The sequence below is a fragment of the Arachis stenosperma genome, chromosome 2 (assembly GCF_014773155.1).
Source record: "Arachis stenosperma cultivar V10309 chromosome 2, arast.V10309.gnm1.PFL2, whole genome shotgun sequence".
NCBI classification, from domain to species: Eukaryota; Viridiplantae; Streptophyta; class Magnoliopsida; order Fabales; family Fabaceae; genus Arachis; species Arachis stenosperma.
Genome location: NC_080378.1, coordinates 44,422,837 through 44,494,925, shown reverse-complemented (window position 1 = coordinate 44,494,925; position 72,089 = coordinate 44,422,837). Strand labels below are relative to the sequence as shown.

The 72,089-nt window shown below is 36.3% G+C and overlaps 2 protein-coding genes and 1 non-coding gene across 4 annotated transcripts; 2 read left to right on the top strand and 1 right to left on the bottom strand.

Annotated features, from left to right (window-relative positions):
- Positions 1-23,615: 23,615 nt before the first annotated feature.
- Positions 23,616-23,723, top strand: LOC130963986 (small nucleolar RNA R71). Its single transcript, XR_009080101.1, has one exon. It is a non-coding gene; the product is annotated as a small nucleolar RNA R71 (small nucleolar RNA).
- A 10,059-nt stretch (positions 23,724-33,782) lies between these two features.
- Positions 33,783-34,724, top strand: LOC130962834 (zinc finger BED domain-containing protein RICESLEEPER 2-like). Its single transcript, XM_057888998.1, has 3 exons — positions 33,783-34,209; positions 34,276-34,342; positions 34,406-34,724. The coding sequence occupies exons 1-3, from the start codon at positions 33,783-33,785 to the stop codon at positions 34,722-34,724; spliced, it is 813 nt and encodes a 270-aa protein (XP_057744981.1).
- Positions 34,725-45,460: 10,736 nt separating this feature from the next.
- LOC130960464 (uncharacterized) lies at positions 45,461-56,517 on the bottom strand. Of its 2 annotated transcripts, XM_057885858.1 has the most exons (14): positions 55,728-56,516; positions 55,494-55,583; positions 54,901-54,963; positions 53,982-54,068; positions 53,702-53,833; positions 53,418-53,575; positions 52,885-53,119; positions 52,608-52,718; positions 51,286-52,344; positions 50,891-51,151; positions 50,325-50,510; positions 48,658-49,812; positions 47,935-48,282; positions 45,461-46,253 (listed from the first exon to the last, which is right to left on the bottom strand). In XM_057885858.1, exons 1-14 carry the CDS (start codon positions 56,130-56,132, stop codon positions 45,828-45,830), a joined length of 4,716 nt encoding a protein of 1,571 aa, XP_057741841.1. In that variant the 5' UTR covers positions 56,133-56,516; the 3' UTR covers positions 45,461-45,827. The 2 variants fall into 2 exon arrangements, with proteins under 2 accessions (XP_057741841.1, XP_057741840.1); XM_057885857.1 differs by having other exon boundaries at positions 55,494-56,517.
- Between the last annotated feature and the right edge of the window lie 15,572 nt (positions 56,518-72,089).

Below are 72,089 nucleotides of genomic sequence, written 5' to 3'. Positions count from 1 at the left end.
TGATGCCTCCAGACGATTAGCCATGCAAGTGACAGCCGCAGAGGACCATTTTCCCGAGAGGATTGAAAGTAGCCATCGTCGAACGGTGAACCCCTATAAACAGCTTGCCATGGAAAGGATTAAGAAGGATTGAGTTGAAGCAGGAGAATAGCAGGCGTCCTTGAGCATACAATATCTCCATTCGCTTATCTGAAATTCCCACCAATGAATCTGCATAAGTATTCTATCCCTTTTATTTTTTGTTTATTATTTATTTTAGAAAATCCATAATCAATTGGTTTAATCTGCCTAATTGAGATTTACAAGGTGACTATAGCTTGCTTCATACCAACAATCTATGTGGGATCGACCCTTACTCACGTAAGGTTTATTACTTGGACGACCCAGTACACTTGCTGGTTAGTTGAACGGAGTTGTGTTCACTCGTGCCAATTTCAAATTCCATAATTTTACAAGGAGTGCAACTTAAAGAATAAAGATCACAATTTCGTCCACCAAGTTTTTGGCGCCGTTGCCGGGGATTGTTCGAGTATGGACAACTGACGGTTCATCTTGTTGCTCAGATTAGGTAATTTTCTTTTCAAAAATCTTTTTTAAAATTTTTCTTTTATTTTTCGTTTTTTCCAAACTATATTTGCGAAAAAAATTAATAAAAATCCAAAAAAATCATAAAATCATAAAAATCAAAAATATTTTGTGTTTCTTGTTTGAGTCTTGAGTCAATTTTTAAGTTTGGTGTCAATTGTATGCTTTTAAAATTTTTCTTGCATTTTTTCGAAAAATCCTTGCATTCATAGTGTTCTTCATGATCTTCAAGTTGTTCTTGATAAGTCCTCTTGTTTGATCTTGATGATTTCTTGTTTTGTGTTGTTTGTTGTTTTTCATATGCATTTTTTGTTTGTTAGAGTCCATGCATTAAATATTTCTAAGTTTGGTGTCTTGCATGTTTTCTTTGCATCAAAAAAATTTTTCAAAATTATGTTCTTGATGTTCATCATGATCTTCAAAGTGTTCTTGGTGTTCATCTTGACATTCATAGCATTCTTGCATGCATTCATTATTTTGATCTAAAAATTTCATGCATTGAGTATTTTTGTTGTTTTTCTCTCTCATAATTAAAAATTCAAAAATCAAAAAATTATCTTTTCCTTATTTACCTCCAAATTTTTGAAATTTTGGGGTGACTTGGTCAAAAATTTTTAAAAAAATTAGTTGTTTCTTACAAGTCAAGTCAAAAATTTCAATTTTAAAAATCTTATCTTTTTTTTTTAAAAATCTTTTTCAAAAATCATATCTTTTTCATTTCTTTTTTTTTTCTATTTTTTGAAAATTTCAAAAATATTTTTCAAATTATTTTCAAAATCTTTTCCTTATCTTTACATCATAATTTTCGAAAATTCACTAATAATTAATGTGATTGGTTCAAAAATTTGAAGTTTGTTACTTTCTTGTTAAGAAAGGTTCAACCTTTGAGTTCTAGAATCTTATCTTGTAGTTTCTTGTTAGTGAAGTAAATAATTTCAAAATTTTTTAATTAAATCTTTTTATCTTTTATTTTGATCTCTTTTTCAAAAATTTTATCTTTTTCAAAATTTGATTTCAAAATAACTTCTTATCTTCTTATCTTTTTAAATTTTGATTTCAAATCTTTTCAATCAACTAACTAACTTTTTGTTTGTTTCTTATCTCTTTCAAAACCACCTAACTACTTTTCCCTCTCTAATTTTTGAAAATATCTCATCCCTTTTTCAAAAATTCTTTTTAATTAACTAATTGTTTCATGTTTTAATTTTAATTACATTTTTTCCCTAATTTTCGAAAATTACTAACTCCTTTTCAAAATTATTTTTGAATTCTCCCTCCTCTTTTCTTCTTCTATTTAATTATTTGTTTACTAACACTTCTCTCCACCTCTCTTCATCCAAAAATCCGAATCCCCCTCTTCATTCTTCTACCCCTTCTTTTTCTACTAACATAAAGGAATCTCTATACTGTGACATAGAGGATTCCTCTTCTTTTCTTGTTTTCTTCTCTTTCATATGAGCAGGAACAAGGATAAAGGCACTCTTGTTGAAATAGATCCAGAACCTGAAAGGACTCTGAAGAGAAAATTAAGAGAAGCTAAATTACAACAATCCAGAAACAACCTTTCGGAAATTTTTAAACAAGAGAAGGAGATGGCAGCCGAAAATAATAATAATAATGCAAGGAGAATGCTTGGTGACTTCACAAAGCCAACGTCCAAGTTTGATGGAAGAAGCATCTCCATTCCTCCCATTGGAGCCAATAACTTTGAGCTGAAACCTCAGCTAGTTGCCTTGATGCAACAAAACTGCAAGTTTTATGGGCTTCCATCTGAAGATCCTTATCAGTTTTTAACTGAGTTCTTGCAGATCTGTGAGACTGTAAAGACGAATGGAGTAGATCCTGAAGTCTACAGACTCGTGCTTTTCCCTTTTGCTGTAAGAGACAGAGCTAGAATATGGTTGGATTCACAACCTAAGGATAGCCTGGACTCCTGGGATAAGCCGGTCACTGCCTTCTTGGATAAATTCTTTCCTCCTCAAAAGCTGAGCAAGCTGAGAGTGGATGTTCAAACCTTCAAACAAAAAGATGGTGAATCCCTCTATGAAGCTTGGGAAAGATACAAGCAGCTGACCAAAAGATGTCCATCTGACATGTTTTCAGAATGGACCATATTAGATATATTTTATTATGGTCTCTCTGAATTTTCGAAAATGTCATTGGACCATTCTGCAGGTGGATCTATTCATCTGAAGAAAACGCCTGAAGTGGCTCAAGAACTCATTGACATGGTTGCAAATAACCAATTCATGTACACTTCTGAGAGGAATTCCGTGAACAATGGGATACCTCAAAAGAAAGGAGTTCTTGAAATTGATATTCTGAATGCCATATTGGCTCAGAACAAAGTGTTGACTCAACAGGTCAACATGATCTCTCAGAATCTGAATGGATGGCAACATGCATCCAACAGTACTAGAGAGGCAGCTTCTGAAGAAGCTTATGATCCTGAGAACCCTGCCATGGCAGAGGTTAATTACATGGGTGAACCTTATGGAAACACCTATAACTCATCATGGAGAAATCATCCAAATTTCTCATGGAATGATCAACAAAAACCTCAACAAGGTTTTAACAATGGTGGACGCAACAGGCTGAGCAATAGCAAGCCATATCCATCATCTTCTCAGCAACAGACAGAGAATTCTGAACAAAACACCTCTAATTTAGCCAATGTAGTCTCTGATCTGTCAAAGGCCACTTTCAGTTTCATGAGTGAAACAAGATCCTCCATTAGAAATCTAGAGGCACAAGTGGGCCAGCTGAGTAAGAAAGTCATTGAAACTCCTCCCAGTATTCTCCCAAGCAATACAGAAGAGAATCCAAAAGGAGAGTGCAAGGCCATTGACATAGTCAATATGGCCGAATGCACAAGGGAGGAGGAGGACGAAAATCCTAGTGAGAAAGACCTCCTGGGACGTCCCTCAAGCAAGAAGGAGTTTCCTATTAAGGATCCAAAGGAATCTGAGGCTCATACAGAGACCATAGAGATTCCATTAAATCTCCTTCTGCCATTCATGAGCTCTGAAGACTATTCTTCCTCTGAAGAGGATGAAGATGTAACTGGAGAGCAAGTTGCTCAATATTTAGGAGCTATCATGAAGCTGAATGCCAAGTTGTTTGGTAATGATACTTGGGAAAGTGAACCTCCCTTGCTCATTAATGAACTGGATACTTGGATTCAGAAAATTCTACCTCAAAAGAAACAAGATCCTGGCAAGTTCTCAATACCTTGTACCATAGGCACCATGATCTTTGAAAAAGCTCTGTGTGACCTGGGGTCAGGGATAAATCTAATGCCACTCTCTGTAATGGAGAAGCTGGGGATCATTGAGGTACAACCTGCCTTGTTCTCATTACAACTGGCAGACAAGTCATTGAGACAAGCTTATGGGATAGTAGAGGACGTGCTAGTAAGGGTTGAAGGCCTTTACATCCCTACTGATTTCATAATCCTAGACACTAGGAAGGAAGATGATGATTGCATCATCCTTGGAAGACCTTTCCTAGCCACAGCAGGAGCTGTGATAGATGTTAACAGAGGGGAATTAGTCCTTCAATTGAATGGGGACTACCTTGTGTTTAAGGCACATGGCCATCCCTCTATGACAAAAGAGAGTAAGCATGAAGAGCTTCTCTCAGTTCAGAGTCAAGAAGAACCCACACAGTCAAACTCTAAGTTTGGTGTTGTGAGGCCACAACCAAACTCTAAGTTTGGTGTTAAGATCCCATATCCAAACTCAAAGTTTGGTGTGGACAACTATACAACATTGACCTGATCACCTTGTGGCTCCATGAGAGCCACTGTCAAGCTATTGACATTAAAGAAGCGCTTGTTGGGAGGCAACCCAATTTTACTAATTTTATGTTATTCTATTTTATTGTTATTTTGTGTTTTATTAGGTACATGATCATGAGGAGGCACGAAAAAATCATAAAAATTAAAAACAGAATCAAAAACAGCAGAAGAAAAAAATTTCACCCTGGAGGACGCACAGGCTGGCGTTCAACGCCAGTAAGATGCATCTGGCTGGCGTTCAACGCCAGAACAGAGCACCATTCTGGCGCTGAACGCCACAAACAAGCAACATTCTGGCGCTGAACGCCAGGAATATGCCCAGAGAGGAAAAACTGGCGTGAACGCCAGTAACAAGCATGAAACTGGCGTTCAACGCCAGAAACATGCTTTACATGGGCGTTGAACGCCCAGAATGTGCACCAATGGGCGTTTAAACGCCAGAATGATGCACGAAGGCATTTTACATGCCTATTTGGTGCAGGGATGGAATTCCTTGACACCTCAGGATCTGTGGACCCCACAGGATCACCTCAGGATCTGTGGACCCCACAGGATCCCCACCTAACATATTCCCATCTTACCTTTTAATCCTAATCACACTCTCCTAATCCAAATTCACTCTCCCCCATGTCACACTTCCCAACACCCTTCACAAATCACCTCAATTCCTCTTCCCAATTACCCCATTCACCACTCACATCCACCCACTCTTCCCCATAAACCCCACCTACCTTCAAAATTCAAACCAATTTCCCTCCCATTCCCACCCAAATAGCCGAACATACCTCCCCCCCTTTCCCTATAAATACCCTTCCATTCTACTTCATTTTCACACAATAAAACCCCTCCTTCTTCACCTAAACCGAACCTACCTTTCTCCCTCTCTACCATATTTTCTTCTTCTTCTTTTTCTCTTCTTTCTTTTATTGCTCGAGGGCGAGCAATATTTTAAGTTTGGTGTGGTAAAAGCATAAGCTTTTTTTTGTTTTTCCATTACCAATGGCACCTAAGGCCGGAGTATCCTCTAGAAAAGGAAAAGGGAAGACAAAAGCTTCCACCTCCGAGTCATGGGAGATGGAAAGATTCATCTCCAAGAGCCATCAAGACCACTTCTATGATGTTGTGGCAAAGAAGAAGGTGATCCCTGAGGTCCCTTTCAAGCTCAAGAAAAATGAGTATCCGGAGATCCAACATGAAGTCCGAAGAAGAGGTTGGGAAGTCTTAACCAACCCCATGCAACAAGTTGGAATCTTAATGGTTCAAGAGTTCTATGCCAATGCATGGATCACTAGGAACCATGACCAAGGTATGAACCCAAGTCCAAAGAATTATCTCACAATGGTTAGGGGGAAATACTTGGATTTCAGTCCGGAAAATGTAAGGTTGGCATTCCACTTGCCCATGATGCAAGGTGATGAACGCCCCTACACTAGAAGGGTCAACTTTGATCAAAGGTTGGACCAAGTCCTTATGGACATTAGTGTGGAAGGAGCTCAATGGAAGAGAGACTCCAAATGCAAGCCAGTCCAACTAAGAAGACTGGACCTCAAGCCTATAGCTAGAGGATGGTTGGAGTTCATTCAACGCTCCATCATTCCTACTAGCAACCGATCTGAAGTTACTGTGGATCAAGCCATCATGATTCATGGCATCATGATTGGAGAGGAAGTAGAAGTTCATGAAGTCATCTCCAATGAAATCTACAAAATAGCCGACAAGCCCTCACCCATGGCACGGCTAGCTTTTCCTCACCTTATTTGCCATCTATGTTACTCAGCTGGAGTTATCATAGAAGGAGACATCTCCATTGAAGAGGATAAGCCCATCACAAAGAAGAGGATGGAGCAAGCTAGAGAAGCCCCTCACGGTCCTCAAGAGATGCATGAGGAAGCTCATCATCAAGAAATCCCTGAGATGCCTCAAGGGATGCACTTTCCTCTAAACAACTATTGGGAGCAACTCAACACTTCTTTAGAAGGTTTGAGTCACAATGTGGAACAATTAAGGGTGGAACATCATGAGCACTCCATCATTCTCCAAGAAATAAGGGAAGATCAAAGAGCAATGAGGGAGGAGCAACAAAGGCAAGGAAGGGACATAGAAGAGCTAAAGAACATCATTGGTCCTTCAAGAAGAAGACGCCACTAAAGGTGGATTCATTCCTTGTTCTTTATTTCTTTCTGTTTTTCGGTTTTTAATGTTGAAGTTTATCTATGTTTTGTGTCTTTATTTCATGATCATTAGTATGTAACCATGCCTTAAAGCTATGAATAAAATCCATTAATCCTTCACCTCTCTTAAATGAAAAATGTTTTAATTCAAAAGAACAAGAAGTACATAAATTTCGAAAATAGCTCTTGAATTTAATTTAATTATATTGATGTGGTGACAATACTTTTTGTTTTCTGAATGAATGCTTGAACAGTGCATATTTTTTATCTTGTTGTTTATGAATGTTAAAATTGTTGGCTCTTGAAAGAATGATGAACAAAGAGAAATGTTATTGAGGATCTGAAAAATCATGAAAATGATTCTTGAAGCAAGAAAAAGCAGTGAAAAAGAAAGCTTACGGAAAAAAAAATGGCGAAAAAAAATATATAGAAAAAGAAGGAGCAGTAAAAAAAGCCAATAGCCCTAAAAACCAAAAGGCAAGGGTAAAAAGGATCCAAGGCTTTGAGCATCAATGGATAGGAGGGCCCAAGGAAATAAAATCCAGGCCTAAGCGGCTAAATCAAGCTGTCCCTAACCATGTGCTTGTGTCATGAAGGTCCAAGTGAAAAGCTTGAGACTAAGTGGTTCAAGTCGTGATCCAAGGCAAAAGAGTGTGCTTAAGAGCTCTGGACACCACTAACTGGGGACTCTAGCAAAGCTGAGTCACAATCTGAAAAGGTTCACCCAGTTATGTGTCTGTGGCATTTATGTATCCGGTGGTAATACTGGAAAACAAAGTGCTTAGGGCCACGGCCAAGACTCATAAGCAGCTGTGTTCAAGAATCAACATGCTTAACTAGGAAAGTCAATAACACTATCCGAAATTCTAAGTTCCTAGAGAAGCCAATCATTCAAAACTTCAAAGGAAAAAGTGAGATGCCAAAACTATTCAGAAGCAAAAAGCTACAAGTCCCGCTCATCTAATTATAATTAATATTCATTGATATTCTGGAATTTATAGTATATTCTCTTCTTTTTATCCTAATTGATTTTCAGTTGCTTGGGAACAAGCAACAATTTAAGTTTGGTGTTGTGATGAGCGGATAATTTATACGCTTTTTGGTATTGTTTTTAGGTAGTTTTTAGTAAGTTCAAGCTACTTTTAGGGATGTTTTCATTAATTTTTATGTTAAATTCACATTTCTGGACTTTACTATGAGTTTGTGTGTTTTTCTGTGATTTCAGGTAAATACTGACTGAAATTGAGGGATTTGAGCAAAACTCTGAAAAAGGCTGACAAAAGGACTGCTGATGCTGTTGGATTCTGACCTCCCTGCACTCGAAATGGATTTTCTGGAGCTACAGAACTCCAAATGGGGCACTCTCAACGGCGTTGGAAAGTAGACATCCAGGGCTTTCCAGCAATATATAATAGTCCATACTTTATTCTGAAATTGACGACGTAACTTGGCGTTGAACGCCAAGTTCATGCTGCTGTCTGGAGTTAAACGCCAGAAAAACGTCATGATCCGGAGTTGAACGCCCAAAACACGTCATAACTCGGAGTTCAACTCCAAGAGAAGCCTCAGCTCGTGGATTGATCAAGCTCAGCCCAAGCATACACCAAGTGGGCCCCGGAAGTGGATTTATGCATCAATTACTTACTCATCTAAACCCTAGGAGCTAGTTTATTATAAATAGAACATTTAACTATTGTATTAGAGGTCTTGGATCATTCGGTCTTGTGACCGCATAGGGGCTGGCCATTCGGCCATGCCTGAACCTTTTACTTATGTATTTTCAACGGTGGAGTTTCTGCACACCATAGATTAAGGGTGTGGAGCTCTGCTGTACCTCAAGTATTAATGCAATTCTATTTTCTTTTATTCAATTCTATCTTATTCTTATTCCAAGATATTCATTTGCACCCAAGAACATGATGAATGTGATGATTATATGACCCTCATTATCATTCTCACTTATGAACGCACGTGATTGACAACCACTTCCATTCTACATGCAACAGAGCTTGCATGTGTATCTCTTAGATTCCCCAACAGAATCTTCGTGGTATAAGCTAGATAGATGGCGGCATTTATGAGGATCCGAAAGGTCTCACCTTTTCTGTGGTATTTCGAGTAGGATCCTGGGAATCCGGAAAGTCTAACCTTGTCTGTGGTATTCCGAGTAGGATTCCGGTAATGAATGACTGTGACGTGCTTCAGACTTGCAAGTGCTGGGCGTTAGTGACAAACGCAAAAGAATCAAGGGATTCTATTCCAGTAGGCGCGGGAACCAACCAGTGATTAGTCGTGCTGTGACAGAGCGCGTGAGCATAGTTTTCACTGCGAGGATGGGATGTAGCCTTCGGCCAGGTGATGCCTCTAGACGATTAGCCATGCGAGTGACAGCCGCAGAGGACCATTTTCCCGAGAGGATTGAAAGTAGCCATCGTCGAACGGTGAACCCTTATAAACAGCTTGCCATGGAAAGGATTAAGAAGGATTGAGTTGAAGCAGGAGAATAGCAGGCGTCCTTGAGCATACAGTATCTCCATTCGCTTATCTGAAATTCCCACCAATGAATCTGCATAAGTATTCTATCCCTTTTATTTTCTGTTTATTATTTATTTTAGAAAATCCATAATCAATTGGTTTAATCTGCCTAACTGAGATTTACAAGGTGACCATAGCTTGCTTCATACCAACAATCTCTATGGGATCGACCCTTACTCACGTAAGGTTTATTACTTGGACGACCCAGTACACTTGCTGGTTAGTTGAACGGAGTTGTGTTCACTCGTGCCAATTTCAAATTCCATAATTTTACAAGGAGTGCAACTTAAAGAATAAAGATCACAATTTCGTCCACCAGACAACCAGCGGACAACGACGCGCACGCATGGCTGACGCGTGCGCGTTTTGGACAAAATCACAGCGACGCGTACACGTACGCGTGGATTGGAGTTCGCGCAAATGATGCGAGCGCGTAGCTGACGCGCACGCGTGGAGAGGAAAATCGTTAAACGACGTGTACGCGTGAGCAACACGTACGCGTGACATGCGCGATCTGCAGAAATTACAGAATACGCTGAAGATGATTTTGGGCCGCATTTTGACCCAGATTTTGGCCCAGAAACACAGATTAAAGTCAGGGAACATGCAGAGACTCAATATATCATATAATAATTCACTTTTCATAATTAAGATGTAGTTTTTAGAGAGAGAGGTTCTCTCCTCTCTCTTAGGATTTAGGATTAGAATTCCTCTTCAAGGATTAGGAATATTTTCATCTTTTTCAATCACATGTTCAATGTTCTTTTTATTTATTTTCCCAATTTAATTTATGAACTTTTCCATGTTGGATCTGATTTCTTTTATTAATGCAATTTGAGGTATTCCAGATATTCATGATTTTAATTTAGCTTTCTACATTCTTGGCTTTGATTGATTAATTGGTAACTCTTGAGTTGTCAAACTCATCGTGATTGATAATTGATATCTTTGCTGATTGATTTAGATTCCTATAACTCTAGTCTTTCCTCAGGAGTTGACTAGGACTTTAGGTGTTAAATTAATCTATCCACTTGACTTACCTTCATAGTTAGAGGTTGACTTAGTGGGAGCAAAAATATAATTCTCATCACCATTGATAAGGATAACTAGGATAGGACTTCCAGTTTTCATACCTTGCCAAGAGTTTTATTAGTTATTAATTTATTAATTCTTGCAATTTATTTCTCTTGTTCAAACCTTTTTAAAACCAAAAATACTGTTTTCTATAACCAATAATAAAACACACTTCCCTGCAATTCCTTGAGAAGACGACCCGAGGTTTGAATACTTCGGTTTATAAATTTTATTGGGTTTGTTACTTGTGACAACCAAACGTTTGTACGAAAGGATTTTCTGTTGGTTTAGAAGCTATACTTACAACGCGATTATATTTTTATGTTTCTTTACCAATAGGAAATCCGTTCGCCAAAATGGCGCCATTGCCGGGGAATTGCAAACGTGTGCCTTATTATTGGTTATTGTAAATATTTTTAAAATATTTTTATTGTATCTTATCTTAGTTTTAAATTTCAAAAATCAAATGTTTTTTTCAAAAATCATATCTTTTTCAAAATCTTATCCTATCTTTTTCAAAAATCATATTTTTTCGAAATATTTTCTTTTTATTAGTTTTTGTTTTTATTTTCTCCTACTACTATGAACTCTCACCCCTTTGGCTATGAGTCTCGTTACAATTATGTTGCAGGAAGAGGAGATTATAATGACAACGGGCATCAAGGTTGGAAGTATCAAAGATGGGAGGAGCCACAAGGATTTGATCAACCCTCATGGCAACAACTACCTCCAATGGACTATCAACAACCATTCTGTGATGCATATCAAGGCAATGGCTATGGTGAGCACTCTTTTGATTATCAACAACCACCACCATATGCCTATGAACCCTCTCCTCAACATTATTTTGGACCACCATACTCACAAGTCCCTTTCCACCATTCACCTCCATATGACCCTAACCTGTATCCACCATACCAACCACCTTATGAGCCATATGAACCATATATAGAACCACCCCAATTCTAACCCAATTACTCCCAAGAACCACCACCTCAATATTCACCATCTCCATATCCATCAATCCAAGAGCACTATGATCCTACTTATAATAGCCGAGCACAACAATAATCAAGGGATCGTCTCACGAAAATAGTGGAAAAACTTCATGCAACACTTCGCCAACTGGACCAAGCGATAAATCGGTTACCTTCCCGATGTTCGGATACTCAAGGAACCCCCATGGCTTCATGTGGGCAATCTAATGAAGAACGTAGCATGAAGAAGATATTAGAAACTCCGGTGGATAGTGAGCAGCACAATTTTGTATTGAAACAATTGGAAGAAGCTACACCTGCCATTGAAGAGGAAGAAGTGGTCGAAGACTTAGGAGATACGGAACCTCCATGGGAAACTCAAGTTATAGAGCCTCCTTCAACGACGTTTGAAATTGATGTTGATAATGGTGTACAACCTCCAAGGCATATCATGGTTGAAGACTTTGAAGGAGATGATCAAGAGATGGATTTAATCATTGATGAATTCTTATCTACATTTGAATCCTCTCCCGTTGGACTAAACATGGAGATTAAAGAAGAAGAAGAACAACCTCCCATGCCCTTGGTGAACAATGAAGAAGAGATCGAATTGGAAGAAAGCTACCAAGAGGAAGAGGTTGAAATTGAAGAAGCTTACAAGGAGGTGGAAATTGTCAAAGAAGAGCACAAGGGAGTGAAACTTGCAAATTCATTAGAAATACCTCTCCTAAGGCCATTACCGTCCAATACAACATTCAAGTGGGTAAAATTCTTATCCTTAACCTTCACTTTCCCACTTGAATATGGGCTTCTAGAGACGGATGGTCAACTTAGAGCTCTTTGTGGCATTAAGAGCAAGAGGAAAATGGTTAGTGGTTGGAGTTGACAAGCAAGGTTCAACAGGGTTGTATGCTCCAAGTTGAAATGCAAGGGTTGGTGTAAAACTCAATTGAATGGGTCTAGGAAGCTGTTTGGATGCCTTAGTGAGAATTTCAATTGCATGCCACCCAAATGGAATCATGATGATCTACACAAAAACGGGTGCAAAAGCAAGGTTTGGGACCCCGGCATTCAGTTTAGCAATCTATACTTTTGGGGCCTTGTCACTTGCTTCCACTTGCTTGAAGGCTTTCTGCGCCTAGTTTGGGATCCCGGAGGCTATTGTAAGTACAAACATTGGTGGGAATTCCTAGATCAGTACAAGCATAAGCCACCATAACAGGGAGCTCACCAAATGTCCAACTTAAGGACTTTAACTAAAAGTGCTAGGTGGGACACAACCCACCATGGTATGATCGTTCCTTTTTCAATTATAATTTTATTTAATTTTGTTTGTTTTTGAGTTTTATATTTTCTTATTGAACCTGGAATTGTTCATAACATCTGCATCAACATATGCATACTGCATTCTGCATTTTGCATAAAAAAAAGGGGTGAACGACGCGCCAGCGTCTACGACGCGCACGCGTCGTATGTGACTACGCAACTAAACAGTGAGTTGCACGAGAGACACGTGGGAGGGGTGCGTGGCGCACAAGCCACCTCACGCATTTGCGTCCCCTGCGATATTTACCACCCACGCGTAAGCGTCGACGACGCATACGCGTGGATACCCAAATCGGCGTAAAGAGCACCTGGACAGAGGGTTGTGCTGCCCTTGCGAGTGACTTGTGCGAAAGGCACAAATTCATTCACGCGTGCGCGTCTCTGATGCGTGCGTGTCATGTCCCCTTTATGGCCACCCACGCGTACGCGTGGGCGACGCTTACGCGTCACATGGCTCGTTCAGTTTTTACGCGTTCGCATCTTTCTTCTCTCCTTTCTACTTCTTTCTTCCTTCTTTCTTACTTTCTTCTTCTTCATTCCTTTAACTTCTCATCCCTCTTCACTTTCATTCTATTTCATTTAATTTATTTGCATACTTTCATTCATTGCATTATTTTTATTGGTGTTGGAAATCTATTTGGGTCATTATTTCCTATATTTTGCTTGTGGATTATTAAGGAATTGTTTGACAATTATATATTATTTTTATAGGGTTGCTTGCATGTTCAATTTAATACTTTCCACAACTTATTTCCCATGCATGCTATGTGTTTGTGAAAACGCCCATATGGCATTGTGCACTATTTCTATATTTCTTTTATTCTGCTACTCTATATGCTTGCTTTTCACAAAACCCTTCCAATATTTTATTAATTAATTATAATTGTCAATACAAGCATTATTGTTAGTTTCTTACGACTGATAATACATTTTGGCTTTTAACGCTTGATCTATGCTACTCATGCCTTTGCCAGCATGCCAATAAACATCTTGCATTTAATTGCCTCAATTTATCATGCTATATTTCCATTGAGGTCCTAATTTTATAGGGTCACGACCATGTGTTAACGACATTCTTCTTTACTTTGGCATGATTATCACTCATACTATCCTCTTCTTTACTCTATCCCTTTGACTTCATGTCCCTTTCTCTTCTCCCTTTTCAGGATGGCCACCAGGAAGGGTAAAGAGAAAGCCTCTACAACGAGCACCAGCTGAGGAACTACAACCCCCACCCACCTGCACATCTTTGCATGTACCGAGAATGGTGCAATCTTTAGGTGTGGGGAGGTCGATACCGATCTCCACGGGCTAGTTAGTCCCTTCTCAACACCAATTTTTAATTTTCTATGTTAGCTGCATTTGCATGTGTATTTGCATGTTTGATTGCATACTTTACCACCACTTGGTTAAAGTAAGAATTTCGCTTTCAAGAAACTTTTTAGAGCATTTCACTAATTTGAATTAAATTTTTTGTCGAACTTGTCTAAAGAAATATTATATTGGAACATGGTTTAGAGCTCAAACACACAAAACCAGTGAGATTCTGAGCCTATTTGAATTGGTTGCATTCTATCAACCAATATTTTATTTTTGGTGTGTCTTGTTCTCTCTAAAATTGTGATCTTTGTCTTGCTTGATTCTATATTTCCATTGTTTAATGTATGCATATACTTATATGATTGAGGCCTTATTTCACTCAGCTTACATACCCATATGGCCTTAACCTTTTTATTATCCTTTTCAAACCAATATTGAGCCTATTTTACCCCTTTGTTCTTTACTTCAGCTCATCACTAACTCTAAGCAAAAAACAATTATGTCCTTAATTTGAATTCTTGATTAGCTTAGACTAGTGAAAGTGCTCATGAATTAAGTGTGGGGAAAGTGGGTTTGGAAACATTTGGTCTGAGAATTGAGTATGTGAGAATTTTCTAAAAATGTGAAAGAATGTTAAGAACATGTTTATGCATTCAATACCTTAATCATATGCAATGAAAAAAAATATATATATATAGAGAGAGAAAAAGAAAAAAAAGCAAATAATAAAAAGGGGACAAAAAGCCCCAAGTTAAGTAATAATATCAATGCATATGAGTTGTACTTAAATTTGGGATGCATGAATGTGTGGTAAACATAGTTAATGGGTAGTTAGATCTTGTATTGTGATTACATAGATTGTCTTAAGTTAGGTGGGAAAAGTTTAAGTTAATTAAGGATTCAGATTTTAGTCCACTTGGCCAAATACAATCCTACCTTGACCCTAACCCCATTACAACCCTTAAAAGACCTCTTGATATGTGTATCAGTGCATTGAATTTTTGTTGATTGTTAGATGAAGAACAAGCCTTGGAAAGCAAGATTAGTAGAGAATTGAGAGAATCGAACCTCAAACACCTGAGCGATTAGAGTATATACACTTCTAGTGAGGGTTCGATGCTCGATTCCTTGTTCCCTACTTTCATGAGCTATTTTCTTCTTGCAAGTTATTTGTACTTTATTTTGTGATTTGAATTAGTGAAATCCAGTTCATATTTGTTCTTGAAAGATTTATTTACTTTTTCACCAAGTAGGTAGAATCATTGTAGCATGTAGTTGCATTCACATTCATAGGTTGCATTGCATGAGTCTTGCTTTTCCCTACTCATTTATTTTATCTCCTTAAGCTAAGCATGAGGACATGCTAATGTTTAGATGTGGGGAGGTTGATAAACCACTATTTTATGGTTTATATTGTGTTTAATTGAGTGGTTTTTATCAGCTTTTCACCCACTTATTCATATGATTTGCATGATTTTACAATTCCTTCCCAAGCTTATTCCATGGTTGAAAACTTGCTTCCTAGAGATCTTTTGATTACGTATTTTAATTCTCCTTTATACTATTCAATGCTGTGATCTGTGTGTTAAGTGTTTCAGGCTTCATATGGCAGGAATGGCTTAGAGAATGGAGAGGAAGCTTGCAAAAAAGGAAGGAGCACAAGAAATAAAGGAGACAACCAGCGGACAGCGATGCACACGCATGGCTGACACGTGCGCACAATTTGGACAAGATCACAGAGACGCGTACGCGTGCTTGACGCGTACGCGTGGAATGGAGTTCGCACAAATGATGCGATAGCGTACCTGACACGCACGCGTGGAGAAGAAAATTGTCAAACGACGCGTACACGTGAGCGACGCGTAGGGGTGTAAGTTACCGAACCGGACCGAAAATTATCGCAGAACCGAACCGAATTTTACAACAACCGATTAGAAAACCAAAAAAATCGATTTTTTTGTTTTTTTTTTAAGTAAACCGATCGCTTCAGTTTGGTTTTTGGTTGGCTCGGCAAAAACCGAACCGAACCGGACCAAACCGAAGAATGAGGGTTCAATGGTGTGTTTTTACAAAGTTACCCTTTAACCTAGGTATAAAAGGGCCACTTCACACATAACCCTAGCTTTCTTCTTCTCTTTTACGCGAACAGCGAATCCAAAACCCTAGCTTTCTTCTTCTCTTCCACGGTTCCACCTCTGATTCCTCCATGCTCGAGAGAAGGAGACCTTGAGGGAGCCAGAGAGTACTATCCAGTGTCCACCGTCAAGGAAGTCGCCGATCACTGCTCGAAGGTGTTCAGTCATCGCCGTCACCAGGTCACCGTCGCTGGGTCGCCGTCGCCGAGGAGCAATCCATTCACCAAGCAGCAGTCCTGTCACCGAGCAGCAGTCCAGTGGCCGTCACAGTCCAACTCGAGCGACGAGCAACACTCCGGTCACCAAGCCATCTCCTGCAAAAAGTAACTCCACAATGTCTTCTTCGGAGGCTAGAAATTCTGAACATATGTTTTTAGAGATTCTGTTTAGTGATATTGTGCTTGATTTAACCTGAACAATTGTTTTTACAAATTTTGTATGTGGTTATGTTTTTTAGAAATTCTATTTGTGCCTTTGTGCCATTGTGGTTATGTTTTTTAGAAATTCTGTTTTTAGAAATTCTGTTTGTATTGGCTGCATCAAGAACTCACAGGATCATGCATCACTTTCTTTTTTTATTTTCATTTTTTTCCTGGATGAAAAATAGAGACATTCAGTGAATACATTGCTTGTGAAATAATATGAAGTTTGATGTTTAATTTTTGAAGTAGATTCTAAACCCATGTGATCTCTGCTTCACAAGCTGTCAAACTTTAGAATTCAGCTTTAGAAGTCGATATGGAGATTGGGTTTGCTTTCTATACGACCAAGAGATTAAATTAGTACCAAGATAAACACAATAATCTGAACACTTGTGTATAATTAAACCATGATCCTTGGTGCCCTGCAAATATCTTACAATATGTTTTACAACTTTCCAATGAGCTAAAAGTGGACTATGCATGAACTGGCTAACTTTCGTTACTATTAAACTTCTCAGATCCAGTTCATAGTAATTTTAGGGATGAAATCATTGAGATAGGCATTGGACTAGCTTCACTCATTCCCAATTTTGATAGAAGGTCTATTATATATTTTGTTTGGGACAAACTGCACAGAATTTGTCCTATGAACTTCAATTCCAAGAAAATATGATAAGGAACCAAGATCCTTTAAGGTGAAGATTTTGTGCAATGGCTGAATCATTAGAGTAATTTGTGTAGAGTAATTTTCTGTAATAATAATGTCATATACATAACAAGGTATATATAAAATAGAATTGGCTGGATAACGCATCGCTTTATTTTTTATTTTAATTTTTTTCCTAGAAGAAAAATAGAGACATTCATTGAATACATTGCTTGTGAAATAATAACTTGCCTTTTACTTGTTAAATCCAATTATGCCTATTTTGGCGGACTGTTAGAGCTGTTAATGAATTTAAATTCTATTGATTATGTGGCAGTTAGTGAGTATTAAATGATGCAAATAAACTAGCTAGTTGTGGAATTGGTGTGCGAAATTGTGATCACTACTTTTCACAACTCAAATAATCCCTAGTAATGGCCCCAAGAACTTGGTGCTCAATACCATGGCATAAACACAACTTTGCACAACTAACCAGCAAGTGCACTGGGTCGTCCAAGTAATAAACCTTACGCGAGTAAGGGTCGATCCCACGGAGATTGTTGGTATGAAGCAAGCTATGGTCACCTTGTAAATCTTAGTCAGGCAGACTCAAATGGGTATAGTGGTATACGAATAAAGCATAAAGATAAAGATAGAGGTACTTATGTAATTCATTGGTAGGAACTTCAGATAAGCGTATGAAGATGCCTTCCCTTCCGTCTCTCTGCTTTCCTACTGTCTTCATCCAATCCTTCTTACTCCTTTCCATGGCAAGCTTATGTAGGGTTTCACCGTTGTCAGTGGCTACCTCCCATCCTCTCAGTGAAAATGTTCCCATGCTCTGTCACAGCATATGGCTAATCAGTTGTCGGTTCTCGGTCAGGCCGGAATAGAATCCAGTGATTCTTTTGCGTCTGTCACTAACACCCCGCCTACTAGGAGTTTGAAGCACGTCACAGTCATTCAATCATTGAATCCTACTCAAAATACCACAGACAAGGGTTAGACCTTCCGGATTCTCTTGAATGCCGCCATCAGTTCTCGCCTATACCACGAAGACTCTGATCTCACGGAATGGCTGGCTCGTTTGTCAGGCGAGCACTCGGTTGTCAGGCGATCAACCATGCATCGTGTATCAGGAATCCAAGAGATATTCACTAGAGCCTTGATTGCTTGTAGAACAGAAGTGGTTGTCAGTCACTTTGTTCATAAGTGAGAATGATGATGAGTGTCACGGATCATCACATTCATCAAGTTGAAGAACAAGTGATATCTTGGACAAAGAACAAGCAGAATTGAATAGAAGAACAATAGTAATTGCATTAATACTCGAGGTACAGCAGAGCTCCACACCTTAATCTATGGTGTGTAGACACTCCACCGTTGAAAATACATAAGAACAAGGTCTAGGCATGGCCGAATGGCCAGCCTCCCAAAGTGAGTTCAATCATAAAAACATTATCAAAAGGCCCTCTAATACAATAGCAAAAGGTCCTATTTATAGAAAACTAGTAGCCTAGGGTGTACAGAGATGAGTAAATGACATAAAAATCCACTTCCGGGCCCACTTGGTATGTGCTTGGGCTGAGCAATGAAGCAATTTCGTGTAGAGACTCTTCTTGGAGTTAAACGCCAGCTTTTATGCCAGTTTGGGCGTTTAACTCCCATTTAGGTGCCAGTTCCGGCGTTTAACGCTGGAATTTCTGAGGGAGACTTTGAACGCCGGTTTGGGCCATCAAATCTTGGTCAAAGTATGGACTATCATATATTGCTGGAAAGCCCAGGATGTCTACTTTCCTACGCCGTTAAGAGCGCGCCAATTGGGCTTCTGTAGCTCCAGAAAATCCACTTCGAGTGCAGGGAGGTCAGAATCCAACAGCATCTGCAGTCCTTTTCAGTCTCTGAATCAGATTTTTGCTCAGGTCCCTCAATTTCAGCCAGAAAATACCTGAAATCACAGGAAAACACACAAACTCATAGTAAAGTCCAGAAAAGTGAATTTTAACTAAAAACTAATAAAAATATACTAAAAACTAACTAGATCATACTAAAAACACACTAAAAACAATGCCAAAAAGGGTACAAATTATCCGCTCATCACAACACCAAACTTAAATTGTTGCTTGTCCTCAAGCAACTGAAGATCAAATAAGATAAAAAAAGAATATGCAATGAACTCCAAAAACATCTATGAAGATCAGTATTAATTAGATGAGCGGGGCTTTTAGCTTTTTGCCTCTGAACAGTTTTGGCATCTCACTCTATCCTTTGAAATTCATAATGATTGGCTTCTTTAGGAACTCAAAATCCAGATAGTGTTATTGATTCTCCTAGTTAAGTATGATGATTCTTGAACACAGCTACTTATTGAGTCTTGGCCGTGGCCCAAAGCACTCTGTCTTCCAGTATTACCACCGGATACATACATGCCACAGACACATAATTGGGTGAACCTTTTCAGATTGTGACTCAGCTTTGCTAGAGTCCCCAATTAGAGGTGTCCAGGGTTCTTAAGCACACTCTTTTTGCCTTGGATCACAACTTTATTCTTTCTTTTTCTCTTTCTTTTTCTCTTTCTTTTTTTTTCGGTTTTTTTTTTGTATTCACTGCTTTTTCTTTCTTCAAGAATCATTTTTTTATGATTTTTCAGATCCTCAGTAATATGTCTCCTTTTTCATCATTCTTTCAAGAGCCAACATTCATGAACCACAAATTCAAAAGACATATGCACTGTTTAAGCATACATTCAGAAAACAAAAGTAATGCCACCACATCAAAATAATTAAACTGCTATAAAATTCAAAATTCATGCAATTCTTTTTCTTTTTCAATTAAGAACATTTTTTTTATTTAAGAAAGGTGATGGATTCATAGGACATTCATAACTTTAAGGCATAGACACTAAGACACTAATGATCACAAGACACAAACATGGACAGACATAAGCATTAATTTTCGAAAAACAGGAAATAAAGAACAAGGAGATTAAAGAACGGGTCCACCTTAGTGATGGCGGCTCTTTCTTCCTCTTGAAGATCCTATGGAGTGCTTGAGCTCCTCAATGTCTCTTCCTTGTCTTTGTTGCTCCTCTCTCATGATTCTTTGATCTTCTCTAATTTCATGGAGGATGATGGAGTGTTCTTGATGCTCCACCCTTAGTTGTCCCATGTTGGAACTCAATTCTCCTAGGGAGGTGTTTTGTTGCTCCCAATAGTTTTGTGGAGGAAAGTGCATACCTTGAGGCATCTCAGGGATCTCATGATGAGAGGGGTCTCTTGTGTGCTCCATCCTTTTCTTAGTGATGGGCTTATCCTCATCAATGGGGATGTCTCCCTCTATGTCAACTCCAACTGAATAACAGAGGTGACAAATGAGATGAGGAAAGGCTAACCTTGCTAAGGTAGAGGACTTGTCCGCCACCTTATAGAGTTCTTGGGCTATAACCTCATGAACTTCCACTTCTTCTCCAGTCATGATGCTATGAATCATGATGGCCCGGTCTAGAGTAACTTCGGACCGGTTGCTAGTGGGAATGATTGAGCGTTGGATAAACTCCAACCATCCTCTAGCCACGGGTTTGAGGTCATGCCTTCTCAATTGAACCGGCTTCCCTCTTGGATCTCTCTTCCATTGGGCGCCCTCTTCACAAATGTCAGTGAGGACTTGGTCCAACCTTTGATCAAAGTTGACCCTTCTAGTGTAAGGATGTTCATCTCTTTGCCCCAAATTGAATGCCAACCTTACACTTTCCGGATTAAAATCCAAGTATTTCCCCCGAACCATAGTAAGATAATTCTTTGGATCCGGGTTCACACTTTGATCATGGTTCTTGGTGATCCATGCATTGGCATAGAACTCTTGAACCATTAAGATTCTGACTTGTTGAATGGGGTTGGTAAGAACTTCCCAACCTCTTCTTCGGATCTCATGTCGGATCTCCGGATATTCACCCTTTTTGAGTGAAAAAGGGACCTCGGGGATCACCTTCTTCAAGGCCACAACTTCATAGAAGTGGTCTTGATGCACCCTTGAGATGAATCTCTCCATCTCCCATGACTCGGAGGTAGAAGCTTTTGCCTTCCCTTTCCTCTTTCTAGAGGTTTCTCCGGCCTTGGATGCCATAAATGGTTATGGAAAAACGAAAAAGCAACGTTTTTACCACACCAAACTTAAAAGGTTTGCTCGTCCTCGAGCAAAAGAGGAAAGAAGAGAGTAGAAGAAGAAGAAATGAGGAAGAAGGGAATGGCTTTTGTGTTCGGCCAAAGAGGGGGAGAAGTGGTGTTTAGGTTGTGTGAAAATGAAGGGGTGAAGAAGGGTATATATAGGAGAGGAGGGGCTTATGGTTCAGTCATGTATGGGTGGGTTTGGGAGGGAAAGTGGTTTGAATTTGAATGGTAAGGTAGGTGGGGTTTTATGAAGGATGGATGTGAGTGGTGAAGAGAAAGATGGGATTGGATAGGTGAAGGGTTTTTGGGGAAGAGGAGTTGAGGTGATTGGTGAATGGGTGAAGAAGAGAGAGAGAGTGGTGGGGTTGGTGGGGATCCTGTGGGATCCACAGATCCTGTGGTGTCAAGGAAAAGTCATCCCTGCACCAAATGGCATTCAAAATCACGTTTTGAGCCATTTCTGGCGTTAAACACCGGGCTGGTGCCCATTCCTGGCGTTTAACGCCAGGTTCTTGCCCTTTTCTGGCGTTTAACGCCAGTCTGGTGCCCCTTTCTGGCGTTAAACGCCCAGAATGGTGCCAGACTGGGCGTTAAACGCCCAACTGCTAGCCTCACTGGCGTTTAAACGCCAGTGGGTTCTTCCTCCAGGGTGTGCTATTTTTCTTTCTGTTTTTCATTCTGTTTTTGCTTTTTCAATTGATTTGTGACTTCTCATGATCATCAACCTACAAAAAACATAAAATAACAAAGAGAAATAGATAACATATAACATTGGGTTGCCTCCCAACAAGCACTTCTTTAATGTCAGTAGCTTGACAGAGGACTCTCATGGAGCCTCACATTTTCTCAGAGCAATGTTGGAACCTCCCAACACCAAACTTAGAGTTTGACTGTGGGGGCTCTGTTTGACTCTGATTTGAGAGAAGCTCTTCCTGCTTCCTCTCCATGGTGACAGAGGGATATCCTTGAGCCTTAAACACAAAGGATTCTTCATTCACTTGAATGATCAGTTCGCCTCTATCAACATCAATCACAGCCTTTGCTGTGGCTAGGAAGGGTTTGCCAAGGATGATGGTTTCATCCATGCACTTCCCAGTCTCTAGGACTATGAAATCAGCAGGGATGTAATGGTCTTCAATCTTCACCAAAACATCCTCTACAAGTCCATGAGCTTGTTTTCTTGAGTTGTCTGCCATCTCTAATGAGATTCTTGCAGCTTGCACCTCAAAGATCCCTAGCTTCTCCATTACAGAGAGAGGCATGAGGTTTACACTTGACCCTAAGTCACACAGAGCCTTCTTGAAGGTTATGGTGCCTATGGTACAAGGTATTGAAAACTTCCCAGGATCTTGTCTCTTTTGAGGTAATTTCTGCCTAGACAAGTCATCTAGTTCTTTGGTGAGCAAAGGAGGTTCATTCTCCCAAGTCTCATTTCCAAATAACTTGTCATTTAGCTTCATGATTGCTCCAAGGTATTTAGCAACTTGCTCTTCAGTGACATACTCATCCTCTTCAGAGGAAGAATACTCATCAGAGCTCATGAATGGCAGAAGTAAGTCCAATAGAATCTCTATGGTCTCATTTTGAGCTTCAGATTCCCATGGTTCCTCATTGGGGAACTCAATGGAGGTCAGTGCACGCCCATTGAGGTCTTCCTCAGTGGCGTTCACTTCCTCTCCTTCCTCTCCAAATTCGGCCATGTTGATGGCCTTGCACTCTTCTTTTGGATTTTCCTCTGTATTGCTTGGGAGAGTACTAGGAGGGAGTTCAGTAATTTTCTTGCTCAACTGTCCCACTTGTGCCTCCAAATTCCTAATGGAGGACCTTGTTTCAGTCATGAAACTTTGAGTGGTTTTGATTAGATCAGAGACCATAGTTGCTAAGTCAGAGGGGTTCTGCTTAGAATTCTCTGTCTGTTGCTGAGAAGATGATGGAAAAGGCTTGCCATTGCTAAACCTGTTTCTACCACCATTATTGTTGTTGAAACCTTGTTGAGGTTTCTCTTGATTCTTCCATGAGAAATTTGGGTGATTTCTCCATGAAGAATTATAGGTGTTTCCATAGGGTTCTCCTAGGTAATTCACCTCTTCCATTGAAGGGTTCTCAGGATCATAAGCTTCTTCTTTAGATGAAGCATCCTTAGTACTGCTTGGTGCACTTTGCATTCCAGACAGACTTTGAGAAATCAAATTGACTTGTTGAGTCAATATCTTGTTCTGAGCCAAAATGGCATTCAGAGTATCAATCTCAAGAACTCCTTTCTTCTTATTAGTCCAATTGTTCACAGGATTCCTTTCAGAAGTGTACATGAATTGGTTATTTGCAACCATTTCAATTAGCTCTTGAGCTTCTGTAGGCGTCTTCTTCAAATGAAGAGATCCTCCAGCAGAGCTATCCAAAGACATCTTGGATAGTTCAGAGAGACCATCATAGAAAATACCTATGATGCTCCATTCAGAAAGCATGTCAGAAGGACATTTTCTGATCAATTGTTTGTATCTTTCCCAAGCTTCATAGAGGGATTCCCCATCCTTCTGTCTGAAGGTTTAGACTTCCACTCTAAGCTTACTCAATTTTTGAGGTGGAAAGAACTTTGCCAAGAAGGCATTGGCTAGCTTTTCCCATGAGTCCAGGCTTTCTTTAGGTTGTGAGTCCAACCATGTCCTAGCTCTGTCTCTTACAGCAAAAGGGAATAGCATAAGTCTGTAGACCTCAGGGTCAACCCCATTGGTCTTGACAGTGTCACAGATTTGCAAGAATTCAGCTAAGAACTGATGAGGATCTTCCAATGGAAGTCCATGAAACTTGCAATTCTGTTGCATTAGAGAAACTAATTGAGGCTTAAGCTCAAAGTTGTTTGCTCCAATGGCAGGGATAGAGATGCTTCTCCCATAGAAGTCGGGAGTAGGTGCAGTAAAGTCACCCAGCACCTTCCTTGCATTGTTTGCATTGTTGTTGTTTTCGGCTGCCATGTCTTCTTCTTCTTTGAAGATTTCTGTTAGGTCCTCTATAGAGAATTGTGCCTTAGCTTCTCTTAGCTTTCGCTTCATGGTCCTTTAAGGTTCAGGGTCAGCTTCAACAAGAATGCCTTTGTCTCTGCTCCTGCTCATATGAAAGAGAAGAGAACAAGAAAATGTGGAATCCTCTATGTCACAGTATAGAGATTCCTTGAGGTGTCAGAAGAACAGAAAAATAGAAGAAAGAGGTAGAAAAACTCGAACTTAATCAGATAGAGTTCGAATTGTGCATTGAGAAGGAGTGGTACTCTATAAATAGAAGGATGTGGGAAGAGGGGAAGAGAATTTTCGAAAATTAAGTAAAAGACTTTGAAAACATTTTGAAAAACACTAATTGATTTTCGAAAATAAAAGTGGGAAAGAAATCAAGTGATTTTTAAAAAAGATTTTGAAATTAGAAGTCAAAAAGATTTGATTGAAAACTATTTTGAAAAAGATGAGGTTAAGAAGATATGATTGGTTTTAAAAAAAATATGTGATTGAGAAGATATTATTTGAAAACAATTTTTAAAAAGATTTGATTTTAAAAATTAATGACTTGCCTATCAAGAAAAGATATGATTCAAACATTAAACCTTTCTCAACAGAAAAGGCAACATACTTGAAATGTTGAATCAAATCATTAATTGATAGCAAGTATCTTTGAAAAAGGAAAGAAATTGATTTTGAAAACATTTGATTGAAAACATTTGATTGAAAAGATATGATATGAAAAAGATTTGATTTTGAAAAACTTTGAAAACTTGAAAAAAATTGATTTGAAAACAAAATCTTCCCTCTTGTGCCATCCTGGCGTTAAACGCCCAGAATGGTGCACATTCTGGCGTTTAACGCCCAAAACTATACCCTTTTGGGCGTTAAACGCCCAACCAAGTACCCTGGCTGGCGTTTAAACGCCAGTCTGTCCTTCTTCACTGGGCGTTTTGAACGCCCAGCTTTTTTTGTGCAATTCCTCTGCTGTATATTCTGAATCTTTAATTCTCTGTATTATTGACTTGAGAAGACACAAATTAAAAATATTTTTGGATTTTTTAATAATCAAAATGCAACTAAAATCAAATAACAATGCATGCAAGACACCAAACTTAGCAGTTTGTATACTACTGACACTAATGAGAATGCATATGAGACACACAAAACACTCAAGTCAAGAGAATTCAAAGATCAAAGTAAGAAATAATCAAGAATTACTTGAAGATCCTTAAGACACATGAATGAATGCATGCAATTGACACCAAACTTAAGATGAGACACTAGACTCAAACAAGAAACATAAAATATTTTTGGTTTTTATGATTTTGTAATTTTTTTGTGCTTTTTCGAAAATTATATGTAAAAGAAAATAAAAGGATCAAAATTCTTAATGAGAATTCCAGGAATCATGCAATGTTAGTCTAAAGCTTTTGTCTAAAGGGATTAGACATGGCTAGCCAAGCTTCAGCAGGACATTGCATTCAAGAGCTAAATTGATGAAAATCAATCAGCTTTGGTGATGATAAGAACATCACCTTGAAACACTAGAATTCATTCTTAAGAACTCTGAAGAAAAAAATACCTAATCTAAGCAACAAGATGAACCGTCAGTTGTCCATACTCGAACAATCCCCGGCAACGGCGCCAAAAACTTGGTGCGCGAAATTGTGATCACTACTTTTCACAACTCAAATAATCCCTAGTAATGGCCCCAAGAACTTGGTGCTCAATACCATGGCATAAACACAACTTTGCACAACTAACCAGCAAGTGCACTGGGTCGTCCAAGTAATAAACCTTACGCGAGTAAGGGTCGATCCCACGGAGATTGTTGGTATGAAGCAAGCTATGGTCACCTTGTAAATCTTAGTCAGGCAGACTCAAATGGGTATAGTGGTATACGAATAAAGCATAAAGATAAAGATAGAGGTACTTATGTAATTCATTGGTAGGAACTTCAGATAAGCGTATGAAGATGCCTTCCCTTCCGTCTCTCTGCTTTCCTACTGTCTTCATCCAATCCTTCTTACTCCTTTCCATGGCAAGCTTATGTAGGGTTTCACCGTTGTCAGTGGCTACCTCCCATCCTCTCAGTGAAAATGTTCCCATGCTCTGTCACAGCATATGGCTAATCAGCTGTCGGTTCTCGGTCAGGCCGGAATAGAATCCAGTGATTCTTTTGCGTCTGTCACTAACGCCCCCGCCTGCTAGGAGTTTGAAGCACGTCACAGTCATTCAATCATTGAATCCTACTCAGAATACCACAGACAAGGTTTAGACCTTCCGGATTCTCTTGAATGCCGCCATCAGTTCTCGCCTATACCACGAAGACTCTGATCTCACGGAATGGCTGGCTCGTTTGTCAGGCGAGCACTCGGTTGTCAGGCGATCAACCATGCATCGTGTATCAGGAATCCAAGAGATATTCACTAGAGCCTTGATTGCTTGTAGAACAGAAGTGGTTGTCAGTCACTTTGTTCATAAGTGAGAATGATGATGAGTGTCACGGATCATCACATTCATCAAGTTGAAGAACAAGTGATATCTTGGACAAAGAACAAGCGGAATTGAATAGAAGAACAATAGTAATTGCATTAATACTCGAGGTACAGCAGAGCTCCACACCTTAATCTATGGTGTGTAGAAACTCCACCGTTGAAAATACATAAGAATAAGGTCTAGGCATGGCCGAATTGCCAGCCTCCCAAAGTGAATTCAATCATAAAAACATGATCAAAAGGCCCTCTAATACAATAGCAAAAGGTCCTATTTATAGAAAACTAGTAGCCTAGGGTGTACAGAGATGAGTAAATGACATAAAAATCCACTTCCGGGCCCACTTAGTGTGTGCTTGGACTGAGCAATGAAGCAATTTCGTGTAGAGACTCTTCTTGGAGTTAAACGCCAGCTTTTATGCCAGTTTGGGCGTTTAACTCCCATTTAGGTGCCAGTTCCGGCGTTTAACGCTGGAATTTCTGAGGGTGACTTTGAACGCCGGTTTGGGCCATCAAATCTTGGGCAAAGTATGAACTATCATATATTGCTGGAAAGCCCAGGATGTCTAATTTCCAACGCCGTTGAGATCGCGCCAATTGGGCTTTTGTAGCTCCAGAAAATCCACTTCGAGTGCAGGGAGGTCAGAATCCAACAGCATATGCAGTCCTTTTCAGTCTCTGAATCAGATTTTTGCTCAGGTCCCTCAATTTCAGCCAGAAAATACCTGAAATCACAGAAAAACACACAAACTCATAGTAAAGTCCAGAAAAGTGAATTTTAACTTAAAACTAATAAAAATATACTAAAAACTAACTAGATCATACTAAAAACACACTAAAAACAATGCCAAAAAGGGTACAAATTATCCGCTCATCAGGAATGTTATGAGCTATTGTGGTTTTGTTCTGCATATATATGGCTGCATATAATTAAAAATGCTAATTTTTCATAAGCTCCTTATGAGCTGTTGTGGTTTTGTTGCTGGAAACAAAACTTTTGGTGCTGTTCAAGAATTAAAAATGCTAATTTTTCTGTTTATATATATGCAGCCAACAAGCAATGAGGTGCCCAGTGAGCGGACGCCTGAAGTTAGGGGTGAAATTGTTGAGTCTGCGGTACGTTTTTCATCGGACAGCGGCGTGCTTACCAAACCCCCGCCCCATCCTAGATCAAAGAAGAGGAAGGTTCATTCAACTAATGCGGGTGCAACTCCGGGAGCAACTCCAAAAAATCCATCTCTGAGCACTGTGGAAACTAATGAAGAGGATAGCAAGGATGAAGCTAATGAAGGTAACAGAAAACCTTCTAGACCTAGATCTTGGACTTGGGAACACTTTACAAAGGATCCTAAGTCCAAGCCATCACATCCTAGGGCTAAATGTAATTAGTGTGGTGCATCATATGCATGTGACTCTCATAGAAATGGTACAACTAATATGCGTTATCATTTGTTGAACCAATGTAAAAAATTTCCTAGGGAGTCGGGTGACCCTAGTCAAACAATCCTTACCTTCCAACAAAAAAAAGAGGGTGAAGGGGTATTTACTACAGTTACTTTTGATGCTGAAATGTGTAGAAAAGCCCTTGCTAGGATGATAATTGTTGATGAGCTACCATTCAAGTTTGTTGAGGGGGATGGATTTAGATTCTATATGAGTATTGTGCAACCTAGATTTCCACTTCCGGGAAGGACTACTGTTGCTAAGGACTATTGGAATCTTTATATTAGTGAGAAGAATAGGTTGAAAACTGTGTTCAAGAAACCGAATCAATCTGTTTGTTTAACTACTGATTGTTGGACTTCTGTGCAAAATCTGAATTATATGTGTCTCACTGCTCATTACATTGATCATGATTGGAAATTGCAAAAGAGGATTATCAATTTTTGTCTTATTAAAAACCACAAGGGAGAAATAATTGGTAGAAAAATTGAGAGATGTCTTTTGGGGTGGGGGATACCTAGAGTGTTCACAATTACTGTTGATAACGCTAGTTCTAATGATACTGCAATATCTTACCTAAGAACTAGAATGGAGGATTGGAATTTACATCCTTTGAAAGGAGAGCATTTGCATGTTAGGTGTTGTGCACATATTCTTAATCTTGTTGTTAATGATGGATTGAAAGAGATGCATGAATCTATTAGCAAGATAAGAAATGCTATTAGATATGTGCGTCCTTCCCCTAGTCGTATGAATAGGTTCAAAAATTTCATTAAGGAAGCTGGGATACAAGACAAGTGTACTATTCAACTCGATATTCCCACTAGATGGAACTCTACATACACCATGCTTGAAAGTGGTTTGAAGTTTCAAAAGGCGTTCAAGAGGCTAGGGGAGAGAGATACAGAATATGCTCTAATGCAAGGTGGTATGCTGAGGAATATTGATTGGGACAATGCAAAGCACTTTATGGAATTCTTGAAAATACTTTTTACATATTGAATTGGTGGAAGGTAAATTCTAGCAAGTATCCTATCTTATCCCAAATAGCTAGAGATGTCTTAGCAATGTCGGTCTCAACTGTTGCTTCAGAATCAGCTTTTAGCACTGGTGGAAGAGTGCTTAACAACTATAGGAGTTCTGTAACTCCAAAGACAGTTGACGCATTGATATGCACACAAAATTGGCTTCGTGCTTCTCCAATGACAACTGATTTTGAGGAGCTTATTGAAGAGTTTGAGAAACTTGAATTAGGTATGCAAAAATGAAATTTTTAGTTCCTTTCATGGTTTATGTTTATAATCTATAATCTATATTATATTTATAATCTATATTAATTTTCTTGTTTTATTTTTGAAAAAATTGCACCAACTGGAGAAGATGAGGTTGAGTTTGGTGTGGATTCAGATTAAGCATGGTGGTTGACTGGCTATTTGGTTTTTATTTGTTTTAAAGTAACTATTGCGGTTTAAAGTGTGTTTATTTTTGTTGTTTTGCTAGACATTTTTAATTGCCTTTGTTTTATATTTAATTAAGTTGAATTTGTATTGAATTTGGATGTGATATACTCTTGTTTTTCTAGTTTATTGAAGGTTTTAAACTTCATTTTATGATATTTTAAATTTTGTTTATTAGGTATAAAAAAACCAAAAAAACTGACCGAACCAAACCGCTGTTGGTTCGGTTCGGTTCGGTTCGGTTGTCCAAAAAGTAGCCAACCGAATGGTTGGTATCAATGTACAACCGATCAGGTCGGTTTGGTTAGTTTTCGGTCCAAAACCGAACCAAACCGAACCGATTACTCCCCTAGTGATGAGTGATAAGAGTTTCTCATCTGAGAATCGGTGCGTTTTGGGGGGAAGCTACGTGGGACATGGGGTTTTGAAAATTGGTTTTGGTCGTTTTAGCGCTAAACGGCAAACCAAAAACTAGTTAAGCAGTTACCGGTTCAAATCTCCTGAACTTTAATGACGTGATTTAAAAAGCGTAATAAAAATAATAAAAAAATCAGATTTTTTATAAGTGATAAACAATTTTTTCTATGGTGAATAATTTTTTATTTAATTTTTTTTTTAAATTTATATATAAAACATTGAACAAAATTCAATTTTAAAATTGTTTTATGTTTTCAAAAAAATTTCAATCATTCACGATAAAAAAAATTAAAAGAAACTATTTGGTGTAAAAATTTAAAATGAAATTCTAAAGGTAAAGATGTCCTTTTTTTAAATAATGCTTTTAAAAAATTGTATTAAAATTTCTAGTGTAAAAGGAGAAATTTGGAAAATTCTTTTACATTCTTTTACGAATTTACATTTTACTAAAGTATTAAAAATAAAAATTTAAATAATATAATAAAATTTAAAATTTAAAAATATTAAATGTAATAAAAATTTATATACAGATATTTTTATATAAAATTAATAAATAAAATTATAATTTAATTAAATTTATTAAATTATTAAATAATTTTAATTATTAATTTTACATGAATATTCAAAATATAACAAATTTAAAAATTTTGTAGAACCAACAAATCCTCCAAAATTCTGATACTCTAACAATAAAACTAGTAAACAAAATGTAACTAATTGAAAGTAATGGGTAAAAAATTAATCAATTTTAAATATATACTAAAATTACTTATTAATATAAAATATATATTAAAATATAAAATTATATGATTTACAGATACATATTTGTTTTTTTTTAAATAAGAAGCAGCAAAAAGGATAACAGATAATGTAGAGTAGCCAGCATCGTTACTGGTAAGAAAGATGAGAGGTCTCTAGGGGTGTAAGTTACCGAACCGGACCAAAAATTATCGCAGAACCGAACCGAATTTTACAACAACCGATTAAAAAATCGAAAAAATCGGTTTTTTTGTTTTTTTCGAAGTAAACCGATCGGTTCGGTTCGATTTTCGGTTGGCTCGGCAGAAATCGAACCGAACTGGACCGAACTGAAGAATGAGGGTTCAATGGTGTGTTTTTACTAAGTTGCCCTTTAACCTAGGTATAAAAGGGCCACTTCACACACAACCATAGCTTTCTTCTTCTCTTTTACGCGAACAGCGAATCCAGAACCCTAGCTCTCTTCTTCTCTTCCACGGTTCCACCTCTAATTCCTCCATGCTCGAGAGAAGGAGACCCTGAGGGAGCCAGAGAGTGCTGTCCAGTGTCCACCGTCAAGGAAGTCACCAGTCATTGCTCGAAGGCGTTCAGTCATCGCCGTCGCAGGGACGCCGTCGCTGGGTCGCCGTCGCCGAGTAGCAATCCATTCACCGAGCAGCAGTCCTGTCACCGAGCAGTAGTCCAGTCGCCAAGCAAGACTCCAGTGGCTGTCGCAGTCCAACTCGAGCGACGAGTAGCACTCCTATCACCAAGCCATCTCCTGCAAAAAGCAACTCCACAATGTCTTTTTCGGAGGTTAGAAATTCTAAACAATTGTTTTTAGAGATTCTGTTTAGTGATATTGTGCTTGATTTAACCTGAATAAATGTTTTTACAAATTCTGTTTGTGGTTATATTTTTTAGAAATTCTGTTTGTGCCTTTGTGCCATTGTGGTTATGTTTTTTAGAAATTCTGTTTTTAGAAATTCTGTTTGTATTGGCTGCATCAAGAACTCACAGGATCATACATCGCTTTCTTTTTTTATTTTCATTTTTCTCCTGGATGAAAAATAGAGACATTCATTGAATACATTGCTTGTGAAATAATAAGAAGTTTGATGTTTAATTTTTGAAGTAGATTCTAAACCCATGTGATCTCTGCTTCACAAGCTGTCAAACTTTAGAATTCAGCTTTAGTAGTCGATATGGAGATTGGGTTTGCTTTCTATACGACCAAGAGATTAAATTAGTACCAAGATAAACACAATAATCTGAACACTTGTGTATAATTAAACCACAATCCTTGGTGCCGTGCAAATATCTTACAATACATTTTACAACTTTCCAATGAGTTAAAAGTGGACTATGCATGAACTGGCTAACTTTCGTTACTATTAAACTTCTCTAATCCAGTTGATAGTAATTTTAAGGATGAAATCATTGAGATAGGCATTGGACTAGCTTCACTCATTCCCAATTTTGATAGAAGGTCTATTATATATTTTGTTTGGGACAAACTGCACAGAATCTGTTCTATGAACTTTAATTCCAAGAAAATATGATAAGGAACCAAGATACTTTAATGTGAAGATTTTGTGCAATGGCTAAATCATTAGAGTAATTTGTGTAGAGTAATTTTCTGTAATAATAATGTCATATACATAACAAGGTATATATAAAATAGAATTGGCTGGATAATGCATCGCTTTATTTTTTTATTTTAATTTTTTTCCTGGATGAAAAATAGAGACACTCATTGAATACATTGCTTGTGAAATAAAAACTTGCCTTCTACTTGTTAGAATATGTTATTTTTAAATCCAATGATGCTTGTTTTGGCGGACTGTTAGAGCTGTTAATGAATTTAAATTCTGTTGATTATATGGCAGTTAGTGAGTATTATATGATGCAAATAAACTAGCTAGTTGTGGAATGTTATGAGCTGCTGTGGTTTTGTTCTGCATATATATGGCTGCATATAATTAAAATGCTAATTTTTCATAAGCTGCTTATGAGATGCTGTGGTTTTGCTGCTGGAAACAACACTTTTGGTGCTGTTCATTAATTAAAAATGCTAATTTTTCATTGTTCTGTTTATATATATGCAGCCAACAAGCAATGAGGTGCCCAGTGAGCGGACGCCTGAAGTTGGGGGTGAAATTGTTGAGTCCGCGGTACATTTTTCAACGGACAGCAACGTGCTTACCAAACCCCCGTCCCATCCTAGATAAAAGAAGAGGAAGGTTCATTCAACTAATGTGGGTGCAACTCCGGGAGCAACTCCAACAAATCCATCTCCAAGCACTGTGGAAACTGATGAAGAGGATAGCAAGGATAAAGCTAATGAAGGTAACAGAAAACCTTCTACACCTAGATCTTGGACTTGGGAACACTTTACAAAGGATCCTAAGTCCAAGCCATCACATCCTAGGGCTAAATGTAATTGGTGTGGTGCATCATATGCATGTGACTCTCATAAAAATGGTACAACTAATATGCGTAATCATTTGTTGAACCAATGTAAAAAATTTCCTTGGGAGTTGGGTGACCCTAGTCAAATAATCCTTACCTTCCAACAAAGAAAAGAGGGTGAAGGGGTATTTATTGCATATACTTTTGATGCTGAAATGTGTAGAAAAGCCCTTGCTAGGATGATAATTGTTGATGAGCTACCATTCAAGTTTGTTGAGGGGAGGGATATAGATTCTACATGAGTATTGTGCAACCTAGAATTCCACTTCCGGGAAGGATTACTGTTGCTAAGGACTGTTGGAATCTTTATATTAGTGAAAAGAATAGGTTGAAAATTGTGTTCAACATCCGAATCAATCTGTTTATTTAACTACTGATTGTTGGACTTCTGTGCAAAATCTGAATTATATGTGTCTCACTGCTCATTACATTGATCATGATTGGAAATTGAAAAAGAGGATTATCAGTTTTTTCTTATTAAAAACCACAAGGGAGAAACAATTGGTAGAAAAAATGAGAGATGTCTTTTGGGGTGGGGGATATCTAGAGTGTTCACAATTACTATTGATAACGCTAGTTCTAATGATACTGCAATATCTTACCTAAGAACTAGAATGGAGGATTGGAATTTACATCCTTTAAAAGGAGAGCATTTACATGTTAGGTGTTGTGCACATATTCTTAATCTTGTTGTTAATGATGGATTGAAAGAGATGCATGAATCTATTAGCAAGATAAGAAATGCTATTAGATATGTGCGTGCTTCCCCTAGTCGTATGAATAGGTTCAAAAATTTCATTAAGGAAGCTAGGATACAAGACAAGTTTACTATTCAACTCGATGTTCCCACTAGATGGAACTCTACATACACCATGCTTGAAAGTGGTTTAAAATTTCAAAAGGCGTTCAAGAGGCTAGGGGAGAGAGATACAGAATATGCTCTAATGCAAGGTGGTATTCCGAGGAATACTGATTGGGACAATGCAAAACACTTTATGGAATTCTTGAAAATTTTTCATGATGCTACAAAGAGTGTGTCTGGTAGTTTGCTTGTGACTTCTTCTCAATATTTTCATGAGTTTTGTATGATTTTGCGTGTGTTCTAAGCTTCTTGTGGTAGTCAAGATCCATTACTTGGGAGTATGGCTGAGAGGATGAAGCTTAAGTATGACAAGTACTAGGGTAACATTAAAAATATCAATATGATGGTTTTTGTTGGTGTGATTCTTGATCCTAGATACAAGTTGAAGTTTGTGAACTTTAGCTTTGAAAAGCTATATGATAAAGATGATGTTGATTTTTTGGGTGCAAAAGTGAAAGAAACCTTCTCCAAGATGTTTGAATGCTATATGAATGCAAATAATGGGGGAAGATCTTTTACTTCAACAACAATGGATGGTGCATCAGATGTGGGAGTACCTGATGGCGACATGGCTGGTGATTTTTTTAAGGAGGTGCATTTTCATGAGATCATCAACAAGAATGAGGTGGATTTGTATTTGATGGATGGTTTAGAAAAGCCTCGTGATCAAAATACTTTTGACATATTGAATTAGTGGAAGGTAAATTCTAGCAGGTATCCTATCTTATCCCAAATAGCTAGAGATGTCTTAGCAATGCCGGTCTCAACTGTTGCTTCAGAATCAGCATTTAGCACTGGTGGAAGAGTGCTTAACAACTATAGGAGTTCTTTAACTCCAAAGACAGTTGAGGCATTGATATGCACACAAAATTGGCTTCGTGCTTCTCCAATGACAACTGATTTTGAGGAGCTTATTGAAGAGTTTGAGAAACTTGAATTAGGTATGGAAAAAAGAAATTTGTGGTTCCTTTCAAGGTTTATGTTTATAATCTATAATCTATATTATATTTATAATCTATATTGATTTTCTTGTTTTATTTTTGTAGAAATTGCACCAACCGAAGAAGATGAGGATGAGTCTGGTGTGGATTCAGATTAAGCATGGTGGTTGACTGGCTGTTTGGTTTTTATTTGTTTTAAAGTGACTGTGGCGGTTTAAAGTGTGTTTATTTTTGTTGTTTTGCTAGACATTTTTAATTGCCTTTGTTTTATATTTAATTAAGTTGAATTTGTATTGGATTTGGATGTGATATACTCTTGTTATTCTAGTTTATTGAAGGTTTTAAACTTCATTTTATGATATTTTAAATTCTGTTTATTAGGTATAAAAAAACAGAAAAAACCGACCGAACCAAACTGCTGTTGGTTCGGTTCGGTTCGGTTCGGTTGTCCAGAAAGCAGCCAACCGAATGGTTGGTATCAATGTACAACCGATCAGGTCAGTTCGGTTGGTTTTTCGGTCCAAAATCGAACCAAACCGAACCAATTACACCCCTAGCGATGCGTACGCGTGACATGCGCGATCTGCCAAAATTACAGAATACACTGAAGATGATTTTGGGCCGCATTTTGACCCAGATTTTGGCCCAAAAACACATATTAAAGTCAGGGAACATGCAGAGACTCAATATATCAGATAATAATTCACTTTTCATAATTGAGATGTAGTTTTTAGAGAGAGAGGTTCTCTCCTCTCTCTTAGGATTTATGATTAAGATTCCTCTTAAAGGATTTAGGAATATTTTCATCTTCTTCAATCACAGGTTCAATGTTCTTTTTATTTATTTTTCCAATTTAATTTATGAACTTTTCCATGTTGGATCTGATTTCTTTTATTAATGTAATTTGAGGTATTCCAGATATTCATGATTTTAATTTAGCTTTCTACATTCTTGGCTTTTATTGATTAATTGGTAACTCTTGAGTTGTCAAACTCATCGTGATTGATAATTGATATCTTTGCTGATTGATTTAGATTCCTATAACTCTAGTCTTTCCTCAGGAGTTGACTAGGACTTTTGGTGTTAAATTGATTTATCCACTTGACTTACCTGCAATTTATTTCTCTTGTTCAAACCTTTTTAAAACCCAAAAATACTATTTTCTATAACCAATAATAAAACACACTTCCCTGCAATTCCTTGAGAAGACGACCCGAGGTTTGAATACTTCGGTTTATAAATTTTATTGGGTTTGTTACTTGTGACAACCAAACATTTGTACGAAAGGATTTTCTGTTGGTTTAGAAGCTATACTTACAACGCGATTATATTTTTATATTTCTTTACCGATAGGAAATCCGTTCGTCAGCATGCACTTGTTCTTTGGGCATTAGAGACGTGAAATATTCTCTTAATCCCTCGTAAAGTGCCTCATGTTTCAAGACAAATATTGCATCATATTCATTGCTACCATCTTTTGTCTGTTTCACGTGTATCATTCAATGATAACACTTTTCAATCAGCTCGTTCGTGATTTTTGTCTTTTTCTCCGGGATTTTATAAACTTGAGCAGCTGGTAAGGTTTGTTCTGAACTTGTTGCTTCAGTAAACGTTAATGTTGCTGCCACTCCAGCATCTACCACCGCCTCTTCCAGAATTTCAAGTTGTGAAACAGTCGGTTGAGAGGGCTGACTTGGTTGAGATGTTGGTGGACTTATCCCAAGGTTAAAGGAAGGCCTTTCATCTTCCCTTTCCCTAGGTTGAGCAGCACTGCAAATGATAGATATTTAACAAAGGTATAAAACAAAAATTATATTTAATCATTATAGTGAATCAAAATCCAAACAAATAGTGAACCTAAATCCAAAGTTACAGTGAACCGAAATGATATTAAAGAAAAGTAAGTAACATACCTATCAAATGATGACAAGATTAGAGTTTCTTGTTCTGATTGCCGTGCCACCGGAGGTTCTTGGGATTGTTGCTGTTGTTCTTCATCAGAAACTTCATAAACATAGTCATCTTTGAAAAACTCTTCAATAATAGAACTTGTAAGAGACACCATAACATCCTGCTTTTTGGGTTCTGAGGGCAGCTATAAGAAACAAAAGACAATCCAAAGACAACAACACATTGAATTAATTTCTGGTTTCAACTGAACCATAATTAAACCATGTATAAGCATTAAACATTATCGGTATTTATATAAGCAGTAAAACTTACACATTAACAGGTGCTTCTTGTTCGGATTGCTGCGCTGTTGGTTCTTCACAAGGCTATTATTGTTGTTCCAGAGGTCTACTGCATTGAACAGTAAACATTTCTATAATTATCCCAAACCATTATCATATTTAACAATGATATTTAAGAAAAATGATATTAATCATTATAGTGAACTGAAATCCAAACTAATGGTGAACCTAAATCCAAACATATAGTGAACCAAAATCATATTAAACAAAAGTGATATTAAAGAATTTTATGCTTACACATTAACAGGTGCTTCTTGTTCTGGTTGCTATGTCACCGGAGTTTCTTGGGATAGTTGCTGTTGTTCTTTGGCATGGCTGTTGCATTAAACAGAAAACAGTTCAATAACAATCCAAAATTATTATCCTATAACATTAAAATTAATAAAAAGAATTTTTATGTGAAAGTTACTCTTCATCAGAAACTTTATAGACATAGTCATGTTTGATTAATTCTTCAATTACAGAACTCGTAAGAGACACTGTAACACCCTGTTTTTCGGGTTCTGAAGGGCAGCTGTAATAAACAGAAGAGAGTCCAAAGACAAGAACACATTGAATTCATTTTTGGTTTCAACTGAACCATAATTAAACCATGTATAAGCAATAAACATTGAACAATATTCATGTGGTGAATAAATATTTATTAACTTACTCATTATTGGAAGTTTGTTGTGTTTCATTTTGTGGAGGGACATAGATGAAGTCATCTCTGATCAACTCTTCTTGAACAAAACTTGGAAGAGACAATGCAAGAGGATATTTAAGAAATGTAAACAAGGATAAAGTTAATGTTGAATAATTAGAATTTGTTTTGAAAAATAGGAATTTACAAATTGAAAAACTCACACTTCCAAAGGTTGAGAAGGAGTTTCTTGTCGAAACTCAACAATTTGTAGCTCAGAATCAGATGTAGCTCTAATGACATTTAAACATATTTTTCTTGTGATTAATTAAACAAAAATTATTACCTAAATCTATAAGATTAACATAAATATTTTTAACTTACACTGGTGGAGTTTTAAAAGTCTTTCTAGGGAAGATTTTTCTTTTTCTAAAATATTTTACCATGCTTTCCGGGGTTTTTTCCTAAAAAAAGATAACAAATTAAAATTAGAAACCAAGATTAAAAGTAGAGGTCGAAAAACACACTAAATTCATTTTTGGACAACCACCGAACCGAAAGTACAATATGCAGTGAACTAATTTACCTGGTATAGCTCACGGCATTTACAGAAGGTGTAGAGCTTCCTTGAGTCTGTAAGATTTGCTCGCTATCCAGATTTACAGTTGGCGCTCTAAGCAAGATAAATAAATATTAGTAATTGAATCTAGAGGAATTAGAAAAGGTTGTAGCAAAAGTAAGGAAAGAGAGAAAAAGAACTCGGGAATAATAAACTGAATCTTACGTCTGAGAGAATTCATTTTGTTCCTGAGAGTCATACTGATCCGGAGCAATGTTTACTGACTGAGCTCCATCATTTCTTTTCTTTGATCTCTTTTCTCTTATCATCTCCAATGCTCGCTTTCTTCTTTCCGCAGCATTGTCTTTTGCTTGTTCAGTTTTGAAGTTCATAAAATAAGTATCAAGGAATCTAGAGCGTAAGTATCAATAAAAGAAAATATGATTCGAGAAACTTACTCCTTGTCAGGTTGGGTTTGTGTTTTTGCCACCCTTTCCGGTTGTTTTCTTTTTATTACGGGTGTTTTCTCGATTTCATTTTCTCTAGAAAACAGATAAAGACATCAAATTTATACCAAAGACAAGACACTAACAATGAAGTCAACGAAACTGACAGACACCACCAAACCGAACTAAATTAAAGTGTTAAAACGAAAATTAGAAGCTCACCGAACCGAAAATAAATCATTTGCTGAACAAAACGTGATACATATGCAATCAATAAAACGTCTCACAGAAATTACGCAATACTTACTGGCTCTCAGATTCGCTTGTGCTCTCTGAATCTATCGGCACAAGCTTTGTTTTTTTGGTTTGTTTTTTAACCACTGATTCTTTGTTCCGGTTTTTTTTATTTCTTCTTCTTTGCAATACATAAGAACAAGCGCATAATAAAAAATTTAAGCAAATACAAGTTAAATGAAATCAGTATAAAAATTAAACTTACTGGCTTTCGGATTCAGATTCGGAAAATTATTTTTCTTCCGAAGAAGAATCCATCTCGACATTTTTCTTTTTTATTTTCTTTTCTTTTTCTTTCTTGTCCAAGTTACTTGTTTTTGTTTTTTCTTTCTTTTTTTCTTTCTGTAGAGAAGTCCCTACAACAGAAACAAGGACTCAATTATTTAATCATCAAGAAAACACATTAACAATCTGATGAACCAAGTGAAGCAATCCGACTGAACCAAAAAAAATTCATATGGTGAATAGTATATGACAACTATTTAATCATCAAGAAAAATGTTTCTTAATGAAGAAACATTCAAATGAACAAACTAACAATTTCAAATAGGACAAATAAATAAATTATAGCCTAAAACAGAAGTTTAATTTGTTAGTTGAGTATTTTAAAAGCATTTAAAAGCAAATTATTGGGGGAATTTTAGTAGAGTATTTACCAATGGTTCTGTTGCTTTAGATGAAATCTGTTCAAGCATCATTTTCCTTGTCCAATGGGCCACCCACGGTGCAGGGGGAGAATCAGGTGCAAATGGCGGGGGAACTTGGTTTCGTGGAAGTATATCAACATTAATACAAAAACACAGCCATCAACAGACTATTTCTTCCCCCTTTCTTTTGTTTTCAACTCCTTTCATCAAGAAGTTGAGCACATGTTTTGCCCAATCCCATTCCTTAATGTTGTCCACGTGAAAGATCGGTGGCTTATGGATTGGGGAGGCCACACTTACTATTGTAGGGAGCAAGAAGCACTTTTGTATGAAGACAACAAAATTCTTCTTGAATTTTTTCCAGTTCTCCTCCCCTTCTACACTCATATCCAGCCCATTCCTTGTCTGTTGGATTTAGGTTGTTATAATCAACCTTATCAGGAAAATAATTTCCTTCAATATTTTAATAGCAAAAATTAGTCAAAAACGGTCAGTTTAATTTTTTGGACACCAATAAACTGAAAATAAGCAGTAACTGCAAAGTGTATTACCTACGTTGGTTATGCCCAGGGCAGCTGCTACTTTCCAAGGAGTTATGTATATTTTCCCCTAGAGAGTTTTCAGGCATCCTCTCTCTTCATCAAAGCGATCAAGCAATTCTTTCAACAGTGTTGGGAAACCACTATTTTATGGTTTATCTTGTGTTTAATTGAGTGGTTTTTATCAAGTCCTTGCACACTTACTCATATGATTTGCATGGTTTTACAATTCCTTCTTAGTCTTGATCTATGGTTGAAAACTTGCTTCCTAGAGTCTTTAATTTATGTATTTTAATTCTCTTTTTTACCATTCGATCATGGCTTTTTATTTAATTATATAAATTCTCAACCATTTATCTCTCTGTTCTTCAACTCTTAAAAATCCTTGGAAAACCTCTTATCAATAAAATAGCATTCTTTTGTCAGCTCGTTGGGAGACGACCTGGGATTCATATTCCCAGTATTTTATTTCTAAAATCATGTGACAACCCTTCTAAATTGATACGCGGAATCAACATTAGTTAAGAGCTATACTTGCAATGTTGTTTTCTCTATAAACTCTTGATCGGTGATTTTTCCGCGAGTCAAGTGTATTAGAGACATTCATTTCTGGGACATTTGCCAAGGCACCAAATCCCAATTCTTCTACTATGTATTTCTTTTCTTGACTCATTTTCCTGTACACTGTTGCTATTGCCTTTGTTTGGCATCTGCAATAATGAGTTTTCTACAAGTTTTGAAACAAAATGTGAGGATATATTTATAATACAAAATAGATATTATTTGAATGAAAACGGATAAATATATTTAATCTACTTATGTTATAGCGCGGCTTATCCTTCATTGTTGCCATTGTCTTGTTTTGTTTTGCTATAATGAAAAAATTTGGTCAATACTTCACTGAATACATCAACAAGCACAAGCATGTTGACAAAGACCAAATTGCATAGGTTTGGATTTTCACACTAAAAATAGAATTGACGTTGCAAGTATAGTCTAAACCCAACAATTGATCATCAATCAAATGTTATCACAATTCAAACCAAATATAAACCAAGAGTAATTAAACCTCGGGTCGTCTTCCCTAGGAGTTGCAATGAAATGTGATCATCATTGGCTATGGAGGGAGCATGGGGAATTGGGAATGCAAGAGTTCAAGAATTGTAAATAGCAAGAAATTAAATGAACATGCAAGAAGACTCTTGGTGAGAATTGGGGAATTAAGGATTCATATCCTAGTTGTGGACAACAAACATGGAAATTGTGTGGAATTAATCCTAGTTAGTAAATCTTACTTGAGAATTAGTCAAAAGGGCATAATTAATTCCAATCCATAAGTCCTAAGTCAACAATAGTGGGTCACTTAGAGTCAAGGGAAACCAAACCAATTAACAATCCTCACACAATGCGGAATGGACATCCACAACTCAGTTCCATCCAAACACCCAATTTCTCAACCAAGAGTGTGAAAACTAAACATGCAAGGAATTAAAAATCAAAACAATGAAAGTCAAAGCAATTAAATGCTAGGAAAGGAAACTTTAAATGCAAGAAAACCTCTTGGCAAGTAATTGAGAGCTAAGGTTACCTATCCTAGACATTGACTACAAACACATGATGATTACGAAGAGTTAATCCTATTTAGTCAATCTTACATCAAAGATAAGTCAAGTAAGCATAGTTGATTTCAATCCATAAGTCCTATGTCAACACTTAGGGTCACATAAAGTCAATGGAGACCAAATCAACTAACTACTCTAATATATCAAACAAGAATGGATATCAATGACTCAAGGATCACCAAAGTCATCAATTTCAAGCCAAGAGTGGAGAAAAACTAAGTAAAAGCTAAGCCAAGCATTTCATCAAATACTTGGTGTGCATGAAAATAAAATAATAATAAATTACATTAAAAATAAAATCTAAAATAACAAAAGCGAGAAAATCATAACAACGACAAAAGAAAGCAATAAATGAACATAAAACATAAATTGCATTAATTGAAAATTAAAATAGCAAAGTGTCGTAAACATAAAAGAATAAAAGAAATGAAATAACAAAATAGAAGGAAAGAACAAAGATTCAATAATAATAAATGACAAGAAAAAGTAAATAAAAATAAGAATTAAAAGTAAAAATTATAAGAAATTAAACTAAGAAACCCTAATTCTAGAGAGAGGAGGGAGCTTCTCTCTCTAGAAACTAAGAGAAAACATCATAAAAGCTAAACCTAATTGCCCCCTCCCCTTGTTTCCACTTGAATTGGGGTTGAAATAGCTTCAGAAATGAGTTGGACTGGGTTTTGGAGGCCCAGAATTCGCCCCCAGCGATTTGCATTAATAAGGTCACGTGATTCTGGTCACGCGTATGTGTCGCCTGGAAAAAATCCATCCACGCGTATGCGTGGGTCACACGTACGCGTCGCTCGCAAATCTTCCTTGTGCGTACACACGCATACTTGTGCATGCGCACACATGCTAGAATTTCCAAACTCCATTTCTTCATGGTTTCTTCCCTTTTCCATGCTCTTTTTCTCACTTCTTCAACCCATACTTGCCTTGGAAACCTGAAATAACTTAACAAATACATCAAGGCACCAAATGGGATTAAAGTGAATAAAATTGACTAAAATTAAGCACAAAAGAGCATGTTTTCACTTTTAAGCACAATTTAGGAAGAAATCATGAAACTATGCTATTTCATTGAATAAGTGTAGGAAAAGTTGATAAAATATACCTAATTAGAGCAAATAAATACCATGAAACGTGGATTTATCACATGTATATCTTAATCAAGTCAATTAAAATGCCACAAGCCACCGAACCGAAACTAATTCATGCACAGAACCAAAATCACAAAGGCCATCGAACCGAAAAACGTTCATGTGGTTAATAAATGATGAACAGCTTTCAATCAACAAGAATAGTATTCCTACATGCAAAAGAAGTACTGAAGATAGTAACAATCATTTTCAAAGCTCTAGTTAAACTATCCACACAAATAAGAACAAGCACGTATATCTTAATCAAATCAACATCTTCCAAAAGAAAAGTTTTTCAAATTTCATGAATTAGGTGTTCTTTCAAAATGACATTTGCAAATTGGCTTCTTTAAAAACTCTTACTGAAACTTGATATCTTTCTTTAAGTATCAAGGTCAACTACCATTCGTGCTGAAATCTATCCAATATAATGAGACAATTTTACAGTGAAAGAGTTGTCTCTAATATCAATTGTCCTAAAAAAAACTCATACAATACATCAACAAGCACAAGCATGTATATCTTAAACAAGTCAATTAAAATTCCACAAGCCACCAAACGGAAACTCATTCATGCACAGAACCAAAATCACAAAGGACACCGAATCGAAAAACGTTCATGTGGTTAATAAATGATGATCAACTTTCAATCAACAGGAATAGTATTCCTCCATGCAAAAGAAGTACTGAAGATAGTAACAATCATTTTCAAAACACTAGTTAAACTATCCACACAAATAAGAACAAGCACATATATCTTAATCAAATCAACATCTTCCAAAAGAAAAGTTTTTTAAATTTCATGAATTAGGTTTTCTTTCAAAATGACATTTGCAAATTGGCTTCTTTAAAAACTTACTGAAATTTGATATCTTTCTTTAAGTATCAAGGTCAACTACCATTCATGCTGAAATATATCCAATATAATGAGACAATTTTACAATACTATGGTTTATCAAAGTGAAAGAGTTGTCTCTAATGTCAATTGTCCTAAACAAAACTCATTCAATACATCAACAAGCACAAGCATGTATATCTTAATCAAGTTAATTAAAATGGCACAACCCACCGAACCGAAAATCATTCATGCACAGAACCAAAATCACAAAGGCCACTGAACCGAAAAATATTCATGTGGTTAATAAATGATGATCAATTTTTAATCAACAAGAATAGTATTCTTCCATGCAAAAGAAGTACTGAAGATAGTAACAAAGCTCTAGTTAAACTATCCACACCAATAAGAACAAGCACGTATATCTTAAAGCCCTAGTTATATTGAATTGAATGAAAATAACAACAAATTTCATTCCAAGGCCTAGTTATACTGTAAAAATCATTCACAATAGTTCAATCTACTAAACGAAGCAAATCAAACCAATAAAACTAAAATGCAACTAAGTGAAACGCGACATTGCAAGATTTTAAATGAACAGTAATTTTCTCATACCTTTGGTAGTATTTGTTGTTATTTTCGTTTGTTTCTGGTTGTTGCTTGCGAAATCTTCTTCTGATTTCTTTCCAGTGGTGGTTTCCACAGAGAATATGATTGAAGTTTGAGTGATATTCAGAGAGTTTCGAAGCAAATGAATGTTTTTGTGTATTGCTTTCGTGCTGAAAATATAACTTTTTTTCATAATGAACCGTGAATGAAAAATAAGAGGTTTCTTTCGTCTCTGGTGCGTGTTTTTCACTCTCTATTTAATGCGCTTAATTCAATTTGGACTTGGACCAACTTGATTATATAGTTATATAAATGTGTAGCAATCCTATTATACACATTGTAAGGGAGTTTTGGAGGGTCACGTCTAGCATATCTACAACTATAAACAATGACAACTATTATATCACAATTACATGTTTGAGTTGCCCGACTTTTTGAAAATTTATCCAAAAAGAAAAAGAACACAATTATATAACAAACAAAAATACATGATCAATATATATTATTATTTTTTAATTTATATTTAACCAATAATAATTTACACATTTTATATATAAAAAAATATAATATATATATTTATTAAAATTTTACACAAATCAATACAATTTTCATTCATACTTTTTAAAATTTACATATATAAATTAATAAAATTTATTTGTTAAAAATAATTTAAAATTTGTATTAGTTAAATAATAACTAAAAATATTAAAAATAGTAACTCCCAAAAATCTTGTATACTTGATAAAATATTTTACACTATTAACGAATAAATATTAAACTCAAATTTTGCACGGCTGCCTAAAACGGTTAAGCTTTTTGCTTTCGAAATGCACTTCGCATGCCCCCGTCCCCGATATAGCTCCATACGGGTCTCATGATTTCAACACCGTGTGATGTCAGATACATAGATCGTGTAGCTACACCAGTAAATAATAATACATCTTACACTAATAAATGTAGAGAGGTTAATAATCTACATTGAAGATTCATCATTGTCTGTCAAAATTTGACGAAATAAATACTGCCTCGTCGTACGCAAACACCAAGATACCATCCTATGAACAACAATACGACTAGCATGCTAATGCAAAATACCCCCGGCTGACCTTTATCACTACAGAATCCAAAACCTCATTTGCTATTTAATAATCTAATACAGCTTATCAATGGCAATGATTTATCTCGGCAAAGGAATTCCCCACAACCGAAGGATTTGCACTGATCAGAAAAAGATGCTAAGTCTAGTGCTCTTTCAAATACCATGTGGCACCTCTAAAACCTGGATCCTCATCTTTATGGCTCCAATGGTGCTGAGCTCCCATTTTGAACACTAGCACTGCCATCAACCATTGTAATATCATGCGTGTTGCTTTTGGGTGACATGCTTTGGGCCGCATGTCCATCAGCCATTGTAGCATCCTCAACAACACAAGATTCAGGGATGCTCATGTTGCTTTCAGGTGGCACTTCTTGGGCCACATGGCCATCGACCATTGTTTCTTCCTCACTTTGGCATGGTTCAGGTGCATCCATATTGCTTTCAGGCTGCATATCTTCAGCCACATGCCCATCAACCATTGTGACCTCGTCACTTTCATTCTGTTCATGCATATCAGTGGGAGATGTCTGCTGGCTGCTTGGCACTTGATTTGTGCCTACTGTTGGTTCTATGTGACCAAAGTAAGGTCTGTTTTGCTCAAACTGATGTCTCAACCGTTCCTGGAGATGAAGAAAATGTGAATTCAGCAATTTCAGAAATTGTCTTTAAGTTGAGGGAAAACAGCAGAGAGCAGAATCTGTTAATAAAACAAAAGATTATATGGGAAGAACAATATGCACAGAGAACAAAAAGGAAAATGCGCTAGCTCAAATGAAACTTCCAAATAGGGCAAACACAGACAAATACGCTACGGATAAAGCTCCATTTAAGAGTTTGCCACTAGCCAATAGGTTGCTGCATACACTAGGTGGGATTTGAATCCCAACACTTGCTTAGGCAGACGAATGAGTTAATTACTCGACCAACTCAAGTTGGTTAAACACAAGTCTTTAATGCAGATTATTTAAACATCACTTCCATCAAATTTGGCAATAAATATAGAGGAAGGGTATATCACATTAATCGTGTAAGTTTGTAACACAACTACAAGAATGAACTTTAGACTTAGCACGCATGGTTCTATACTCCTAGCCACAACTACAAGAATGGGACGGGAAAAGAAAAAATAAACCCTGCATTGGGACAACACTTGATTACTAATAAATAAAAGAGCATTGAAAATATAACAAGGACAACATACAATAAGAAAATAGAGAGTATGTTTCACACGTAGGCAATGTCTAAAGCACCAGGACCAACAGAGGAACAGTCAATTTTTCAGTGGTAAGGAAGGGAGGAAGGTATTGAAATATAAAGCTTCCTCCATTTTACATTTCAAACCCTTCCCCTTCCCTTTCCTGCCTTTCTGTCCAAAAATCAAAACACAAAATCATACACTAGCCATTTGTCTCTATCTAGTGTAAACCATGCCTTCAATGAGGTTTACCTAAATGTTGAGGGCATGGGTAGCTTTGTGTTCTGTTTTTATGTTAACGAAGGAATATTCTAAATCCCTTATCTCTTGAACTTTCAAATTGGCTTGACAAATTTATTTTATCAGAAATAAATGACGGAATAAGGTCAGAGTAACTTAAATAACCATATTGTGGTGTTCAGCAATCGGTCTTTTCATTTGAAAAGAATGGTTGTCTTGTTAGATGGCCCAATCTCTTGTAATCTTTTTTTATGAAATTACCTTATCCTCTCTCTTTCAAATCTTTTCTACCGAACTAAGAATTTTGTTTCCTATCTAAAAGAAATAATAATGTGTTACATACCCTGAGGAAAATGCTGAGTCAGCAGTGCAGGCAGCTAAAAAAGGGAAGATAATAATCCCTTTACCTTATCATTATTCTAGACGAAATAATAAAGGAAAGGGAGGAATAACTGATTTAAATAACTGATTTATTTTAGGAAGCAATAACTGATTGAATCAGTTAGAGGAGAATCAGGGACTACATGATTGTGAAGATTTCGATTAGAGAGAGAGTGAGGCAATAAAAGAAGGAACCGAATAGGTATTGAGGCAGGAAAAGACTTGGAAAGGCCTAGGCTAGGAGAGAAGAGGACTCTCGATATTCCTCTGCTATCATTTTTCTATTCTATTGTAATTTCTGCATTTCCATTCAATAAATTCCAGCTGAGAGTATTTTGCCTAAAGGGTAACCTGTTCAGTTTGTTTTTGTTTTATCGAGTGCTGTGGGAGCATTCTGTTGGTACCAGTTTTAACATAATGATAATAAAATCACTGACATATATACATATAAACAACTTTCTTATATAGTGAGATGTTGGACATACCTGATAAAGCCTTTCTATGATACTACCCATCTCTTCAATGCTATTTACAAGATGAATATGATGTTTAGGCCCGGGATCTTCAACATTTCGTTCGGTATATGATGTAATTTCACTCAAATTAAGGGCAAGGTGGTCTGGTCTCTGGAGAAGCAGCTGAAACGTAGGCTGCAGCTCATAACACTGCTCAAAAAGGGAACGACGGCAGAACACATATAACCCAAGACGAGCACGTGACATGGCAACCACCAATCTTCTTACATCACGAAGATGACCAACGAATCGAGTTCGCACAAGGGATAGCAATATAAAATCATTTTGCTGACCTTGAAATTTATCGACTGTAGTAACCTGAAAGTAGTCAAGAATGGAACAATGAAACCTGGTTGATGCCAAAACTTTCAAAAATTACAATATCACAGACTCCTTGTTTACTTAAATGTTATAGAAAATTAAATTTGTCTATCTGAATTGTTAGAAAAGTCATCTTATTTTGTGTCCTCCATACAATATTTTTTTTTTAAACCTATTTTTATAAAATTATTTGTAAACATTATATTTTGCAACGAAGATTTCTTGTTGTGAATCTTTGTGAGTGCATCTTTATAAAAAAATTTTCAACCAGAGTGAAAAGGAAGAATCTTCACAAATCAGATCAAATAAATCCCTGGGAAATTCTATCCACTATATGATATGAAATTAATGAGCAACCACTGAGCAGCATACCTTGCTTGGTGGACCAATGAAGTCATATGGAACGCATCTTCTATTTATCACATCACGGATGAGAAGTTTCTGGCCATTATAAGTAGTCAAAATTGATATCTTATTTGCAGGGTACCCTAAGAGACGCATGTATATATAGACACTGACCACATATTCTGCTTCTCCCTCATTTTGGTAAAACCAAGGGGATGGAGTTGTCTCTCCCTTACCAAGGTAATCTGGAACATCCACTAACTGATAATCATAAGCAAATCCTGCATTTGCCCTATGGAATATGTCTGCCTCCTTTACATAAGGAAGGTCTCCCAAATCTCTGTATCTCCAGTTGTAAAGTTGAGCTATACTTGGCCTGGCTCTTCCCTGGGCATTTAGCTCTATGTAAGGAATACCCAAACGAACAAACCTAGTAAATAGACTCTGATCCATGTGGCTGTACTTTTGGAAGGCCATATTCTTCACAACAGGAGGCAACTGGTGATGATCACCAATTAAGATGCAGCGTTTAAGCCGTGCATGACCATCTTCCTGCCTCTGAAGTAACATTGGAATGAAAGTCTCAATTTCCAAAATTTGGGCACTTTCTTCCATTAACAAGTTGTCATACTTAAAACCTAACTGAAGGAAATCCTTCCTCTTTAGTGCTGCATGAGTACAAGTCATGGCCACAATTTTAGCTTGTTTGGTCATTAAGTAATTAGCTCTATCAGCTGTTGACTTCAGTAATTCAAATGCTCGACACTCTTCAAGTTCTTGAAACATCGTCTTCAGATGACGAAAGCACCCCAAAGCAGCCCTCATATCTTTCTCAAAAGATTCCCCAGTAAATACTGGATGTGGTGCATCAGAGAAGAACTCCTTGAAGGGAAAACGATCTCTAACAAAGCTTTGCTTATCTTTATTCTCAGCACACGCAGCCAGAAATTGCTCCCAGCGTGAATAGACATGAAGCAACCAAAAGTATCCAGCAGTTTCACATGTGTAACCCACATCCTCCGGAAGTTGAAGAGACCTTGCTAGCCTCTCGACTTCACTCAGCAATTCTAACCGTCTAACAAGCATTGCATTAACACGTCCTTGACGACTAAAATCAAGATCAGTTGCCAGCTCTTGTTCTCCTTGACCAAGTCGAAGGAGATACCGTGCAGGAACATCTCTCTAAATCAAAAATAAGTAAAATGGAATACATCAAACTTCTATACAGAAGGCAAGAATATATAGAAAACTTGATGGCATTAAGCTAGAGTAACCACAAAGACCATCGTAAACATCAATCAGCCTTGCCCCAGTGGGTATGATCGACTACATGAATCAAACGATCTAAAAATAAAAAAAAAAAATGTGTTCACTCTCCAAAATTTTTAAAATTGGTTGAAACATTATATTGCTTGTGATTTATGGAATTATGTCAGGTTTCTAATACCACAAAATAATGCTATAACATGCATCATGACATGACAAGTGGAGCAAAACAAAATTCAATTATAAACCAAAAGTTATACCAGACAAGTATGACCAAATGTTGTACAAAGACAATGTTCTTCAGAAAATTCTAGCAGTCTTTTTCAGCCAAAGACTAATAAATAGCAAATAACTATGGATTTTACTAAGACATATCGCACTAATAAAATATTTAACATAAATAAGGGAATAGACATGTGACATCCTACCAGCATTATCTTCTCAAACAGATCATTTAGAGCCTGATTTGAATGAGTAATTATTAAGGTTCTCTGAGAAGGACAATTATGATATAAAACATTCAGAATTTGCACAGCTGTATCAGTTTTTCCTGTACCAGGCGGCCCTACAACCATAGTCAGGCCAGGTTGAATGCCAGAGATAATTGCTTCAACCTGTTAAAGAATATTCCACATCATTATCATCAGTATCTACAAATTCCAATAATAATAATAATAATAATAATAATAATAATAATAATAATAACAACAACAACAACAACAATTACATCTAAGGAATGGCCCAAGAGTACAACAAAGCTATCCTGTAGGAAACTCCTTACAATGATCAACAGATCATCAACAAGAAATTACAAGCATAATGTCATCCCATAACAAATTTAGTAGAAAGGCCTAGTAAACATGTCATAGGAAATTGTGTGTGTGTGGGTGGGTGGGTGGGTGTAAATCTCTTATGCTATTTGCTTGCTTACTCCATTAACATGGGCATTCCTCTACAACCAACTACATCAAAATATTGTAAGAGCTGAGAGCACCTGTGTGGGTGTAAATCTAACTGAATTCTGTTTTGGCTGATCTTGAGGATAAGGACCAGGGTCCGGGGGTGTATAAGTCTCAACAATAAGTCTTTCTTTCAGATGATTATCATCATCCACATTGATACTGTTTGGTCCACCAACAGATGTTGCACTCCTGTGAAGAGAACTGGCAGTTGCTTTGAGTGTTCGGGGAAGCATGATCTTAAAAGGAGGCCTTGGATTCATGCTTTCTGTCCCATTGGGATTAGTGAATGAAACCTGAAAGACCCAAGAAAAAGTTAAGACAAAAGTCACATCAACATCTTAATCCCACACTATCACTCCTAATGACAGATATCAGTCATATCCATACACAATAATCTCTACAAATCTAAAAATGAAATAATACCAACCTCATAATCCACAAAACATTCTTTCAAGTGATCAGCATCTAAAAAAGTATCTTTGAAATCTACTGTTTCCAGCAGATCAGGCATCTTAGTCCACTGTGCAGCCGAAGGATCACCGTAACCAAGAAATATATTCTCCAACCACTTAGGAACAATGCAGTATTCATTCATTAAATCCCTTATTGATTCTAAGATGGCTTTAAAATTGTTTTCTTTTGGCTTTCTTCTCATTAACACATTAAATGTACCATAAACATCTTCTGCCCCTTTCTCTGCAATATTACTGACATCCATGTGGTATTGAGCAGTATCCAAAGCCACAGTAACTGTTCTGAGCTCCCCCTTTGGTGGCTTCCATTCATCCCTTTTAATCCTTCCAGAAAAATCATTCATAAGGGTTCCTTCTTCATCACGAATCTCGATAATTTCACATCCTCGAACACATTGTAGACCAAGTTTTTGTGGCACACTAGCTTTGGCTGCTTCTTCTGTACTAAGCGGTTCAAACGAGGGGCGAATACATAGTAAAAACAATACATCATGTTCTTTCAATGAATCCCATTCTGATCTAACCTGTGCTCTGTAGCTTGAAATGCTATACGTAACTTCCGCTGTCACAGACGAAGGCTTGACCTCACCTATGTTTGGTTGTTTCACTTCAGTTATCTTGAATTCCTTAATTGGCACCCCCATTCTTGACCAACCACGAAAAGCAGTTTCTCCTTCACTGTTAATATATGCAAGAAGGTGTGGAATGGCTTCCTGAATATCCTCACGTATCTCATATGTTGATTCAAGTCGGAAGAGATTAAAATTTCGAAGAAGATAATCATGAAGTGTTAAGAACTGTAAGTTAAGTTTTGGCAATGCCAAACAACCTTCTCCAGAATAATTTATGCTTGGTACAACACTTTCATCCCACATAATCTGCTCATTTGGGTATAGAGGAAGAGCATTGATGGCTTCCTTTTGAGATTGTTGCTTCTCAAAAAAGGACACCATTACTTCTATAAGAAAATCAACCCGCTCTGACCAGGGATCTTCCTTAGAAACCAGTTTGAGCTGCATAAGGAAATAATGCCACAAGTTGAAGGTTGTGGTGTTAATCCATGGTTTGGTTCACAGTTACATGAATTATTACAGAAGATATTTCAGAAACTAATTAACAGAAGGAATAAGCCACTATTATATCGTATAAGACTTAAAAGCTACAGAGTAACACCTCATTAACAAAGCATCACTTCTCCCTCATATTATAGTGCAGAGAACAATTTAAATTCTAAGACTAGAGAAATGAGTAGAAAAATCTTGTGTATTAATCATACCTTACAGCAAACCAAATCCCTTAATTCCTCAGGAAGAAGGACAGACAATTTCTTGGATAGATCTGCACGCTTGTGGATTGAACCGATGTTACTCAAAGCAAGTTCCCGCAGCTACAACCACGTAAGAGAAAGAAATTAGGTGTTAAATCTGCTAATGCCAACAAACAAGTATTAGGTGGAGAGGAAGAATGAAGAGTCATATCATATCACAAAAAATGCAAGAAGGAAAATTTTAATTAGATTTTGTTCATATAGACAAAGTTACATTTAAACATACCTTGTCAATCTTTTTAAATGCGAGTAACTGGAATGATTGCATACAACTATAATGAGATTCAAGAACTTCATGATCTGTTAACTGTGTGCCAGTGTGATCGTTGATTTCAAACCCTTCATAGAATTGTAATAAATCGACTAACTGTGCAAAAAGTTTCCCCTTCTCATGCCTATAGAGTGCACTCAAATGGCATTTGGCAACTACGGCTACATCAGCCACAAGCGGCCTCAGGTACCTACAATTTAAATGAGAAGAGGGTAATTGATTTATTGGCCTATTGGGAAAGCAGAAGACGTTCTGCAAGGGTACATATGAAAATGACGCTGCTGTGAAGCATTTCCTCACTTCATGTCTATCAAAATCAAATCCTTTCAGAATTCAACCAAACTCGCCAGACAAAATTTAAGTTGTACACGTAATATAATGACCCCGCTATAGCAAGTAAAACAAAAATCTAAGTTTGGAAAATGAAAAGTTGAAATAAATAACTGATGCTTGAATGAGAGAGCATCCAGATAATCATAGCCACACACCTCCGTGTAGGCAATTGACTCAAGAGGTCAATAAGAAATTCCATAAACCTCTCACAATACAGTACACAAGCATCATTAGCAAGCCCCAAACCACCATCATCAATAAGCTCATCTTCACCAGATAAATGTCTCTGGGTAAAGACCTGTGAATCCAATATCTGAAGAAAAAAAAACGGGGGCGGGGGGAGTTAGCTTAACAATTTTGGCTAAAAAATTACTCTTTTTGTAAGGGAGAACATTATAAATGTAGTTGGGACTTGATGTGGCTCAAAAATTTTGCAAACCTCCAGAAATTCTTCTATTAGGTTTCTCAAGAACATCACTTCAACTGTAGTTGATGGATCTCCCTTCACAGGTTCCCTCCTTATCATCCTTTTCCATTTCTTGATCAAACCCGGATTAAGACAAAGCTCCATCTACATGGGTAAAGACCAAGGCCCAAAATGCATTTAGCATGTAAAAAATATTATTTAACATTAACCAAAGGGAAGAAATATTAATGAATATGAGTAACAAAAGTAAGAGTAAATCAACAAATATACTGATCATTTGTTTTGATCTTACCTGAAACCGACCATAAGACAAACTGTACCAGGATTTCAAACTTGCTAGTCTCAAGACTATCTTGCTAACAACCTCATCTTCTAAACTCTGCAATAAACAGTCATGAAGTCGACAACAATGTTTGTCCTCGGTATAGGGGAATCATTCATATACATAACAGCTACCTAAGGCCCTATTTGTATAAAATGAACATCCCTAAAGTCTTGTTGGCTACCTTCAATTCATTAATGGAATTTGAAGTACATTATATTCCTACGTTGTACTTGCCTAGTCAAATCTTTATAGTACCAACTGACAATCATAAAAAAGAGGCCAAATTCTAAATGCACTATAAGAATGATATAATACATGTTCTGGTGTAGGAATCGGTGACTTTACATTTACAAATTAGTTATTTGCTTTGGTGGTACATTTGGGGTTATTTTCAACGGACCAAGAAAAAAAAAAAACTAACATTCACTATTTGAAACAAGCACAGTAAAGCATCTTTTGTGATGATAGTTTTCACCATCACCACCCATGGTAAAGCAAACCCACCTGCCACCTCCCACCAAAACACCCCCACAAAGTAAAACCCAAAGAAAAAGCTTTTAAAAGCTAAATTGCAAAAGGGGAATAAGACAATAATAGTTCAACAACAACAGGGAAGCCTTTGATGATAAAATAGATTTTGGTACCAACTATGTAAGCAAGGATATTATTTTTGAGGCAGAAATACAGAGATAGGGACGGAGATGGGTCCAAGGATATTCTGTCCTCACTTTCAAAAAGTACAGAAAATACAAGAATTTTCTCAGAGACAATTTATCACTGTCCCTTCAACCAAACAAGTCTCTATGCCTCCTATCTCAATATTTTTGTCTCAAATACAGTATCCAAACGTAGCCTATGTAAATGATGAAGTGCTCTGCCAATATACCTGAAAGGCATTTATCATGAAAACCAAGTAATTTGTCTTCTCTGCTATACTAAGATCTCTTCCCTGCAGTCAAATAGGGATATATATAAGATTAAATAAAACGGCACAACATATATAGAAATAGGATTGTTTACTCAAATGCTACCCTCCCACTAATCTGTTTTAAAGAAAAGTAGCCCAGTGCACAAGCATCCCGCGTTAACACAAGGTCTGTGAAAGAGCCGCAGAGTGTAATGTAGACAGTCTAACCTAATAATTAGATATCAATGACTGCCTCCACGACCTTGAAGTCACACGAGGACGACTCAGCCGGTTCAAGGCTCTCCTTCCCTCCCACTAATTTGTTCCCTTAAATAAAATTTCCAACCCTATATTAAATGCCAAACAGAAAGTCTAACATATTTTAAACATCATGATAATGGCCAACTAAAACGATGTTCTCAGTTTATGTAGTAATAATATATCATCCATTCACAAGAACAGAACTGAATCACTCCCTCCCTCTCAAACCCAAATAAATAGTAACAAGGGCATAAAATTAGAAGTAAAAAGGCCAGTATAAGTCTATAAATAATGCACACAAGATATAGTACCTCCTTTAGGTGAAGAACCCTCTCAAGAAAGCCTTCAAAAACATCCTTCCTTTCATAGAAACAAACCCAAGCCGCCACGTTTTCTCGGAACTGTAAGCCACACATGTTCCAATGGTTAAGACTGACATGAAAATATACTGCTTCGGAGCATAATTGGATGCTGATTATTCTCATGAAGCAGCTTAGAACTAAAAGGTAGGTCAAATCTAAAGTAATCAGGTGAGATAGTAATACCTTTTCGTTGACCATGAGGATGATGGACATGACGTGCTCAAAGGAGGCGTTTTGAGGGTCGAAATTAGGCCAGAGGTAGTTCTCGAGGTACTGGCTAACCTCGAGAATCATTACCCTCTGCAGAGGAACGGGCTTGTGCCCATCTCCTACCAACAGCTCCGTCTCGTATATATTGCGAACCAGCTCAGGGTCGAAGGGCTTTTTCTTGGGTTCGCCCGTCTTCAACCAATTCGCCTCCGCAATCTTCGTGAGCCTGTCGCGCTGGATCTCTGACAGCGTAATTGTGCTTGGCACGCCACCGCCTCCGGACTTCTGGTTCGAGTCCACTGCCTTCGATTCCACAGGGTACTCTGCCACCCTGTGCCGCCGGAAATCATATATGCCGGTTCCGTAGACCCTCGTCATCAGTACCACTAGGGTTATGTGTGTTTTGTTGATAGGATTTAAAGAAAATGGTAATGCTGTGGTAAAAAAAGGTGCGAAAGGGAGCAAAGGGAAGCAGAAAAGAGCTACAAGGTCGGTTATTGTTGGCTCCCTCGAGTGAGAGTGAGAGAAGGGACACGGAGCAGCGAAGCTGCGATGAAGGCTGGAGCTGAGAAGGGTGGAAGGTTGAAGGGTGTCCGACTCTCTGTCACCGGGAAGGGAGGCTGGGAAGAGGCCGAAGGCAGATTATGAGTTAGAGGGTTTAGGCTGAGCAAATCCGCAAAACCTATGAAGTATCAAGTATGAAGAAGGAAGCAATTAAGCAAACCCCAAATCCCCAAGTCAGAGACTCACACTGAACCGGGAGTTACTCGAACCATTCCTCTAGTCCTGCTAACTAATGGTCCGGGTAATAATAGCTTTTAATTTCGAGTCTGTCCTTCTCGAGGTTTTAAAAATTAAACCAATTATTAAATGGTTTTAATTACTAATTTATTAATTGGGTGATTCTAGAGAAGGTTTAATTATTTTGTTGGTTCTTATAGTTTCGTAAAATTTTTAATTAGGTCCCTATACTTTTTTTTCTTTTAATTAGATTCTTGTACTAATTTTTTCTTTCAATTAAGTCCCTACCGTAACAAAACTGTTTGATTTAACAGAATATTACATTCCTAAATTGAATATTCCCTCAATTTTTTCTAAATTTATAAATTGTCTCCCTTTTTATTTTGAGAAAGACAAAATTAATCCTTTACTCTTTTTCCACCTTTCCGTCTCCCTCCTCTACTCTTGTCTCTCTCTCTCACCTTCATTCCTCCCACCTCCATCGCACCCCTCCTTCCACTCCAATTCCACCCCCGACCACCTCTCCTTCCACCTCCCAAACTCGATTCAATGACCAGAAACACAAGGGGTTGAAGGGAAGAAGGAGATGGAGAAACTGCGGGCGAAAGAACATTCGATGAAAATTCATTGCTTTGGAAAAGTTCATAGATGTCGATGCGGCTGAATGGCGGTGATGCTGGCGATGAAGAAGGTCTAAACCCATGCCTTTTCCACTGAAGAAAAGCTCTCGAAACTATGCTGAGATGTCCACTGAATAAAAGCTCCCAAATCTGCTGCGTTGACCTTTGAGACGGCCTCCAACACTGTCACATTCGCCTTCTCCACCTTTCCAGATATGTTGCGTCAATCAAACAGGAGCATCGTCGAATCCTTATTCCACCACCCTTCACGCCTCAAGAGAGAGAAAGACAATACGACAGAGAGACCACAAAAGAGATATCACATTGCAAGGAGCAAGAAAGGGGTTGAGAAAGAGTGAGGCGGCGAAGGGTGACACGGCTGCTGCCATCGTTGTTGGAAGATATTATCGACGAGTTGCTTCTTCATGTCCGTTATTGTTATTTGCCGTCTCAGATTCAGCCTCCATTCTGCTTCATTTTGCTTTTATCTTTTCTTCTACTTCATTTTACTTTTGTTTCATTCTGCTTCAGCTTCATTTTGGTTTTGCTTCTTTATACTTCTGTTTTTTAATTGGTTTTACTTCTGCCCAATGATTATGTTAAACAAAATTGATTGTGTTAAAAAATTCTGATTATGAGTTCTGATTATGTGTTTTGTTTGTAATTAAATAATTATGTCATGATAAAAATTTTATTTTTGATCATGCTAAAAATTAATTATGAGCAAAAATTTTAGTTTTGAATTTGTGTTGTATGACCATTTCTGCCATGAAAGAAGGGAGCTTGTTGGTAGAAGAAGGGTAGAGACAGAAAAAGAAGGCGAGAAGATGATGGGGGTGAGGGTGAAAGAAAGAAGAGAAGGGGTGAGGGTAAATTAGTAAATTTATATTTTATAAACGTTTTTTTTTTTTACTTTTACCGTTAATAAGGACTTAATTAAAAAATTTAATATGGTATAGGGACCTAATTGAAAATTTCGCAAAACTATAGGGATCAACAGAATAATTAAACCTCTAGAGAATGCATCCTCTCATTTTTTTTAAACAATTGAGAAAATAAAATGTAGTTTTTTATTAATAATTTTATAATTGGGATCAAGAATAAATATGAAAGAGAAAATAATTAAGGATTAGGCAATGTTCTGAAAACCGGACCGGACCGGCCGGTTCGACCGGTTTAACCGTGAACCGGCGCTGCAAGCGGTCCGGTCCTTATCTGAAAACCGCAGAGAGAAGAACCGCTCAAGAACCGGCGAACCGGTCAAAAACCGGCCGGTTGGACCGAACCGGTGACCGGCCGGTTATGCATCTTTCACTAAACGACGCCGTTTTACGTTTCAAAAAAAATAAAAAAAAACAAACCCGACCCGACCCGCCCATGGAGCACCCCCCACCCCCCCTTTCTTCCCCCGAGCCCCGACCCCATTCATTCATCAATCATCATCTGAATCATCTCCAATGGAGAAGAAGAACCCTAGCGGCGCTGCCTGAAGCCCTGTCGCCATCCCTCGCCCCCATGGTGTCGCCATCCTCAGCTCCAGCAACCCTCCAATCTCCATCGTCGCTTGGTTCCTGCCCAGTAGCCCTCAATTTCGATCGTCTTCATCTTCTCAAGTCTCAACACCAGCACGCAGTAGCCTCTCATCGGCGGTCCTCAACGGTCAACACCGGTAGCCCTCCATCGACCCCAGGTGAGTGACTCGTCCTCTGCTCATTTCTCTTTGTCCTTCGCCTCGTCCTCTGTAAACTGAACTGAACTTAGACCTCTGCTCATGTTCTCTTTCTCTTTGTCCTCAATGTGAACTGAACTTAGACCTCGGCTTAATTTTCTGATTTCAATTTCCGATTTCATTTCCTGTGAACTTGCTCTTTGTGAACTGTGCATTTTCTGTGAACTGAACTGAACTGTGCATTTTGCCATTTTCTGCTCTATTTTGTGAACTGAAATGTGCATTTTCTGCTCTATTTTGCAGCTTAATTCCTCTTTGTTGCACAATTTCTATTTGTTGGTCAATTTGTGTTTGGTCCTCTGCTCTATTTTCTGCTCTATTTTGTGAACTGAACTGTGCAGCTCAATTTGTGTTCGGTGAACTTGCTCTGTGCATTTTCTGATTTCAATTTCCGATTTCAATTCCTGTGAACTTGCTCTTTGTGAACTGTGCATTTTCTGTGAACTGAAATGAACTGTGCATTTTCTGCTCTATTTTGTGAAGTCAACTGTGCATTTTCTGCTCTATTTTGCAGCTTAATTCCTCTTTGTTGCACAATTTCTATTTGTTGGTCAATTTGTGTTTGGTCCTCTGCTCTATTTTGTGAACTGAACTGTGCAGCTCAATTTGTGTTTGGTGAACTTGCTCTGTGCATTTTCTGATTTCAATTTCTGATTTCAATTCCTGTGAACTTGCTCTTTGTCAACTGTGCATTTTCTGTGAACTGAACTGAACTGTGCATTTTGCCATTTTCTGCTCTATTTTGTGAACTGAACTGTGCACTTTCTGCTCTATTTTGCTGCAAATTCCTCTTTGTTGCACAATTTCTATTTGTTGGTCAATTTGTGTTTGATCCTCTGCTCTATTTTCTGCTCTATTTTGTGAACTGAACTGTGTATTTCCTGCTCAATTTGTGTTCGGTGAACTTGCTCTGTGCATTTTCTGATTTCAATTTCTGATTTCAATTCCTGTGAACTTGCTCTTTGTGAACTGTGCATTTTCTGTGAACTTCGTTCCTCTGCTCAATTTCTATTTGACTGTTTGTTGGTTAGCAATTAGCATAAGAAATTAATAATCTGAAAAGTAAGTGGCTGTGTTTGTTCATTGTGTTGTGTTGTATTGTGTTGTGTTGTTTAATTTCATACATGTTTTATTAATTTCAGTTATGGAAGATAGTATTAATCAAGAAGCAACTGCTGATAACAATGCTTCTGTGAATAATAACATGTCTGCCGATACTCCTATTCCGAATGATGCTTCTGCTACTCTAAAACGGTTTTTCCGGTTGAACCATCGGTTGAACCGGTTAGACCAGTAAACCAGTGAACCAGTGACTAGAGCGGTTTGATGACCGGTCCGGTTTTCTGAACCTTGGGATTAGGAATTACACTTTACACTTTTAATTTTTTTTTTAATGATGGAGAGGATCTATTCCCGTGATTCGACTAGTTTAACTATATTCAATTGAAATAAATCAATTATAATAAATAAAATATCCTCTTTATTTCCAACATTTGAAATAAGATTTAAAATTATCCTAACATTTAAATTATTTTATTTAACTCTAATAATAGAACAATATTGAAACGATTTTTTTAAATAAGACAAAAATGATAGAGACAAAAATGATATATTATACTTAAAAGAATTATAAAATCAAAGTGAATTTCAATGGAATAAATTGTATTGAGAGTTCAAGATTTTTACTCATCATTGAATGTTTGTATTATATATGATTAATAGATAAACTTTTAGAAGAAAAAAAAATATGATACATATATAATAAAGTATAAATTATATATTTTTATCTCTAATGTACCGATCTTCTTTAAATTTTAATCAAATAAACTTTATTTTTAACTTTAAAATAAATTTTAATTTTATCCTTTAATACTATAATTTTTTATTGTACATATTCAATTAGTTTTTTAATGACATTTAAGTAAATTACTCTTAATTATAAACTACAAGAAAAAAATAATATTTATAACAAAAAAATTATTACAAAAAATATTAATTTTGTTACCAAAAGATTTTGTAGCAAAAAAAAATTATAGAGTTGTTGTTATATGTTCCGTTACAAAAAAATTTTGTAACAAAAAATAAAATTGATACAATACAAAATAATATTTTATAACAAATTTTTTTAATACAAAAATTTAAATTTATTACAAAAGCGGTAACAAATTTTGACTTGTGAAATATTTTTCGTAATAATATAATTTTTCCTATCATAAAATTTTATAATAAAATATAACTTGATTTTATAATATTTTTTACTTCCTTAGTTACAAAACACGACATTTATTTTGTAACAAGTTTTTAATATAAAGAGTAAAATATTCTTTTTGTCCCTAATATTTTTGAAATTTTTTAAAATTACCTCTAACATTTAATTTGATTCAATTTTATTCTTAATGTTTCAATAAGTTTAATTCAATTTTATCTCTGCCGTCAATTTTTTAAACAATTAATAATTAATCAATTATTTTTTTCTAATTTTATCCTTAAACAAAATCCTAATTTTAATCCCAATTCACTCAAAAATTCTAATTTAACACCAAATCCGTTCAATTTCATCCTCCATCATCTCATCCTTCTCTTCTCTCACCATCATCACCTCCCCTCTACAATCATTCGCAGCACCACAACAACAACTAGGTTACTACAATAACCAATGGTCTGCATCCTCACAATGGCGATGTTGCCCTCCCTCAATCTTACCTGAAAGAGGAATGGTGGTGGCGCTACTGGGAATAGGGAAGTTAAGGGACGAACCACTTCTGCTTGAGGAGGTCATAGAGTAGAGTCCCACACGAGTGGTAGACTAGAGTGGCTAACAGAGGACGGTGGTGGAAACACCAGAAAAAAGAGTGTTGAGGCCTTCTTACTGGACGAGTTTGATGCCAATGGTTACAAATCCGATGCGAGGAGTTTGGGTGATTTGTGGAGGTAGTGAGATGTGGATGGATTAGGATCCGGTTTGGAAGGTGAGTGCGAGTCAGAGGGAAGGTACAGAGGTTGGATTGGACTTGCCTTAAAGTTGCATGCGAACCTTGGACTGCGTTTGTTTATAGAGATAAGACACTGAGACAGGGACACAGAGACACAAAATCATGTTTGATAGAAGAGACATGGATAGAGACAATATGTCCAAAGACACTGAATTAGTGTATTTTGTATCCATCCTGACAGGAAGGACACGGAGACACTAACATGGGACACAACTTATTTTTCATTTTTTCTTTCATTATTCTTGTTAATTTTTCATAATTATATTTTTTATTATTATATTTTTCATCTCAAATTTTTTGAATGAAAAAAAATGAGAATAAATTAGGTTTTCATAATTTGTTCTAGTTTATCACCAAACAGAATACAAGAACACAAATTTTGTGTCTCTGTCCATCAGTGTCTTGTCCTGTCCTGTTCTCAATGCCTTGTCCTGTCCTGTTCTCAGAAACAAACGCAGCCTTGATGAGGTTGAGTGGGTGGGTTGAACAACTTGCAACAATTGAAGCTATGCCTCCTTCTACAAAACCCTTAACACCCATGATGATGTTGTTGTTATTGTGGTTGTGGTGCAAAATTGCTGAATTGGGATTAGTGTATGTTAGAATGAAAAGATTGGATTAGAGAGTAATTGGGATTATTGGGACCAATTAGATATATCACTAGAGACCATAAGATGGAAATGGAGGCCACAGGCTATTGAACTGGTGGCCACTTGGTCTGGAATTGGGAGCTGAGGTAGGCGGGAGTGGTAGAAGCATGACAAGGTTGGTGTCTAGTTGTGTAAGTGGTCAGGTGAGGTCCTTGCAGTGCCAGGGTCCCTGTTGTTGTGGCACCGCCAATGATGGTAGAAGGGAGGTGATTATGGTTGTAACGACCTAATTCACAGTATGTCATGATCATATTGGGAACCGAGTGTCACCAACCTGCTTACCCAAAACTTTAACTATTTACTATTAAGCCTGTAATCAAATTAGTGTACTATCGAATTTTTGGGAAAAACTTTTACTTTATAAAAAAGATTTGCGAGGACAGCTAATTAAATATACATAAACCACAATCAGGAATCAAATAAAACATACACAACGCTAACATTATATATAAACAAAACATATAGCATAGATTATACATACACATAAAGGTGTTGTCATATATATCATAAGTTAGTGTACAACCCTTCGCATCTTGCTATGTACAAAATTAACACTCTCGGCCCTGGTCCATATAGGAAACCCCTAAGCTTGCGCCCGAAACTAACCTCGTCAACTATGTACACCCTACTCTCTCAATGAATCTAATCAAAAGTGAGAGACTTAACACAAAAGCTAGGTTAATACAAAAACTATCAAAAGGCACAACCTCGCTCCCGGGCATCAGCTATCATCATCAGAGGAGATCACAATCACATCAGAACATCCATAGGATCCTCGTCCTCATCATCAGATATCTCGATAATCTCTAGAGGGGCATTGACACTCGTACTACTGGTCTGACTAACACTTGTCAGTCCACTAATAGAGGTGGTGAGCGGCTCCTCAGAAGATGGCTCGGATGAATATACTAAGATCTACTCTACAAGGATATCCTCCTTCGGTACAGGCTCTGATATATGCTCCTCCATGGCCTCAGGTATTGGTGTCAATTAAGCCCAAAATTTTAGGGCTGACTCTAACCCTCCAAAATAATTCTAGCCCATAGCCCCAAAATTACAAAATCATATTTTGTAAGCCCTAATCCTCATTACGCGCTCCCAACAAAAATTAAAATAGGGCAGGCCCTACCAGCCATAAAAGCCCCAAAATAGAAGCTTGGAGCTGAATCCAAAAGGGTTGTTTGGTCAAAAACCTTTTCTTGGCTGTTGATCCTCACCTTAGACCCTTGATGCAAAAAGATGATAAATTTAGTGTTTCGCAGTCCTTCACCCCTGGCTCAGTAAATTTATGCTCATTTATTTATTTATTTTATAAGTTGTTCAGTTTCTGAGAAAATGAAAAGATATAATGAATGGTGCTAAAGAAAATTTTGTTGGTTCGATAATTTCAGTTTTGTCATTAATTGAATGCAACAAATTTGTTTTGATAAATGAAAAATATTAGATGATTAATATTTTTCTTTTTTTTTATCTTATATTTAAATTAATATTAGTTAATTATCTTTTTTTTTAGACTAAAAGTGTTAATCCGTTTGTATTCTCCTTAGTGCTAAATATGACTGACACAAAAAAATTAAAAAAAATCATATTATATGATTAGCAAATAATTTACATTCTTATTTACAAGGATTTTACATACAAATTACTCATTCAACAATATTTTTTTAGGCTATATTTAAACAGAGGTTTAGGTGAGATTGATAACATGTTTAAAAGCCCCAAATCATATTTTTCTCTTATTAATTTTTTTATATTTAAAAGCCCCAACAATATTTTTTGATTGATTGATAACATGAAAGAATACAAGCAGCATACACCCCAAAGGTGCAAGAATCCACATCTTTAGAAATAAGATGGCCCATGAACGATATAATTATTAATAAACGTGGTCCAAAAGATATAAATATTATTGGAGTATTGCTATTGATGATTATATACACCTCTCTTTATATATAATAGGAGAACAGTAGATGATTAGATTTTCGACAAGTGTCCAGTCTATTTGCTGGACAAGTGTCTAATCTGTTTGTACAACAAGTGGCAAAAAAAATTAGATAAAATAAGTATACAAAGAGAAGTGGTTTTAGGCGGATCCTTTCCCAAAAAGGATCAGGGTTTAAACACAAGATCTGAGCATTTGAAATCAATAATTGAGTGAACAAATTTTGATTTTACTATATCGCTCTCTTTCTCTTCTTTCTTTCTCTCTCCCCCTCTCTACATCTCATTTTTCAAAATACAGAGATATTATGGCCGACAAGAAAGAAAGAGCTTGTGGTGATAGAATGAGTAGCTGGAAGAGAAAACAAAAAATGGTGGTGGTGGTGGTGGTCGGTGCTGCGGTTGGGAGAGCATTTGCCAAAGAAAATATAAGACGACGGCAGAGGCTCCGGGTCTATTTCCAGCGAGCAGTAGAGATGAAGAACAATTAGTCAGAGGTTACGGTGATTGTTGATGTAGCATCGAGTAGAAAGAACAGTGGCTGCAGTGAGTGGTGTTGCAACCGTTAGTGAAGAAGGAGCAGCTGGGAGCAAGTTGACAATACCAATACAGAGAACAAAGAGAGCTGAGATCCTACCGTCGGTGGTGTTACAGAGGTAATTTCTTTAAACAAAGCAGAAATTTATTTTAGTTATTTTTTTAAAAAAATGAAAAGATTATTTATTTATATTTAATTTACTTCTGTTTTGGCTGAAGGTTGAAGTTGGACTAGGTTTAGTTGGCAGAGGAGCTAATGGTAGTATGGCTGATTTGTAGTGATTACGGCTACACTCCTGCCAGCAACTTCGAATCATCTTCAACTGGTGCGTATAAGGTATCTATTTTAGAAGGTATCTATTTTTATTTGCTAGGGTTTTATTACTGCTTTCTAATTGTAAATCATGTTTATGTTATGCCCATATGAAGAGAAAGAAACTCATGCTTTTGAAATTAATCCTTCTCAGGTAACTCAGTTATGAGCTTTTGAAAGAGAGTGTCTAATTTTCACTAATCACTATGAAGCAAATCCTTTTGTTTTCAATTTTGCATTATGATACCTAGACTTACAACACAAATTTGAATCAGAGTTATGTTATTTCTCATGAAAAAATGATGCTGGATTTGGTAATTTAGGTCCCAAATGAATGGCTGAATTAATTGACTTAAATCCAAGGGGTAAATTTTTACTATATATACAGTAATTAGAAGCAGTAGATAATATTAGCAGCATATTTTTTATAACTAGGTTCTTTTTTTTCTATGATGTGGCTCTGATATTGTTCTCTATGTTGTATTGCTGTTTCGATTGCCATAATGATAAGTGTAAATACATTAAGTGAATTTTACTCTAAATCCTTATTTTACACAGTTGATCGTCACCCAAATTATGTAGTTCATCTTTCTATCATTTATGTAGTCAACTTTATGTTACTTCAGTTTGCGTGAGTTTCTATTTGGAATTTGCCAATACATAATGTGATGTCAAAATGTTTAAAATAAAAGTAAAATAAAGATTTTATCTGTTAGAAATCAAAATAGTGATTATTACGACGTTATTGTAAGTAGGGGATTTGGACCCTGAGGTTGATGATAGTGGTTCCAATTTAACTAGGCATGAAGTACTTAAAATCCTTCATGTTCCCTTCCTATCTTTTCCTTTTTAGTTTCCTGGAATTTTTGTTTGTGTTGCAAAAGGTTTGCAACTTCTCCAATTGTGATTTAAATTATAAGTGTGTAATGAATTTTTGTGCAATTTTTTGTCTCTCTAGCAAAAAGGAACAACAGGGGAAAGAATGAATTTGTGTGGTATGAACACCTTTTGTGGGGTTGAAGCCTAATATCAGGGTTTCTCTTATTTGCCTCTGAGTTTTTTTTATTGTCTCTAATTTTGTTGTGAACATTAGCTTATAAGGGTTGTTTGTTTCATAATAAAATTAAAACTATTAATTATCATCTTCTATACATCAGTGACCTCAATTTCTTAAAGAAGTAATTTTTGTTTTTACTCCATTGTTGTAATATATAGTCTACTGTGATGGAATTGATGGCAAAGTAACATGCTCAAATACCTGCTGGAAGACTGGAAAAGTTGCTTGGGAGATGATAAAGAAGACTGCTACATATCAAGACAGTGTCAAGCTTTAGAAGGATGAATTTGGAAAAGCAAAATTAGCTCTGACTAAGTATGAGGCTGAACTTTCAAAATAGAAAAAATAAAAAAGCTTACTTAAAGATATTGTGCAACAGCTAAAAGGTATCACACTATACTAATATATATTGAGTATTCTTTTTGGTTTCTTACCTTTGGTAAATGGATTTAATTTCCCTTTTCTCCTTATGAAATGTTCATTGGCATAAATAAAGAAAGAAAAAGTAGGATGAAAAAAAACCATAAAGAAATTACTAAGGCTGTACAGCTTCAAGATTTTGATCAGATTTATCTTACATATGCTAGCATGTTGGAATCTGAATTAAATATGATCTACTCATACCCAGCATTGGATTTAGTATGCATCACTATGGAATGCAGCTCATGAGTTGTGTTAGTTTTTTCTTATTTCATTTTATTAGCTTAATATATTTTTCTTGAATTCTATTGTTCGATTTTTGGAAAATATAAAGTGCTAAGGAGATAGGTTCTTTCATATGCATTGATGCAGTATGCATTTGTTTGTGTAAAGAAGAATCAGTATATGAGTTCATAATAACACTATTGCTTCAAAAAAAAATCATAATTTCTAAACTAGATATTTCATTTGGCCTTTTACTAAAAATAGAGGAGAAACAGGTTTTGGGCGATGCAACTTTTATGATCCTAATTGCTTTTTCTTGACCCTGTAGGCTTAAAAATAATACTTGAATCCTATTGAATATACCAGTTAATTCAACATGGTGTTTTAATTATACCATATATCGTTTCCTTCTACCTTTATTTTTAGAATTTGAATGAATCGAATATTTTATCTTATTTTTATGGCTTTCCTATATGTCTTTAGATTATTGTTGTATATTTTTTAAAACTTTTCTCATTTTGATCAGTATCAAAATTTTACAACTTTGCTTAGCCGTCATTACAGTGTTTAAAGGAGGCACCAAAAGGTACAAAATTTTCCTGTTATCACATATAATTGTTGGGTAAAAGTATTATTTTTTATGAAATGCTTTCATAGTAGTGTGTTGTAATTCTAGGTGGGAATGTTTAAGTGGGATATAATATATAGCTTTAGTGCATATTATCTAGGATGCAGTTACTTTTGTTTTGACATTAGCTTATAACTGCTCTCTGCTTCATAAAATAGATCAAACTATTAATTATTGTCTTTTGATAAATTGGTGGCCTCTGCTTTTGAAGAAAGTAATTTTTGCTTTTATTCTACTGACATAATGTACATACTGCTTTTGAAGAGAAATCTACTCTGGCTAAGGACGAGGCTGAACTTTCAATATTGGAAAAAAAAAAGAAAGTACAGTTGAAGATGTGCAATAGCTAAAAGGTATCACTTTTATGACTTATTATTTCCTATGCATTGGGTATAGCTAGGGGAAGCATTTAGTTGCTTTGCATTTTCAATCGGTTGGAGGATTCATAGGGACAAGAGGAAAGTGTGGCTGTCATTGTTTTATAAGTAATTTGGTGTATATAGCAGGAGTGAAAAATCAAATTTATAGTAAAAAAGAAAGGAGTCTAGAGGAGTGGTACATAGTGGTAATTCAAATGAGCAATAAATGAATGGAGGATAGAAATTATTTTTGTCTACTGTAGTTTTGGTGTTTGTTATTGCCTTGGTCTGATCTTCATGTTTTTGTTTTTTGTTTTGGCAAAAAAACTCTTTGGCTACTGCAATATGAAAAAGTTCCAATAATTCTAGATGATTTATATGTGAACTGATTTATGTGTTTGATTTCAGAAAAAACAAGTCAAAAGCAATTTTTTCTCATTGGGATTGTACATGGTTCCTTTGAAAGATGTTAGCTTAGTAATTTCATCTATTAATAATAATTAGTGCAATATAAGATAAGATTATAACAAAATTTGAGTCATTCTCAATGTTGCATAATTTTCAATTGCTTGGATTAAAGGTGTGAAAATTGAATAATAAACCATTTTTGTAAAGATGAAAATTGTGTGAATTAAAGGTATGTTCGTTGCATTGTGTTATTTTACTTTTTCTTATTATTATTAGTAATTAGTAACCAATTAGTTTCTAGCTGTTTAGTTTTAATTTGTTGTGGTATCATAGATAGTGTAATTTGATTTTTGAGTCATCTTAATTTATATTGGTAAAAATTCATGACATTTATTGGATTTTTTTCTTTTTTTAATATCAATTTTTTAGTGCCTCAAATTAATCAGGGCTTAATATTCTCTCTCTGGCAGTTACCAGAACATTTTTTTGGAATTTTTTCTTGGCCTTCGAATTCTTGGAAAATTGATTCGCAACAGTAAATCCAAGAAGGACATGTTTGTTGTCATCTCCGATGAAGTCTTTGATTGCCTGCAACCTCCCCCAGGTAACACTATCCTTTATAATTTTCTTTCATTGCATTTTGCATTTATCTTGTTATTAGAGGAAGGAAAATATTGCTGCCCAGGATGGTTGAAATTGATGCTAGAAATTGAAATTTTGACATTAAATTTCTGCACTTTATGCCTCATTTGACATGAGTGATAACATTTTTATCAAGTCCAAAGATATATTTCATGTTAGAGTTTAATTTAACGTTATTTAGACCACCTCAATTATACTGGAACTTTAATCATAGGTTGAAAGCAATCTTTTTTCTCATTCAGGATTTTGATGGTTCCTTTGAAAGAAGTGGTTAGTTTAGGAATTTCATCTATTAGCAACAATTTAGAAGAATTGATTTTCAATAATTGAAATATGTAAAACAAATCTGTTATTTTGGTTTCTAATTGAAATCAATGGCTGTGTTCTTAGTCCAATATAAGATAAAAGGTATCTACTGCATTTATGTGCATTCAATATAATATTTTTTTGTGATTTCTACAAAATTTTCTATTACTGGACATGCTTTGGGCCTAAGATAAGGAAGATTTTTTATAGCTGCAAGAGCAATCTGAATTTGTTCTGCAATTGCAAGTAAAATTTTTAGTCTCTATAATTCTTTGTTGTGGTCCCCGATGGAGTCTTTGATTATGCCAACAATGTTCTCCAGGTAATACTATCCTTTATAATTTCCTTTTGTTGCCATTTGCATTTATGTTGTTATTAGAGGAATGAAAAGATTGCTGCCTAGGATGGTGGATATTGACTTTATATAATGAAATTGACATTAAATTTCTACATTTTATGCCTTATTTAACATGATTGATAACATTTTTATCCAGTTCAATAATATATTTAATGTTATGTAGACTTTTTCAGAGGTGCACTCATATATTAAGTTGAGTTGTTTCATAAAATGCTGGAGTAAAACAGCATCACACTTAAAAAAAGCAGAGAAGTACAAAGAAGTAAATGTTATGCCCTTGATGTTATGAACTTGAATGTAGATGCTCGATTGCGGGTTAGAAGTACGGAGAAGAAGGCAGAGATAATAAGAGATGTATTCATCATAATTTTGTGTTATTGCTGAAAGTTTTAAATTGCTCTCTTTTGCCTTTTGTGTTGTTCCTCGCTCCCCCTCTGATTTGCACTTCTATGTATTCAATTTTAAAGATTTTATTTTCATCTTAGATGATAACAACTTGAGTTGTTCACTATTCAATTTGCGCCATTGATCCTTGGAGATGATGTAGTTATTGTGCTACTAATAATCTCATTTTTAATTATTATAATCGTGAGTATGAAAATGACTATAAGATTAGCAAATATATAATTATTTGTTGCACATTAAAGATACACAGTTGTTGTCTTAACATAGATGTCGACGTAGATGAAAGAACTTCTTAATCTAAGGTTTAATCACTGCATTATTATTCAACTTTGTTGGCCAATGATAAATAATTTTACTTTATTAAAATTGTCATTGTAGTGTGTTTTAGTGAGCACAAAAACTAAGTTCATGGTATATAATTATATCACTGGCTTTGTTGCATGCTTGGTTCTTCTTAAACTATATTTTGTTAGTATTATTGCTGTTATTGTTTGTGTTGAAGCTTGATATGTTTTGTTTTATATTCCTGGTGGGTTAAGTATGAGATTACAAAGAGAGAGATTATATTTGCCATGTGATTAGATGAAAATTATAGTCTTTTTTGTTGCTCCTTCAAGACATATTTAGAAAATAGATGATCACTTTTAACGGCATCACTCTACATTAAGGATTTTATGTATAATGATTAGTGTTTCAGTGTAAAAAGAAAAAATCTTCCATAGAATGTAGAGAAATGGGGAAAGAGTTGCAAGGATAATTGCCCTTTCTTTTGGTTTGGATGCTAAGAGCTTTGATCAAACGTTATTGCTTCGAGAGCCAATAGCATTTCTGTCTTTGGTGCACTATGAAGGTTTTGAATAATTACTATTGTGTCCTATACTCATGCTTTTTGTTTAATTACTCATGTTGCAAATAAAGCAAATTTTTGTTGTTTTAAATTGAAATGACTGACTATGTTCTTAGTCCAATATAAATTATCTATCACCAGCAACCATAGTTTCACCAATTTTTTCCATAAATTTTAATTTTTGGTATTCTTGAATCTTTGAATTAAATCTGAAATTCGGATATTTCAAGAAATTACAATATGAGAAAACCAAAAGTATGAGAGAAATGAGTATTATTAATTAACATATGATGATCGAAAATAAAGTATGATCATCTATCTATATGTATCTCTTTTTTATTATTATTATTGATACTATCCTTAAAGATAAAGAAAAATGAAGGATATTTGATTGAAATGTTCTTCATTTCGAATTTCACTATTTAAATATCCTCATGCCAACTTAACATTCCTTATTATATATGGTTTATAATGATTTGAATTGATCCATGATCTAGCTATTTACCTTTTTTTGTGATGTAATGTAATTGTCTTTCTTTGAATACTTTATATTGGGATCTATCAAAAATGGTGATGAAAAAACTTAAAGAAACGGTTGTTGTAACGACCCAACTTCCAGAACATCATGATCGTACCGAAAGTAAGGCGTTACCAACCTGCTTTTTTTTATTAACTATTTACTATTGAGCCTTTAGTTCGATATCGCGATTTAGTTTTATAGAAAATTTCAGAGAAATTTTGTTTTTATTAATTAAAATCATATAGCAAACATCACCTAGTAATAATAATCACATAATTATTAATAATAATAAATATTATACAAAAGAATTTAAATAAAATTCAAGTACAACTCTTATCCCTCTGCATAAAATAAAAAGTAAAGCTACAAAGGCGAGAAAATTCTATGAAAAAAACTCAAGTCATAAACTTAACTCGTAAATAAGTTCTATAATCGCCCGCAACTTCAAATTATTTTGTACATACAACTCTAATATCTAAATCTTTTGTACTACAAATTATTTTAAATAAAATACTTTTTAAATTTAATTTTAGTTTACACATTTAATTTAATTCTACAAATATAACAAATTTTAATATTTATTATATATTATCATTAATTTATCGTCCCACGCACACACGAGTCTTAGTCTAGTTA

Bases quoted from the DNA above. Each gene is read 5' to 3' on its own strand.
- LOC130962834 (XM_057888998.1), top strand. From the start codon at position 33,783: ATGGAGGATTGGAATTTACATCCTTTAAAAGGAGAGCATTTACATGTT. The intron at 34,210-34,275 runs GTAGTTTGCTTG...GTGTGTTCTAAG, and splicing joins TGCTACAAAGAGTGTGTCTG to CTTCTTGTGGTAGTCAAGAT. The intron at 34,343-34,405 runs GTACTAGGGTAA...TCTTGATCCTAG, and splicing joins ATGAAGCTTAAGTATGACAA to ATACAAGTTGAAGTTTGTGA.
- LOC130960464 (XM_057885857.1), bottom strand. From the start codon at position 56,132: ATGACGAGGGTCTACGGAACCGGCATATATGATTTCCGGCGGCACAGG. The intron at 54,964-55,493 runs GTACTATATCTT...ATTTGACTGCAG, and splicing joins GGGTTCTTCACCTAAAGGAG to GGAAGAGATCTTAGTATAGC. The intron at 53,834-53,981 runs GTAAGATCAAAA...TTACCCATGTAG, and splicing joins TGTCTTATGGTCGGTTTCAG to ATGGAGCTTTGTCTTAATCC.